At 43.7% G+C, this 71,251-nt stretch overlaps 3 protein-coding genes across 3 annotated transcripts; all 3 read right to left on the bottom strand.

Moving 5' to 3' along the window:
• Window positions 1-25,587: 25,587 nt before the first annotated feature.
• Window positions 25,588-29,795, bottom strand: LOC120869530 (WAP four-disulfide core domain protein 6A-like). The gene is made up of 4 exons (XM_040248912.1): window positions 29,672-29,795; window positions 28,308-28,439; window positions 26,552-26,719; window positions 25,588-25,884 (listed from the first exon to the last, which is right to left on the bottom strand). The coding sequence occupies exons 1-4, from the start codon at window positions 29,790-29,792 to the stop codon at window positions 25,862-25,864; spliced, it is 444 nt and encodes a 147-aa protein (XP_040104846.1). The 5' UTR covers window positions 29,793-29,795; the 3' UTR covers window positions 25,588-25,861.
• Window positions 29,796-35,507: 5,712 nt separating this feature from the next.
• On the bottom strand, window positions 35,508-42,453 carry LOC120869531 (WAP four-disulfide core domain protein 6-like). The gene is made up of 4 exons (XM_040248913.1): window positions 42,107-42,453; window positions 40,490-40,617; window positions 36,312-36,490; window positions 35,508-35,779 (listed from the first exon to the last, which is right to left on the bottom strand). The coding sequence occupies exons 1-4, from the start codon at window positions 42,199-42,201 to the stop codon at window positions 35,645-35,647; spliced, it is 537 nt and encodes a 178-aa protein (XP_040104847.1). The 5' UTR covers window positions 42,202-42,453; the 3' UTR covers window positions 35,508-35,644.
• Window positions 42,454-49,294: 6,841 nt separating this feature from the next.
• Window positions 49,295-57,796, bottom strand: WFDC8 (WAP four-disulfide core domain 8). The gene is made up of 6 exons (XM_040248744.1): window positions 57,759-57,796; window positions 57,472-57,581; window positions 53,745-53,885; window positions 52,297-52,464; window positions 50,527-50,667; window positions 49,295-49,434 (listed from the first exon to the last, which is right to left on the bottom strand). The coding sequence occupies exons 1-6, from the start codon at window positions 57,794-57,796 to the stop codon at window positions 49,295-49,297; spliced, it is 738 nt and encodes a 245-aa protein (XP_040104678.1).
• Between the last annotated feature and the right edge of the window lie 13,455 nt (window positions 57,797-71,251).

Below are 71,251 nucleotides of genomic sequence, written 5' to 3'. Positions count from 1 at the left end.
AATTTCTAGTGCTGAGAACCTGAGGTCAGAGTGTGCTCTGGGTGCTTGAGGATCATGGCTGGAGTGGTGAGGGGTCAGGAGCACCAGGGGAGATAGAGAGGTATGTGGGCACAGATTACGGAGGGCCCTATGGTCACTACAAGGACTTTGCCTCTTATTCTGAGGAATTTAGGAGCTCTGGTAGGGGTTTGAGCTGCAGGACAACGTCATCTTACATTTGAAAAAGATCCTTCTGGCTAGACTGTGGGATTTTCCTGGTGGTCCAGTGGTTAAGAATCCTCCTGCCATGCAAGGGACACATGTTCCATCCCTAGTCTGGGAAGATCGCACATGCCATGGAGCAAGTGAGCCCACATCCCACAACTACAGACCCCCAACTCTAGAGTCCAGGCACCTTGAAGAAAAGCCCCCCTCAATGAGATGCCCAGCACAGCCAAGATTAAATTTAAGAATCGACTCTGGGGGCGATGTGGAAACAGAGAGAGCAGTTACGTGACCCAAAAGGACATGGAAGAAATGACTTTTTTTTTTTTGCCTCTTCATCTGCTAATATGCATGAGACCTCCAGACTGTCAGCCCTCATGCCCTGGGAGCTAGCGCTGTACCAGCCATGGCGGCTCCTATGACTCCTGTGTAGTTCTGCAGGTCCTGTCTATTGATGGCGCTTTGGGAAATTAGCTCATGAAATAATCACATTGCAAACACAACAAATATTCCCCTTCCTTCCCCATGACCACGTTTACCCAGTTGATCAAAAGTGAGGAGGTTAGGAAAGCACAAAACAGCGATGGCTGACGACGCTGTTAGTTATCCATTCCCAGCTGCAATCTGGTATCTGGTTTCTTTAGCTATTACAGATGGTACTTGGGGGGAGCTGCAGTGCCCCCTTCAGTCACAGAAAAGCATAGCATTTGAAGTCCTGCCTGCAGAGCATTGAGGTCCTGGACCCAGAAGTCTCTGTGTATCCCCTACAGATGGGATATCAACCCCACAGAAGCCCAGTGCCCAGCCAAACCAAGCCTACTGGGTTGAGCTTATTATATAAAAGGTGGAACCCCCTAGAGCTACTATAACTCGCCGCCCCGCCCCCGCCATTACTGCAAGTTTCACATCTTGAACAGCCCTCTGGAAACTTTTCACCAGATGAACGGTCCAAAGCCTGTGGTTTATTACGGGCTACGATTAGGTTTACGGTTATGGTTAGAATCTTGGCACCACCAGGGGAACGGACTATGGAAGGCAGCCGCCCTTTGCAGTCAGTCTGAAAACAACAACCCCTCACTGATGGAAGGCTGGTTCACTCTGCAGGCTGAGTTCCAAGTGGCCTGGATGGTGCCCACAGGACCCTCCTTTAACCAACCTCCAGGTAGCAATATACACAGACACCGGGTTGAATTTTCTACATTGGTTCACTCATGATCTCTGTTGGTGGGCTGGAGACTCTAGTTTGAAATAGATAAACCTCTCAACATAGTAATGTACAAGTTAGGCATGTTCATGCTTATCTCAGGGTTAGTTCTCCATTGGTCTCGTCTGGTTCAGCTGTGGTATACTTGTAAGGTCACCTTGGTGTTTCTATGCTGTTTTTTGTTTGTTTGTTTTGGCCATGCCATGCATTCCCAGACCAGGGGTTGAACCCAGGCCCTCAGCAGTGGAAGCTCAGAATCCTAACCCCTGGACCACCAGGGAATTCCCTAATCTTTCGATCTTATGTATTACGGCTTTATTCTCTGGTTTGGGTTTATTGCTTGCGACAACTAGCACCTAGATATCACATTCTGCATTTCCTTTCCACTTTTATCATAGTTCAGAGGATAAAAGTCATCCCTAGTGGGTTTCTGTCATTTCTTTGGAGGTCCTTTGATAGTGGGTGGAGGCTTTCACTCTTGAGGTTCTTTTCATGATTTTTTCTGGGCTCCGTCCTCACAGCTCTTGATTTATTGTCTGCAGTTTGAAAACAGTTTGAAAAATGAAAACTCCCAGGTGTGAGTTGCCTCTTCTTTGATTAACACTGCTTCTCCCTCCCTCCTTCATTTCCTTCCTTCTTTCCTTTCTTCCATAATTCAGAGATGACAAGAATCACGGAATTCAAAGATGACAAGAATTGTAGGACTGACTGAGAGCTTAAAACTTTACCTCTGAAAAATAAATCCCAGGCCCCTCCTTTCCTCCACAGTGTAATTTTTACAAAAAGAGTCAATAGGTACTTGTAGAGTATTTACTCTGTACACACGTCACCTCTCTTGGCTGGGTGCAGAAATGTGTAACGCAACATCCCAGCTTTCAAGAGCCCACAAAATATAAACATCAAAAGGTAGAAGCAGGCAGGCCCAGAATATCCTTGCACAAGTCCATATGGAGAGATCAGGGAATTTTATGGGATGGAGAGGTAAGCAAGGACTGGGCTGCTCACACAGTAGAGCTGAACTTTAATGAAAGCAAACAGGTTAAGAATATGGGTTCCAGGGACTTCGCTGGTGGTCCCATGCTTCCAATGCAGGGGGTGCAGGTTCAATCCCTGGTTGGGGAACTACAATCCGACATGCTGCATTGTCGTAGTGAAAAAAAAAAAAAGAATATGGGTCCTAGAGTCCCACTTCAATTCAAACATCAGCTTTACTCCTTGTCAGTTTGCTGTTTGGATCAAGTCATTTATCTTTCTGACTTTCAGCTTCCTCATTTGTAAGATATAGATATTAATAGAATCTTCCTCTTAGGGCTGTTGGAAATATTAAAGGAGAGTGTATATGTAAAGCACTTAACTTGGTTCCTGACATATCATAAGTGTTTCATAAGTGGCAATTATGAAAATTTTAATAGACAGTATTATGTATTGAAAGCTTTTAAAATGCATGTTTCTGTGACCCAAAGGGTCTCCTTCTTATAATCTATCCTAACTAAATAGTCAGAAATGCTCACAGTGATTTATTATCCTTGTGAAGTATACCATTACTTAATTTTCTTAATATTTATTTATGTATTTGGCTGCATTGGATCTTCGTTGCATCATGCAGAATCCTTCATGGCGGTGCATGGACTCTCTATCTGTGACACGTGCTCTCAGTTGCTCAGAGGCGTGTGGTCTCAGTTTCCTGACCAGGAACTTAAACCAAGTCCCCTGCATCGCAAGGTGAATTCTTAACCGCTGGGCCACCAGAGAAGTCCATACAGCATTACTTATTATATTGAGAAATTGTAAACTTTCTTAATAGTTAATCAAAGAAGTTTGATTAAATCAATTATCATCGAGCCATACCTAGAAAGCTCTACCGCTTTGAACGGTTCTGAAGAATATTTAACGATATAGGAAAATTTTCACCTGATCTTGTTAACTGATAAAAGCATGTTATAAATCTGTATTAATTTATGCTCCTGAATTGTTCTCTTTCATTCTTCCCAGGAAGTTTTTTTTAAGGCTTGTGGAGCTTGTTCATTTGAAAGGTTTTCCTCCAGCATATGTGGATTAAGAAATTTAGCAAGATCTCAACACCACGCCAAGAGTGTTGTTTCCAGCCCCTGTAGCTTATCTGGCACTCACTGGTCTTCTGGTGAAAGTGAAAGTGAAGTCACTCAGTCGTGTCCGACTCTGCAACGCCATGGACTGTAGCCTATCAGGCTCCTCCATCCATGGGATTTTCCAGGCAAGAGTGCTGGAGTGGATTGCCATTTCCTTCTCCAGGGGATCTTCCCAACCCAGGAATCGAACCTGGGTCTTCCACATTGCAGGCAGATGCTTTACCATCTGAGCCACCAGGGAAGCCTGGCAGTTTCTTCTTTTTGATAGTTTCTGTGTATCTTTTTGTTAGGGGAAGCACACTGACTGAAACCACCCACCCTGGCCAGGTACCATAGTAACCATTTGCACGAGTTGTTTTATGACAGGAGATCCTGATAAGGAATACAGAACTAATAAGCCACCACCAACCGGAAGAGTTCGGGAAAGGTCTAAAGGAGACACTGTGTGTCCGTCCACTTCCCAGAATCCCTCTCACTAGCATCTATCTTGGCTGAGCGATGCGTGCGCCACCAGGAAAGACTCTGAATTAGAGTGATTGGCCAAAGACCACCCGGAAACTAATCCCATCACCATAAAACCCGAGACTGTGGGCCACCCGGCGGAGCAGTTCTCCTGGGTTCCCTTACCCTACTGCTCTCCACCCGGGTGCCCTTACCCAATAAAATCTCTTGCTTTGTCAGCACATGTGTCTCCTCGGACAATTCATTTCCGAATGTTAGACAAGAGCGCAGTTTCAGGCCCTGGAAGGGGTCCGCCTTCCTGCAACATTTTCATCTAAGCAACTTTTGTATCACAACAGTTCTCATCACCCAGACTTGGTGATGTAAGGCCTCTTGGATATTTGTACTCATAGGAACCAGGCACTGGGAGTCTTCAACTTTTCACCTGTGAACAAATATCAGAAAAGAACGAGGGAGAGCAAGGAGACTCAAGAACTGAGTCTTTTAAATTTTTATTTTATTATATATTTATTTTTGGCCACATGGATTGCGGAATCTTAGTTCCTGAATCAGGGTCGCACCTGTGTCCCCTGCAGTGGAAGCGTGAAGTCCTGATTTCTGGACCACCAGAAAATTCCCAAGAACTGAGTCTTTAAGCGGTCACTGCTGTGTGATTCTGGCCAAGCTCCTCCTCCCCGTGGCAGTCAGACTGCTCAGGTGGTCCAGTGATCCCCACTTCCTAGGATTCACGCTCTTGTGTAATCACTGCCTTGATGTGGGCAGGACTTAATGACCTGTTTCTAAGGAGCAGTGCAGTGTCACTTCCAAGATTAAGTTACAAACAACTGGAACTTCTATCTTGCCAGCACTTGTTCTGGTTTTTCCCACCGCTTGCTCTGATGAAGCCCATTGTCACATGTGTGAGCTGCCCCCTGGAGAGGCCCAATTGTCAAGGGCTGAAGGTGGCCCCTGGCCAACAGCCTTTGAAGAACTGAATCCTTCCAATGGCCAGGTGAGTGAGCTTGAAGTGGATCCTTCCCCAGTTGAACTTCAGATGGCAGAGCAGCCTCAGTCAGTCATTAACACCTAGACTGCATCCTTGTGAAAAAAACTTAAGCTCAGGAGACAGTATTTCAAGCAACCCAGAGAGAAGTGCTCCCAAGAGGCAGGGGGATGAATCGGGTTATATAGAAGTTTGCAGCAAAGGGCAGGAAGTCTGAACATCAGAATTGTGAAGTAAAGAAAATCAGATATCCCAAGTTAAGGAATTCAGCACGTTTGTATGTATAGGAAGATGCAAGAGTCTGAACTCACAGAATCATTCCTTTCATTGGCATCTCAGCTATGTGGGGCCAGCATCATGAATTTTTTACATCTTGAATTCCTCAGGGTTTACGGTAGGAAGTGGCTACAGCCTAATGGCTGCTGAATTGCAAGTGTTCCTCTCCTTCCTGGGTGCCCTTAGGGCTCAGGAATTCGCATCTGGAGGACTGGGATTGCTGGGGATTGTGACAACCTTGTTTACTGATACGGCAGGAAATTTTCCATTTCTCACTTGAGACGCATGCCCTGTGGAATGCATGTGGAATCTTCCCCAAACAGGGATGGAACCTGTGTCCCCTGCATTGGCAGGTGGATTCTTATCCACTGTTCCCCAGGGAAGTCCTCGGTGGGTTTCCTTAAAACGATTGTTTGGCAATCTTTGACAGGCAGACTGTAGATCTGCGTTTCTTGGGAGCCAGTTACCAGAGCTTGGCCAGCTCCTGGGGTTGTGCCATGTTTGATTCTTCACGATTAGTGTGGCCTTGAGTTGGTGTCCCTGCATTTGAAGGAACAAACACCTCTTCCAGTCTTGACATACTGGCTTTGGCATGTGAGAACTTTCTGTCAGCTCCCCAGGCTGCCAGGACTACCACTCGAATCAGAGTTGTGCTGGATTAGAACTGGTTTTGAGACTGTCCCTGGGTCATCTGCAGTGGGTTTGTGATTTGCATGTTTGATTCCAGAGGCTCAGGTAGGCATGGGTTCTGTCCATTCCCTGGATGGATGAGACTGTCTCTAGAACCTGGTTCTGTAGGGAGGTGCTGGGAGAGGGGTCTGCTTCAGGGTCCAAGGTCAGGCCCTCATTCAGCGAGCTTATTACCAGGTACAAGGTAGGTGTGGCTCCCACCAGGTCCCTGGGAGGGCTGCTGCGTAGTCACTGGATGAGTCCCTGGGTGGGTGACACGGGTTCTGGACCATGGCTGATGGAGCCCCAGGACTTTTCAGGTTCAACAGCCAAGACTGAAGTTTGTATTCCTGGTTCCAGAGGCACAGACGAGTGTCGCCTGCTGGGTCCCTGGCTGGGCTGGACTGTTCCCTGACTGCGACTGGAAGGACCGGAGCCAATTCCAGGGCCCTTTCTGTATCTCCCAAGGTTCAGATGTATCTTCTGCCACGTCTCTGTTCTGGCAAGACTGCTCACAGTCTGTGGCTGGAAAGGGCTGGAACCCAGTCTAGGGCCTTTCAGGATCTCCAGAGTTGCAGATGGGTGTGTCTTCTCTTGGGTCCCTGAGCCAGTGGGCCTGTCTGCAGACCATGGACAGGATGAGACAGACCCTATTTTAGGACCCTTTCAGAATCTATACTCCGAGTAAGTTTGGTGGGTTTTCCTCCACCAAACTTCTAGCCCCTTCTAGGCAGGGGCTGTAGGCAGTTCGCAGGCTAGTTCAGGGCTCACTAGTTCTCTATGCCTATTATCTGATGCGTGGGGGAGGTTGACTCTGCCTGGGTCCCTTGGCATATGGTGCTGGTGACAGGACCAAGCTAAATGGGACTGTAACCAATTCCTCGTGGGTATGGAGCTGTTTCTGGGTCTCTAGTTGGAACCATGATAGCTGTGTCAGCCACCTGGGTGTGAGCCTGCCTTCTCAAATGGTTCTCCCAGGTCTAGGGCTGCCCTGGGCTTCACAGTCTCCTTCTTGGATCTGAAAGCTTCCACAAAGGCATTTTTGTCTATGGATGGATGCCAAATAATTTTTCAGAAGAAATATGAGAGGGGGACCTCTTATTCAGCCATCTTTCTGGCATCACTCAGGATGTTATTTTTCAAAGGTATTAAAAATCATTCTTAATGTTTAACCTTGTGCTATTTTGCAATAACGGAAAATTGGAAGCACACATTTAACCACAGATGATTAGCTAAGTAAATTACAGTGCTTTGTAGGTTAGAATATTATGTAGCCATTAACAATGATACTGAAGAAGATTCACTGATCTGAAAAAATGTTTAAATGTTTATAGTAAAATGCTACATAAAAATCCTGATAGAAAATACTATGTAATTCATACAGAGAGAGAGAGAGAGAAATGGGGAGGAGAGAAAGAGAGAAAGTAAGTAAAGGTATATACAGAGGAATGTTATTTTAAGATGATAATTGAATGTTGTCCCTATGGATAAAATTTAATTTAATCTTTACCCCAAGATCTACTTCCTTGTCTAATGTGGTTTCTTCCAATACCATGCCCTAAGTTTTCAAATTCACCATCCATCCCCCAAAACCTTTATCCTCCAAATCACTAAGCAATAACTCATACTACGTGTGTGTGTGTGTGTGTGTGTGTGTGTGTGTGTGTGTGTGTTAGTTGCTCAGTCGTGTCCGACTTTTTGCAACCCCATGGACCATAGTCCACCAGGCTCCTCTGTCCATGGGATTCTCCAGGCAAAAATACTAGAGTGGGTTGCCGTTTCCTTCTCCAGTACTAAGTGTGAATGACTCTTAATCCCCACAGTATATTAATATTTGTATGTATGTGTATATTTTAAAAATAAAGTCTTGAGATTTTAAACATTTTGGCAATATTTGTAGAACTTCAGGAACAGAGGTGGGTAATTTAAAGACACACCAAACTCTCTTGCACTGTTGATGGGAATGTAAGTTGATACAGCCACTATGGGAGACAGTATGGAAAGTCCTTTAAAAACTAGGAATAAAACTACCATACAACCTAGCAATCCGATTTCTCAGCATACACCCTGAGGAAACCAAAATTGAAAAAGACACATGTACCCCAGTGTTCAGTGCAGCACTATTTACAATAGCTAGGACGTGGAAGCAACATAGACATGCATCAAGAGATGAATGGAAAAGAAGCTGTGGTACATGTATCTGTGGAATGTTACTCAGTCATAAAAAGGAAAGCATTTGAGTCAGTTCTAATGAGGTGAATGAATCTAGAGCTTATTATACAGAGTGAAATAATTCAGAAAGATAAAGACAAATATCGTATATTAACATGTATATATGGAATCTAGAAAGATGGTACTGATGAATCTGTATGCAGAGCAGCAATGGAGACGCAGACATAGAAAACAGCCTTATGGACAGGGGTACGGGGGAGGAAGAAGAGAGGGGGATGGATGGAGAGAGTAGCATGGAAACATGTATACCAGATGTAAACTAGATAGCCAATGGGAATTTGCTATATGACTCAGGAAACTCAAACGGGGGCTTTGTAACAACCTAGAGGAGGGGGAAGGGGTGGGAAGTGGGAGGGAGGTTCAAGAGGGAGGAGACATATGTATACCTATGGCTGATTCATTTTGATTCACAGCAGAAACCAATGCAATATTGTAAAGCAACTATCCTCTAATTAAAAATAAATAAATTTTTTAAAAAATAAAGAACACACCAAGGGGACTTCCCTGGAGTTCCAGTGGCTAAGATTGTGGCTCCCAATTCAGGGGGCCCGATTTCTATTCTTAGTCAGAGAACTAAGTCCCACATGTCAAAACTAAAACTTGGTGAAGCCTAATTCATTAATTAATTTTTTTTTAAAAAAGGAGCATGGCAGAGAGAAGGAGGTAAAGGAATGCACTTCTCATTCACAAAAATAGCTTCTGTTGCCCTAGAACCAGCCTGGCTCCGGGAAGGGCGGACTTCTTATTAGAAAATCAGGTTTCTTGTAGGTTTCTTCACATTCTGTTTTCTTCTAAAAAGTTGTTGCCATTACCATAACAACCTCCAAAATTAAAAGACTCACATTCAGAAGTTTTCCAGTTGTAAAACCTGCACCGAGTCCATTCTGCACAGGGGCTAGTGTTTATAGGATATTTGCAAACATTTGCGACGCCCATTCTGACTAAAGAGAGCAAGTGGTTGAGAGAGGCTCCTTATTTCCATTTGCAGAGGCGGGTGGGGGCAGGGAATGACCCTGGCCACAAGCGCCGGGCTGTGTGTAATAGCTGAGCTCTGTGTTTCTTCCCACTCAACCCACCTGGTCCACCTAGCCCCTTCTCCATCTACACAGCAGTTGAGATTTTCATTTCTGGGAGTAGCCTGATGTGGTGAAAACCCGAGACTTGAGACTTCCACTCAAGCAGCTGCACGTCCTAACCCTGCCACTTACTGTTAATACCTCGTGACATTGTATCAACTTAGTGTCTTCAAATTGCCATCTCTTCACTTGTAAAATTAGGGGGCTTAACTCCACCATCTCTGAGCATCCTTCCAGGTCTGATTTTCTAGGATTTGATGAGGAAGATCTCTCAGGTGTTCACCCCCATCTCACTGTCTTTCCAGAAAAGATATCTGATCGTAAGAGAAGGACCAACTGGAATCTGAGAGCAGGGTTGAACTTGACCCAATCATTTCCTAGCTTGGATAAGTCACCTTTCTCTTTGACACTCAAGTATACAAATATATACTGTAAAATGGGTGTGTAGGCACATTTTGGGCTTCCCTGGTGACTGAGCGGTAAAGAACCCGCCTGCCAGTGCAGGAGACACAAGAGACGTGGGTTCAATCCTTGGGTCGGGAAGATCCCCTGGAGAAGAAAATGGCAACCCATTCCAGTATTCTTGCCTGGGAAATCCCATGGACTGAGGAGCCTGGCGGGCTACCAAGAGTAGCCAAAGAGTCAAACACAACTTAGCAACTAAAATAACAAAATAGGCACATTTTAGACTTACTGAAGATTGACAGATGACCAATGGGAAGCTTGATAAATAGAAAAGCATCAGTAAACCCTGAAAAGTGAAAGTTGTTCAGTCATGTCCGACTCTTTGCAACCCCATGGAATTCTCTAGGCCACAGTACTGGAGTGGGTAGTCTTTCCCTTCTCCAGGGGATCTTCCCAACCCAGGGATCGAACCCAGGTCTCCCACATTGCAGGTGGATTCTTTACCAACTGAGCTATCAGGGAAGCTGCTCTCAATCACTCTTTTCCTTCCTTGACCAAGAAGACTCTGAAAACAGGGACCTCATAATACTCTTTTCTGCAGGCTACACACCTAACACACACCTGGCTCTGAGTTCTCAGTAAATATTTGTTAATGGGGTTCTGGTGGGGAGGGAACAACCATGAATCTAAGGCAATATTACAAGTTTCTTATAAAAAAAAAAGAAAACATAAAACTCCTTTTATGTTAAAAAAGCATAAATTTCCTTTTATGTTCCTTGTAAGTGAACAACTTTATCCTTGCAATTACTCTTCAAGGTAGATATCGGGACTTTCAACTTTACATGAAAAAATTAAAAGTCAAAGAGGTGAAGTGTCTTTCCTAATGGCATGCTAGAAAGTGTTAGTCCAAGACTTTGTGTTGCTGCCCCCCCCCACACACACACCCATCCTATTCCCAGGCTATTCTTGGAGCTCCCATGTTTTCTATACTAACCTTGCCCTTGGCAGGAGTCGAAGAGCTGGAGAAGTAAGAGAGAGACCCGGATCTGCATGGTTGCCTCCTAGTCAGCAGCCCAGCCTGGGGTTGGCATTTTAGAGAGAAAGGTGACCAAGGAGGAGGAGTCTGATCCCACATCCAAATCATTCATCCCTAACTTCTGCAGTTCAGAAGGCTAGTCTACCCTTGGAACAGAGTGTCCATCCAAAGCATAGTTCTGCCTTTCTCCTTTGACCTTACCTGATCTGAATTTATCAAAGGCTGCTTTACTATACTTCATGGTGCAAGCCCCTTAAACAATTAATAAAACAACAGCTACCATTCGTTGAGTGCCTTTACCTTTCCAAGCACCCTATAAAATACTCTTCATTCATTAGCTCCCTTGAGCCCACACAAGATCCCAGCAAGGCTTCTTGTTGTTTAGTCACTAAGTCATGTCCAGCTCTTTTTGGGACTCCATAGACTATAGCCCACCAAGCACCTTCTGTTCATAGGACTTCCCAGGCAAGAATACTGGAATGGGTTGCCATTTCCTTCTCCAAGGGATCTTCCTGACCCAGGGACTGAACCCTAGCTTCCCTGGTAGCTCAGCTGGTAAAGAATCTGTCTGCAATGCAAGAGACCCCAGGTGGATTCCTGGGTCAGGAAGATCCCCTGCAGAAGGGCTAGGCTACCCACTGCAATATTCTTGGGCTTCCCTTGTGGCTCAGCTGGTAAAGAACGTGCCTGCAATGCAAGAGACCCTGGTTGGATTCCTGGGTTGGGAAGATCCCATGGAGAAGGGAACAGCTACCCATTCCAGTATTCTTGCCTGGAGAATTCCATGGACTGTATAGTCCATGGGGTCACAAAGAGTCGGACATGACTGAGAGACTTTCAGTTTCACTGTCTCCTGCATTGGCAGGCAGATTCTTTACTACTGAGCCATCAGAAAGCCAAAGGATACCTTATGTTCTTGCAAAATCCTATATGCAAATGTTTGTGAGGGGTTTATTCTGAAGGAGATCAGCCCTGGGATTTCTTTGGAGGGAATGATGCTGAAGCTGAAACTCCAGTACTTTGACCACCTCATGTGAAGAGCTGACTCATTGGAAAAGACTCTGATGCTGGGAGGGATTGGAGGCAGGAGGAGAAGGGGACGACAGAGGATGAGATGGCTGGATGGCATCACTGACTCGATGGATGTGAGTCTGAGTGAACTCCGGGAGTTGGTGAAGGACAGGGAGGCCTGGGGTGCTGCGATTCATGGGGTCACAAAGAGTTGGACAAGACTGAGCGACTGAGCAACTGAAATGACTGAACTGACTGACTATTCATAATTCCTCCGAACTGGAAATGAGAGTGCCAGCTGGATCAGCACCACACTTGGTCTCTATAGAAACTTGTTACCCATCTTTACACATTAGTGGGAACTCTTCCTTCCTTCTCTTTAAATTCCCTGAAGCCATGATCCTCATTCATTGGCATTGCTTCTCGCAACTATAGTTCACATAGTGACTGGTCAACCATCTCATCATCTTCGAGCTTCACTGAATTCCCTTGAAGGCTTCACGAAAGCCTGCATTTCCGCATCTCTATGGGTGCATCCTCTTTTGCACCTTGGTAGCTCTAGCAGCATTATTCCTGGTATCTCTTTTCTTAGCTCTCTTAGGTGGTCAAATCAGTTCATCAGAAACCAAAATAATGGCAGAAGGAGGCTCCCAGAAAGTAAACAGACATTCCATTCAAACAAAGGAAAGGCAGGATTGCCTACAGGCTCCCTCGGCTGAGAGCTTTACGACAATGTTCCCTCTTCTAGAGTGAGAATTGGCCTCTAAATTCGGAAAAGCAGTTTTTAGGAATTTCCCGCTAGTCCGGTGGTTAGGACTCCAGATCTTCTCTGCCATGGGCCCAGTTTCCATCTCGGGTCAGGTCCCAAAAGCTACAAAAGAAAAATGTTTTTCAGAAAAGTTTCTGCTTTCCCAAAAAAGCAGTTTTCATCTGGGGAGGGGATAATTCTGTCCTCCAGGGACAATATCTAGAGATGTTTTTGAGTGACACAGCTTAGGGGCGAGGGGCAGCTGGTAAAGGCCACGGATGCTGCTAAACATTCTACAAGACATAGGACAGCCTCAACATAAAGAATCATCTGCCCTCAAATGCCAAATATTGCTGAGGTTAAGCAACCTGCATAAAAGTTATGGATATAAACACTTCCCGACCAGAGATCTAACCCGGGGCCCCCTTGACAGTGAAGGTGCAGAGTCCTAACCCCTGGACCTTACGCTGGCAGCATGATATGGATTCCACCAAGTAAACGCAGTGCTTGATGAGCTGAGTCTGTACTTACCAACTGAACAAGCCTTGTCGGTGGGTGTGGGAGGCACTGACCTTTCCAAACTCTATACCCGGTTGCCCTGGGCGATCTCTGACGATGACTCAGTGACTCGGCCTTTCTTCAGGTGACTGATGACTATAATTCCAGAAGCTGTAGGGCTAGTGCAAGATTTATTAAAAGCTCATTGAAGAAGCTAGCAGGAAGTTCCTGCTAGTTACTAGTACTTATACTCATCAAAGTCTTACTAATCAACTACACTTCAATAAAAATAAGAAAATTGATTGATTATTTCTGATGACATAATAAATCTTTATATTAATTTCCTATCATTTCAGGATTACCTATATAGTTTCAATGATCTCTACAACTATTTTGAATAAATATTTGGTACTGTCTATCTTTATCAAAAAAAAGTGACCTTTACTAACCCCATGTCAACCATATATACATGTTTGTGTGTGTGTGTGTGTCTGTGTGTGTGTGTACACATATATAAAGAATTAATTAAATTACTATTGATTGAGACCTGATGCTTTTGGGTAGTATAGGGACTTCTGCTGTTGTTTAATTACTAAGTCATGTCCGACTCTTTTGTGAACCCGTGGACTGTAGCTTGCCAGGATCCTCTGTCCATGGGATTTCCCAAGAAAGAAAACTGGAGTGGGTTGTCATATCCTTCTCCCAGGGTATGGATATTCCTGACCCAGGGAGCAAACCTACATCTCCTGCACTGATTCTTTATACCACTGAGCCACCAGGGAAGTCCAGCGTAGGGATAGGGGAAGTAAATAAGAGTGGAATATTGGAAAAGTAAAATCTCCCCATTCAGACTTAAACCTCCATGTAAACTTTATCTTTTCTAGAAGGGGGAAGGAGACCAACATCACCTGAGTACCGGCTACGCATCAGGGAATTTTCTGCTTTGACTCTTCATGTTCTCATGAAAAGACCTTGCGACAGATACTATTATCATCCCAAGATAATGAACACAACAGAGAAATGAATACTTGGAGAGACGACTTGCTTGTACATATAACAAATACGTTTACCACACACACACACATACCAGGAGATTTTATTTTTGTTTTCACCTTATTTATCTTCAAAATAAATATCCAGATGGGGAAAATAAGCTTGATTACTTTAAAAGCAGAGTCAATTTATTTTTTATAATTGATTATATTTTTTTAAATTTTTGATTGTGTTGGGTCTTCATTGCTGTGCAAGCTTTTCTGTAGTTGTGGAAAGTGGGGGCTACTCTCTAACTGTGGTGCATAGGCATCTCTTATTTCAGAGCACTGGCTCTCTGGCACACAGGCTTAGCAGTTGGGGTCCCAAGCTTAGTTGCTCTGTGGCATGTGGGATCCTTCAGGACCAAGCCAAACTTGTGTCCCCTGCAATGGGCAGGTGGATTCTCATCCACTGTGCCACCAGGGAAGTCAATTTATGTCTTCAGAAAGATAAGTGAAAATTTTAGCAGGGGATAATTTTTAGCATTCCATGCCAAATAGCTTGCATATGGATAGGGTCTTCAGTGGACGGAAGAAAATGTCCCTAAAACTCAGGAGGTTGAAATTCTCCCTGAGACACAGTGAATTCGCACAGCTCCAGACTGACCATTTTCCTGGGAGTTGTTACTCTATACAATTTGCCTCTGAGTGGTTGATACTGTGAAGCAATGCCTGCATTTCATACTAGTCCTTTTTTGATGAAATATCTGCAACATACCAGGGAGTATGCTATGCCCCTCACATAAATCATCTTGTGTGACCTTCACAAAAACTCTGTGGCACAGATTTTATCATTTTGCATTTTTCACAAATGAGGAAACCATGACCCACAGACATTGTGAGACATGCCCAAGTTTATTTAGTTCATAATTGATCAATCTGGGGTTTAACTTATGTTTCTCTGACCCAAGCCTTTGTTAAACCATTATACTGTGTCATTCTACCACTATCCTGCCAAGGACCTCTGTCCTTCAGAAAGGACATTCCCTTCCATCATTTTCATACCCTAGAAAGACCATCAATTCTCCATGAACTCAATGCCTATCCACTTCAGGGCTTTATTCTTTGGGAAATGAAGTCATGGAGTAGAGGAACTCATAGAGTCATGTTTGCGGTGGCAGAGAGATCTTAGAGATCCTGAGTTTAGGATGTACATAGGATTGTGTGTACATCTATTGACCTAACTCTGATAAAATTTGAGTCAGTTATAGTGAGGTGGATGAACCTCAGTTCAGTTCAGTTCAGTTCAGTCACTCAGTCGTCTCCGACTCTTTGCAACCCCATGAACTGCAGCACGCCAGGCCTCCCTGTCCATCACCATCACACAGAGTTCACTCAGACTCACATCCATCGAGTCAGTGATGCCATCCAGCCATCTCATCCTCTGTCATCCCCTTCTCCTCCTGCCCCCATCCCTCCCAGCATCAGAGTCTTTTCCAATGAGTCAACTCTTCACATGAGGTGGCCAAAGTACTGGAGTTTCAGCTTCAGCATCATTCTCTCCAAAGAAATCCCAGGGCTGATCTCCTTCAGAATGGACTGGTTGGATCTCCTTGCAGTCCAAGGGACTCTCAAGAGTCTTCTCCAACACCACAGTTCAAAAGCATCAATTCTTTGGCACTCAGCTTTCTTCACAGTCCAACTCTCACATCCATATGTGACCACTGGAAAAACCATAGCCTTGACTAGATGGACCTTTGTTGGCAAAGTAATGTCTCTGCTTTTCAATATGCTATCTAGGTTGGTCATAACTTTTCTTCCAAGGAGTAAGCCTCTTTTAATTTCATGGCTGCAGTCACCATCTACAGTGATTTTGGAGCCCAAAAATATAAAGTCTGACACTGTTTCCACTGCTTCCCCATCTACTTCCCATGAAGTGATGGGACCAGATGCCATGATCTTTGTTTTCTGAATGTTGAGCTTTAAGCCAACTTTTTCACTCTCCACTTTCACTTTCATCAAGAGGCTTTTTAGTTCCTCTTCACTTTCTGTCATAAGGGTGGTGTCATCTGCATATCTGAGGAGAAATATTGATATTTCTCCCGGCAATCTTGATTCCAGCTTGTGCTTCTTCCAGCCCAGCGTTTCTCATGATGTACTCTGCATAGAAGTTAAATAAGCAAGGTGACAATATACAGCCTTGATGTACTCCTTTTCCTATTTGGAACCAGTCTGTTGTTCCATGTCCAGTTCGAACTGTTGCTTCCTGACCTGCATATAGGTTTCTCAAGAGGCAGGTCAGGTGGTCTGGTGTTCCCATCTCTTGAAGAATTTTCCACAGTTTATTGTGATCCACACAGTCAAAGGCTTTGGCATAGTCAATAAAGCAGAAATAGATGTTTTTCTGGAACTCTCTTGCTTTTACCATGATCCAGCAGATGTTGGCAATTTGATCTCTGGTTCCTCTGCCTTTTCTAAAACCAGCTTGAACATCAGGGAGTTCACGGTTCGCATATTGCTGAAGCCTGGCTTGGAGAATTTTGACAAATAGGCCTACAGACATAGAAAATAAATGTATGGTTACCAAAGGGGAAAGGGCAGGGAGGGATGAATTAAGAGGTTGGGATCAACACACATTCACTACAATACATAAAATAGATAACCAACAAGGACCTATTGTATAGCACATGTAACTATACTCAATATGTTGTAATAACCTGTAAGGGAAAAGAATCTTAAAAAGAATATATGTATTCTATATATGTATAATATATATGTAATATATAATAATATGTGTATATATTAATCATTTTGCCGTACACCTGAAACTGACACAACATTGCAAATCAAACATAAGTGCATGCTAAGTCACTTCAGTAGTGTCCAACTCTTTGCAACCCTATGCCTATTGCCCGCCAGGCTCCTCTGCTGTGGGGATTCTCCAGGCAAGAATACTGGAGTGGGTTGACATGCCCTCCCCCAAGGGATCTTCCCAACCCAGGGATCGAAGCTGAGTCTCTTCTATCTCCTGCATTGGCAGATGGGTTCTTTACCACTAGTGCCACTTGGGAAACCCCAAAGTGTCAGTCACTTAGTCGTGCCCAACTCTTTGAGCCCCCATAGACTGTATAGCTCTCCAGGCTCCTCCATTCATGGAATTCTCCAGGCAAGAACACTGAAGTGGGTATCCATTCCCTTCTCCAGGGGATCTTCCTGACCCAGGGTTCAAACCTAGGTCTCCTGCATTGCAGGCAGATTCTTTACCATCTGAGCCACCAAGGAAACCCAAATCAACTATAGTTCAATTTTTTAAAATATATAGCTTCATACCATGATAAGGGCCATCACAGAGAAGTATAGGATGCCTGAAGACTCAGAGGAAGAGGAAGCCGTATAATGTGGACCAGCTTACATGGATGCTTTGGGATGGGAAGGAGATCTGCGCATTTGAGAAACTGAAATAAGACCAGTAAGGCTATAGCTCAGGGAATGAGGGAGAGAGGAGCCTGACTCGACCAGGTTCAGCAATGGATTAGCTTTGGGTAGGGGGTTGAGGGAAAGAGAGGGAGCCTCTCCAGCCATGAAAAATAAAGTTCACTGAAGCTTAGCCTTCGTCAGATGTCCTCTTTTCACTTTCTCAGTGATCTTGAAAGAACACTGAGTAAGTCCGTCTTCATTTTGCTTGATGAATTAATATGCCAAAAGTAGGTGGTAAGGAGAAAAAGGGAGGGAAAGTTGTGCAAAAGATAAATATGATGAAACAGGTATGAGATGTTCTCCACTGGACAATACTTGTCAGGAATGGCAGACCAAGTAGGAAGAATCTTTAGTGTCAAAATTAATAGCAGAAGGAATGCAGAAGTATAAATATGATGAATTAGAAATGATATGCTCTGCATTTTATAATATTTATCAGGAATTGTGATATTAAATGGAGAAAGTGTTAGGCCAGTAGTTCCAAACTTGTAACATATCAGAATTACCTTGGGATCTTTCTTTTAAGTTTGTTTTTTGTTTGTTCGTTTTGTTTGGAAAAGTCTAGAATCTCTGAGTTCTTAACGTACTAATGTTGGTGAGCCACTGCCTTAGATATGTGGCTTAAAAAAGGAAAAAAAAAAAAAAAAAAACCCTTGACCTACTCAAAGGCAGATAAGGTATTTAAAAGGTATTAAAAATGTTTGTTCATCTTCTTGACAGAGCCTGGTGAAGTTGTGTCTGGGATGTCTTAGAGCAGCTCAGATGTCAGTACTTGTGGATACTGAAGTATACATCCTGTTGATTGAGAGTGAAAACTGCCCTCCAAACCCAAAGCCCAGGTCTTGATGACAGTTATAAGGGCTCAGTTCTCCCCTCCCAATATGATACTGCATTGGGGTGCAGCTCACCTAACAAGAGGCGGAGGTAGGACAAGGGTTCGGAGCCCCAGGCCTCCCTGGAAGCTGTGTGGTCTACAGGGTTTTACTGGACCTCCTGTTGCTCTGCCAGGCCCACTCTTCCCCCATCACTACCTCTATTGATATCGCTTTGAACCTCAATAGGAGTGGGAAGGATTCGAGCTAAGACAGTTCCCCAGGTAAGTCTACACAGGAAGGTCCTTTGTCTTTTCCCAATGGTGCAGGCGTGGTAATACCAGGGCCCAGAGAGAACAGCAACTTATTCACTGTCACATAGTTCAAGGGCTGGGGCCAGCATTAGAGACCAGTTCCCTAAGCCCAAAGCTCTTTCTACTATTCATGGAAGTAGTCTCGCTTTACCCTGCTATTTTGAGGAGAATATTCTTCCTGATTTCCACTCAAGCCCCAGTTCTTTCATCATATCCATATACTTGCAATGAGAAAGTAAGAGATTAAATGACCTCAGTGTTACTCACTTCTGGGTATTCATGCTCTAAAGGACACCCATTCCAAAGAAAAACCTAACCCAAAGGAATATGGGACCCATAGCATAACGACAAACTTCAGGAACCGGTTGTGGAAGGACTTCATTGGACCACATCACGTTAGGCTGACAAGCTTGTTGTGAGAAGAAAAGTCCTCTGTGCTCATTGAGATTTCCAGGTGGTGCTAGTGGTAAAGAATCTGCCTGCCAATGCAGGAAATGAAAGAGACTCAAGTTACATTCCTGGGTTGGGAAGATCCCCTGGAGAACCCACTTGAGTATTCTCGCCTATAAAATTCCATAGACAGAGGAACCTGGCGGGCTTCAGTCCATGGAGTCACAAAGAGTTGGACACAACTGAGTGATTGAGCCCTATGCTTGTTGGGACTTCTAGACTCTTCCAGGTGCCATCCTCATATATCAGTCAGGGTCTCCAAATGCAATCTGGGTTATTTTAAACATAATGGAAATCTATTTTTCAAATTCTGGGTGGTTCGCAGGATGCCCAACAGGACAGGAAAATAAGATTAGGGGAATGGATGGGAACAGGGAAGGTGACAAAGCCAGGGCCACAAGCAACAGAGCCCTGAACACTGGGGACCCATCTTGTACCAACACCTTTACCATCATGCCCACTGCCCCCCAGAAACAGGATGAGGCTCTCTGCTCTTGCTGCTGCCCTCAGAATGAATTCTCTCTCGTCCTTGCTTCTTGCTTCCTAGCTCCCAATTCAGTGTTTTAAGTGAGGTGTCTGATTGTCTGAACCCAAGACTAGTGCCTATTTACCAGCTGCAAGACAGGCTGGGGGAGAGAGTACACTAGTAATAACCTCCTCTCTTCTAGCTCCAAGTCCATCCTTGCTCTGCTGGGGATGGGACTCTTTACAAACGAAGTTTTCCCTTACTCTTTTGCCAGTTTGCCTTCAGTTAGACTCTGTGAATGGGAGACTCTAAAAGAAAACTAACAGATGAGATGAAGGGAGAAGATTTTCTTCCTTTTTCTGTCTCCCATCAGCATCTTTCCAGCAGCAGAAAAGAATTAGAGCTCCACTCTCTAAATCACTTTTCAAGCCAGATACATTTGCACCTCCTTGGAAATACCAGCACCAGCTGGCTCTGCCTGCCGACACAGTAGATCAAGTACCATTGGAGCCAGCTTCCCCTCATTTCAGAGGGTCGAATACCAGCCGCAGGGCATTTTAGAAGATTGAGTGCCCACCACACAGCCCCCAGCTCTGTCCTTCCAAAAGTGTGAGCCCCAGCTGTGTCTGGGCCCCTTCTATGAACTCCTAGGTCTGATAACCCCAAATCTTTCATTCTCCCAAATCTAGGAGTGATGGATGCCTCAGCCCCTCCTCCTTTTGGCCTTTCATCCTCCCAATACTCATGTAACCAATTCATATTTTTTAATTCTCTGTGTTTGAAATACAAAATATGGTGGTTTCAGTGTCCTTTAATGAACCCTGACTAATAAAGTGTCTGACCCTCTCAGCTTTTACATTGGAATGCTGGTTTTACCTCATTCCAAGACTCCCCTGGATAGGGAATTCTTCATCTGTAGGATTCATCTGTAGGGATGAGATTAAGATGCTGAATATTAAAAAAAATGACAAATAACCATTATGTCCACCCTGATTTTCCATTAGGCTGTGGGATCTGACAACACCTTGTGGTAGTCGTTCAGTTGTACCCAACTCTTCGCGACCCCATGGACTATGGCTTGCCAGGCTCCTCTGTCGATGGAATTCTCCAGGCAAGAATACTGGAGTGGGTAGCCATTCCCTTCTCCAGGGGATCTTCCCGACCCAGGAATTGAACCTAAATCTCCTGCACTGCAGGCAGACTGTACAGTTTGAGCCACCGAGCAACACCTTTCTACCCTTCAAACCTGGATTTTAGATCCAGATGTGTTATTGATTTGCTGTATGCCTTTGGACAAGTCTGCTTCCTGCTAGAAGCTTCTATTTGTACATGTGTTTTTTAAAAAAAAAGAGTGGAGAGTTATTGGTCTGTGATAACTCTCTAGTCTCCTTTACCTGCTCATTCCCAGAGGTTCCAAGCCATCCACAGCTTCCTCTGGGCATTTTTGGCTCCAGTGGCAGTTTTGAAAAGAGAAGGAGAAGGGAGATAAGGGGTCCTGGGTCTGCCTGCCACCACAAGTAACACCTAAAAATCCTACTCAAGGTATCCTCTTGAGTCGGGTTCTAAGGGGCAGAGTAATGAGCAAACAGTTGACAACAAGGAGACACAGCATCCTCCATATAAGGACCTATGCTCACCCTTGAGGGCTCTGCACAGGAGTGAATGAGCGCAGAGTGCAGACACTGTCATCCACAGAGCACACTAGGCCATTTACAAGGACCTCTGTGGTCCAGAGGTCCACAAGTTGGAACAGAACGATTCTTCTGTTCCAATCCCTCATGCATGTAAATTTCAATCAAGAACTGAGAGGTACCAATGGGATGCACAAGCATCAGTTGCTTATCGGATTTGGCAGGGTTCCTGAGCTTCCATATTTTCTCAACTTTAGAAATACTCTTAGAATATTAGTCCACCACTTTCATCTAACAGATGGGAAACTGAGATTCTGAGAGGAGTACCTCTCCATCCTACCCTGTCCCAACCGGGCCATACATTCAATGAGGGGCAAAGTTGAGACTCATATTTCAACGTCTTATTCCCAGAGAAGTGCTCTCCCCATAGCATGCAGACCAATGATGACTTTTCGGTAATTTGGCCTGCATTACAAAGATGCACAGGACTGGAACAGGCTTCCCAGAACAGAGGTATAAAGACAAGAGCAATGTAAATGTGAGAGACACCACACACAAAAACCACTTGGCCAGGTGGGCACTCTGCCAAACTGCCAAATTAGCAGTGTTTTGGAGGTCTGCAGCCCAACCTTGCCTGATCCTCCCCAACTTTCAAAGATTCTAGTATTTTCTCCTAATGTCCTTCTGTACCAGGAGCAGGCACCAATAAATGTGTTAACCTCTATTTTTTTTTTTTTTCCTCACTGATGGATTGCCCCTTAAGTATCATTCCATCCACAGGTTCTGATAAAATCACTTAGATCTTGAAGATTCCTGGACTCTCCTTCTTAAGATGACAATTTCTTAGAGGACAATTTTCGGAGGACCCACACTTTAGACAAGTCCTCCCTACCCTAAGTGACCAGCCAGGCTCTTCTGTCCATGAGGAGTCTCCGGGCAAGAATACTGGAGTGTGTTGCCATGCCCTCCTCCAGATCTTCCAGACCCAGCGATCAAACCTGCATGCCCTGTGGCTCCTGCATTGGCAAACAAATTCTTTAACACTGAACTACCAGGGAAGCCCCATAAGTGACCCTAAGTGACCCTAATGTAGGTGTTTGCTCACATCAGTTTCAGAAATAGTCATAAATTTAAGCAGCCCTTTTTAAAGAGGGAGAAACTGAGAGTTGAGAAGATGATAGGTCTTACTTGACCAGTAAGTAAGACTCTCTTTAGAAGCTCTTGGTGCAAGTCAAAGCAAACAAGGCGTTTATTCAAAAGTGACATCCAAGATATGTGCTGTGGGGTTCCCTTCTCAAGACTTATGCCCTCTTATCTTGCCCTGTCTTTTGAGGACCCCTTTTTTCCTTCACCCAGGCTTCTCCATGTCTTTCCTCTTCCTCTCCTCTCCCCGCTTCCTGCTTCCATTCTATTCACTTCCTTATCTCATCTGTTCCAATTATCTACTACTTGCTGCAAATAAAATTTCCCCAGGGACTTCCCTGGTGGTCCAATAGTTAAGAGTCTGCCTTGCAATGCAGGGGACACAGATTCCATCCCTGGTCAGGAAACTAAGACCCCACAAGCCACGAAGCAGCTAAGCCCACGCACTACAATGGCTGAAGCCCATGGACTCCAGACTGTGCCAGTCACAACTAGAGAGTCCGGGGGCCACAACCAAGATCCCGCATGATGCAACCAAGACCCAGTGCAGCCAAATAAAGTATTTTTTTAAATTCCCCAAACTTCGTAGTTTAAAACAAACATTTTATTTTTTGTGGGTGAGGAAATGGGAAGGAATCAGCTGGGTGGTCCTCTTTTGGTGTCTTCTTGGAGTTGATGTTTGCTGGAGGCTCTGATGGGTTGGGGGCTCACTCATGTGGCTAGAGACTGATGCTGCTCCTTAGGCAGAGCTTCTCTGGGGCTGTGGACCAGAGCACCTATAGGGGCCTCTTTAGCATGATCATCTCAGTGTAGTTGGTCCCCTCCCTCTCCGTGGCAGATGCATGAGCCCTTTCCAAGATGGAGCTACCCTCTATTAAGCCTCAAGCCTTAGGACCCCTCACTTGAACAGACCCCTTGTAAGACTCTGAGAGTGGCCCAGGTAGTACGCTCTGTATCATCTCTGAAAGCAAGATCTTTTAACCAACCAGCCTACTTGCTCTTTCCACTCCATCTTCCCCTCTCCTGTGTCCAGTGATATTTAAATTGCTGCCAGCATTTATGGCATCCAGCTAAAAGGAAGCTGAGTTGGGGAAGTGACTGAGTTTGCAATTCGTGGGATATATTTAGATGTGTGCATGCTAAGTCGCTTCAGTCATGTCTGACTCTTTGAGACACTCTGGGCTGTAGCCCTCCAGGCTCCTCTGTCCATGGGATTTTCCAGACATGAATCCTGGAGTGGGTTGCCATGCCCTCCTCCAGGGGAGCTTCCCGACCCAGGGATCAAATCCCCATCTCTTATGTCTCTTGCATCGGCAGGCTGGTTCTTTACCACTAGCGCCACCTGGGAAGGCCCTCTATTTAAGTAGTCGTTCGTGTATGTATGACACATCTGTTTATTGTGTATCAGTTTTTTTCTGTTAGGTAGTTAGAATAGGAAAAAAGGAGTCCAAAGTGGCGGTGGCTAAAAGACAAGGAAGGGAAAAGTCCATGAAGATAGAACAAAGGAATGACCGAGGACCGGAGTGAGGACCTCAGGTAGAACAAACAGCACTCCTGCCAGCCCAGTTTACACAGGGCATGCCCAGGGGGAGGAGAAGAAAACACCGACAAAGAGGAGCCAAAGTGTCAGGGGTCTCTCTCTCACTCACTCGCTCGCTCGCTCTCTCTCCCCAGCTGTCTCGCTCTCTTCTCTTCGCGTCTTTTGGGTCAGCCTGCCTTCACACCTCGAGGATGTATTTTCCTTTTATTTTCTAAATAAAACTGAGCTGTAACATGGTGCTATGACATGGTCGGTCCGAGAGCTTTAACGTCCGTCGCTTCAAATTTTTGTTGTGATGAGACAGAACAGAGGAAATTACACACTCCCACGACATTTCTATGTATCATAAGTTGCTGCCATCTGTCTTGGTGCAAGAATGGTGCTAAGCAACATTTCTACCACCCACATGACACTAAGGAATGGGGCTAGAGGTTGCATTGTAATAAAATGTACAAAATGTACCTAGAAGGATGGGATAGTGGAGGAAAAACAAGGTTTAAAATGTATGGAGCAAGAAAAATCATTCTGCAAACAACTCTTCCAAATATCAGAAAAATAAATCTATAAAGAGAAAAAAATTAGTTCTTAAAGAAGCCTGTTCAGAGCAAGTTGTTTTTTTTTTAATTGGAGGATAATTACTTCACAATATTGCATTAGTTTGTTGCCAAAACCAGTATTCCAGAAACCAAGCACCATACTCAGAGAGTTGGAGAACTCAGGTCTATTACACTGGTGGGCCCAGAAAAGTTAACACTCCAAGGTCTGAGCTCCAAACAAAGGGATTGCAGAGTTTTTATAGACAGACTGTAGAGGGCAACACTAGCTGTTAATAGGCTGATTTAAACTAAGGGGTTTCGCGTGTGTGGGAACAGCAGTCAAGATGGGTAGGGGGATGCCTGACCTGGACAGGCATGATTAAGCAGGTTTGCAGGAGTTGGGCAATTGCAAAGAGCAGGATAAGGGTGAGTGAGATGAACTCCAGTTTCTAGTATTGCAATTCCCCACTTTCTGAAACTATGTGAGCGACATGATGTACAATTTGCAAGGGGCATCCTGAGTTACAGAGCCCGAGGGAGAAAGTGGTTACGTTAAATTTTAACTTCTCCTCTTCAGTTTCTGCCATACATCAACATGAATTAGCCACAAGTATACATATGTTCCTTCTCTCTTGAAACTCCCTTCCACATCCCATCCTAAGAACAGATGCTCTTTACTAGCAAAAATATACTTGATAATTCATTATGTACAATTTTAAATGCACCGTGCATTTTCTTCTTTTTTGATGGAATTATACAAGGAGAATTTATTAAAATTCCTGTATCTTTAGGGCACAAACCTGCAGGAGAACTACCACTATCACATATGGCTGTGTTATTTATGCACCCCCGCCATAATCAAAATAGAAAGACAGTCATCTTTTGATCAGCCACAGTAAATCAAAGACTGAATTATCTTTCCATAGACATTGACTTTTACAGAAATAACGTCCTACATTTTAAAAAATCGATAATTCATCTAAATGGATTTTGTGCAATTAGTAGTACTAGCTAGCTTTTCACACTTTGCAATTGGTGCAATTTCCTTTCTCACTTGAAATAATATTCACTTTTAAATTTAATGTGCATTCCTTTTTAAAGGAACTTCTGAGCTTTAGTCCAGACAAAACGTGGACCTGCTCTGTTTCCATTCTTAAGCAGATTTATGGCAATTGCACCAGGACAAAAATACCACCAGCCCTCTAGAGGATTTTCATACTCTCTGTCCCTCCGTTGGTGTCACTGGGAGATCCAATGACATGTTCTCTGCAGAGGGAACAGATGTGAATTATTCAGCCGCAGAGAACTCAGACCTCACAGAGCGCTTTATTGGGGGGGACTGGAGATTTCCAAAGGATAAATGGCGGCCCTGAAAGTTGAAGAAATAGGGTCACACACTGAGAAGGGATCAAAGAGCAAAGGGCATTATGTTTGAACAGTAGCTGAGCTGGAGGAAAGGATGTCAGCAAATCCTGGGGCTCCTCAAGGGAACCACCAAGGTCTTCGCAGCTGAGATTTGACTAGTGGAAGCCAACATGGAACGTCTGTCAGGCACACCTGGAGAGATCCCTGGAATAAGAGCCAAATCCTGGAGGTTGTTCCAGCTTTCTTTATCCCAGCCAGCTGACTGACTCTGCAAGACAGCAGGATGAAAAATGATGTCCTGGTGAGATGCTGGGGCCCTTCTCACCTTCAGGACCATAGCTTGCAATTAATGGAAGAAAGGAGATGGTATCATTTTTATATTATTTCACAGGGAGAGAAAACAGAAGTGGAGTGTCTTCAGGGGCTCATAGAGTGATCATGTGTTCTGATTTTTCCAATAGTCCCAGTGTATTCCTGTTGTTCCCAGTGTAATAATTAATGGCATCTCCTTTCACTCTTAAAAGTATCTTGGTTTGGTCAATAAAGCATGTGGTTGTCCTGGCTATAATCATCTTAAGAAAATAAAAAGAATCAGTGATGAGATTTGATAGAAGTTAAGGCCTGGAGCGACTGGCTGGTGCATGGTGCCCAGCTCTGGGTCAGTTCACTGGGCCTTCTTCTGACTTGATCTCAGCTACTTCACCACCTCTGCTTACTCTGTCTGTACCCACCATTCATTTCATATTCACCCACATCCCTTTGACCACTGCTTCCTTTCCCACCCTCTCTTTCCCAAAACATCCTCTACTTACCCTTCTGTGAGCTGCATTCTTACCTCTGGATCATAAGCCCCAAGACTGCCAGGCTTCTGGAAGGGACCAGTCAACACCAGGCCTCCCAGGGTGGCCCAGGTTAGCATGGAGACTGGGACTTACTTCTCCGGGGGCAGATAGCATGGCAGACACTTTCAGATTGGAAGTTGTTATTGTTCCCTTGGCAACCTCCATAGATAAATGAGGAGCAGGTTTCTTTTTGCTGATCATACCACCAGCGCACAAAGAAGGCGTTGCAGGGGCCAGGAACCTTTGGCAAAGTGCACACATCTGCAGGGAGATTGAGGGGCAGAACTGTTTGGATGTCTGCCTCACTAAGGAACATTCCAAGCACGTGCAAAGGCATGGGGTGGGAGGGCAACAGAATGCAAAGGCATGAAAATTTTAGCGCACGGCACAGAACTTATCTGCACGGATGCTTCAGGAATGTTTACAGTAAAAAATCCTGAACGGAAGCATTTACTGAGCAACTGTTTTGTGCACAGTCCTAGGAGGTACAAACAGAGTTCTTTAGAACCTCAGAGTCTGAAGCACGATGAACACACAGTTATTAAACGGTCAGGCACTGTTCTCAGTACTTGGCATATATTAACACATAGTCTTATGAGGTAGGTCCTCTTATCATCTTCATTTTTCAGATGAACAAACTGAGACTCAGAGCGGCTAAGTCACTTCCCTAAGGTCACATATAGACGGTAAGGGATTTGAATGTAGATAGTTTGTTGCTTTTAACTTTGAAGCCAGATCCTTTATTCCGACTGGCAAGGCCCTGCCTTGTCAGAGCTTTCTCTACCTACTCTAGCTTTATCGTTCTCATCTCTTACCATACTCATGCTCTTCTCTGCTCTCTGGGCTTCCTAGCTTGAGGATGGTGTCTTCTCACACAGGGCCTTTGCACATGCTGTTTCCTGTGCCAGAAACGTCTGCCTTCCATTTTTCCTACCTTCTATCCATCTTTCAGATCTTAAATCACGGATTCCAGTGTCCCCCCGGCTACACTGAACAAGTGGAGCCCATCATGGGCGTCAGGGCCACTAGTAAATGTTTGTTTAATGAATGAATAACCCTTGATGAACAAGGTCTTCTTTAGAGCTCAACGACATGGGCAGAGAGAAAAGAGTGTAGGAGATCAAAGATGTCTAGGAGAGGCATCCAGAATTTCTACAGACAGAGAGACCAGAAAAGAAGTTAGGAAATACAGATCATATACCTATTTTTTACAGCTCTCATGTCACCTGCCACCATGCTGGCATTTGATGAGACTTCAATAGCCACTTAGCATCTCAGACGATCACAAAATACTCACACCTTTCTTAGAAACAGGAAAACTAAGACCCTTAGAGGAAAAATTACATTACTCACATCACACACCTAAATAGAGGCAGAAATGAGATAAAACCCACTTCTGTCAACACCCCCCCGCAAGCCCAGCATTGACAGGGTTTGTGCCAAGTTGAAGATGCACCCTGGAGAAGGCAATGGCACCCCACTCCAGTACTCTTGCCCAGAAAATCCCATGGTGGAGGAGCCTGGTAGGCTGCAGTCCATGGGGTCGCTAAGAGTCAGACACGACTGAGCGACTTCACTTTCATGCATTGGAGAAGGCAATGGCAACCCACTCCAGTATTCTTGCCTGGAGACTCCAAGGGAAGGGGAGCCTGGTGGGCTGCTGTCTATGGGGTCGCACAGAGTCGGACGCGACGGAAGCGACTTAGCAGTAGCAGAAGATACACCCAGTCTCTTGGTCAGAGACCAGTCATCAGCAAACCCGGGGAGGAGAACGACAATACTAGAGCAAGTGGCAGAAAGTAGGGGTAGCGGGGAGGGTGTCAGGTAACACAGGGCATTGGTGAGTTACCTTTGTTGATATCTAAACATTTCTTTCCACAGCTAAACGGGCAACATTTCATCTTCTTTGGGCAATCTCTGCTGTTCGTACATATGTCTCTCTCTTGTATTTCACATCTTACCCTGTTTCGGGGACACTGCCCTGAGGAACAAAAGGATATACTCGTCTGGAACCTTGAAGGGGCTGGAGCCCTCCCTTCCCAGGACCAGGACACCATCACCAAAGGAGGGAAGCTGTTTTCACTTCACCTCTCACCTTCAGGGAGCTCAGAATTTCCCCAACGATACCCCCATTCCCAACCACATAACCGCACAACATCTGATCTCCAAACCCATCATCCATAAGGTTCCAGGGACAGAGATGCTTGTCCCAGGACTATTCTGGTCACTTGGCCTTTCCGTATTTGGATGTTCCCTGGCTGGGGGCAGTGGGGTTGCAGCTCTCAGTGGTTGCAAACTCCCTTTCTGGAATCAGGGCTTTTGAATTCTGTGCATCCCTCCGTTTGGCAGGAACTGTCCCTGAACCTTGATTTGCTTCATTTGCCAAGAGGGCTGTTTTGAGGATTCATGTGACAAACCTTGTAAAGCCATTGTCAAGCTGCCCGGGACATCATCAGCATCCCCACCCACCATCCCCATCCTCCTCCTGCTCATCATTATAACCAGTATTGATTAAGTGTTTACTGTGTGCCTGTTCTTTCCTCTTCAGTCCGCCTTACAGCTCTTCTGGGTAAGCTTTGTCACCACTCACATTGTGTAAAAGAGGAGGTGCTGTAAGCTTGCCACGCTCACACGGCTACCAGGGAGTGGAACAACATTAGGCCCCGCCATGTGTGGCTCCGCTGCTGTCTGAGGGCTCAGTTTCTCTCTGCTGCTAGTGGCAGGGGTCTTCATTATGTCAGCATTCCAGGGGACTTTCAAAGGCCCTTCTTTACCCCAAAGGCAAAGATCTCCTGTAGGTGCGGAGGTGGGGGTGGGGAAACTTTGGGGGGCTACAGTGAGAAGACCTAGAAGTTGATGAAGGTGGTGCTGGAGGCAGGGAGTGGCCTTTCTTATGGGGAATTTTCCCAAATTCCCTTAGTCTGTTTCATCCAAACCCTTCCAGGAAGAAGCCCTCTCATAATTATGGTGGGAAGTCAGTTGCCACAGGCTCTGGTTCCTGCATTCACCAAGGACATCTTAAGCAGGAGGAAAGGAGCTAAAAGGAGGTCTCCAGATATGGTTCTTCTTTCTCCCCTAGGATTCCAGACAGAGGTGTGGGAACACATTTCTCATCAGCAAAAATTTTTGTTCCTTCCCCCCAGCCAAGTTCCATTTCTCCACTAGGAAGACTGAGTCTTCAATTCTTGCTTTGATACTTACTTTGATACTTACTTAGAAAGAATGCCTCCACCAGCCCAGGTTCCTGGACACCCCCCAAGAGAATGAATAGTATCAGGATTGGCAAAACTCCGAGGAACCCCATTTCAGGAGGGACTCGCCTGGCTGGCAGCATCAAAACCAGGAACTCCTGCTCTGCAGCTTCTGCTACTGAACTTTGGCTGCCCCGGCCTAGCTTGACACTCCAGGAAACCACACATCACTGGAGCCAAGCCAGCCACACTCCCTCTTCTGGGGAACGACAAGCCCCGGAGGCCATCAGTGGGACTAGCTGACTCCCACAACGTCAACCCTTGCAGGAAAGAGCTCTTTGATGGGCAGCTCCCTGTTTTCATCTCATTGAGGCTCTCTGGCTTTCTGGTCAGCCAGGGAGAAGGACAAAGCTTGTCAGGGGCTTCTAGACCCCCTAGGCAGAAGGGCATATTTGATTTCAGGATCCTCTGTTTTCCAGGGGGAGTTTGGAGATCACGAGGATCCCAGTTCTCTTGTCCCTTTCTAATCTTACTCTTCTCCTGACGTATCTGTTATGGTCTGCTTATTTTTCTCACACTGCTTTTGTTTGTTTGTTTTTCCTTCTCTCAACATCTTTCTTTTATGCTGCCTATTATTTCTCTCTTTTTCTTTGCATTTCCCTCTGGGTCTCTTTCTCCCTGCCATTCATCTCTCTTCTGTCTTTCTCTTCCTTCTTTGGGGGCCACCACTTTTCGTTGTGTGTGTGTGCTCAGGCGTTCAGTTGCGTCCAATTCTTTGTGACCCTGTGGACTGTAACCCGCCAGGCTCCTCTGTCCATGGGATTTTCCAGGCAAGAATCCTGGAGTGGGTTGCCATTTCCTTCTCCAGGGGATTTTCCTGACTCAGAGATCAAAGATCCCTGCATCTCCTGCATTGATGGGTGGATTCTTTACCACAGCACCACCTAATTGGATAGGCATCACTGTTCTTTAATCATTGTCACAGAGTAAAGGTATTGTCATGGGTAGCATGTGGGGGAAGAAACAGGCTGATTTGAAAATGAACCAAATCTTCAGAGAGTGCCTGTTAAAGTTGTGGTGCTTTGAAAGCTGGAGAGGAGGTTATAGCTAACGGAGAGCTTCTATCACCTCTGAGTGTAATTTGGAATCAGTGATGGAGGTAGTGGTGGAGGGAGGAATAAATGTCAGTTATGACCTCATAGCTAGCTGCAGCAGTGGGGCCTGAAGAATGTTCTGTTGAACTTTCCAATTTAGCAGCATCCATAGGTCATATTCTTGGCTTGTCTCTGATTTTACCTGCCGCTGTAGGAGACAGTGCTAGTTTGTTATTTTTCTTCCTAATCCATGTCTTAAACTGGGGTGGAATTCACATTACATAAAATTAAGAATTTTAAAGTAACAGTGCAGTAGCTTTTCAGTACCTTCGTAATATCACACAACTTTCACCTTTATTAATTCCAAAACATTTTCATCACTCCCAAAGAAAACTTCATACCATTAGCAGTCACTCTACACCCTTTCCAGCCTATTCCAGCCCCTAGCAACCACTATTCTCTTTTTATCTTTATGGATTTACCTGTTCTGGATAGTTCATGTAAATAGAATCTCATAGTATATGGCCTTTTGTACGTGACTTCTTCATTTCAGTTCAGTCGCTCAGTCGTGTCCAACTCTTTGCGACCCCATGAACCGCAGCACACCAGGCCTCCCTGTCCAGCACCAACTCCTGGAGGCCACCCAAACCCATGTCCATTGAGTCGATGATGCCATCCAGCCATCTCATCCTCTGTCATCCCCTTCTCCTCCTGCCCTCAATCTTTCCCAGCATCAGGGTCTTTTCCAATGAGTCAGCTCTCAGCATCAGGTGGCCAAAGTATTGGAGTTTCAGCTTCAATATCAGTCCTTCCAATGAACACCCAGGACTGATCTCCTTTAGGATGGACTAGTTGGACCTCCTTGCAGTCCAAGGGACTCTCAAGAGTCTTCTCCAACACCACAGTTCAAAAGCATCAATTCTTCTGCACTCAGCTTTCTTTATAGTCCAACTCTCACATCCATGCACGACCACTGGAAAAACCATAGCCTTGACTAGATGGACCTTTGTTAGCAAAGTAATGTCTCTGCTTTTTAATATGCTGTCTAGGTTGGTCATAACTTTCCTTCCAAGGAGTAAGTGTCTTTTAATTTCATGGCTACAATCACCATCTGCAGTGATTTTGAAGCCCAGAAAAATAAAGTCTGACACTGTTTCCCCATCTATTTGCCATGAAGTGATGGGACCAGATGCCATGATCTTCGTTTTCTGAATGTTAAGCTTTAAGCCAACTTTTTCACTCCCCTCTTTCACTTTCATCAAGAGGCTCTTTAGTTCTTCTTCACTTTCTGCAATAAGGGTGGTGTTGTCCGCATATGTGAGGTTATTGATATTTATCCCAGCAATCTTGATTCCATCTTGTGCTTCCTCCAGCCCAGCGTTTCTCATGATGTACTCTGCATATAAATTAAATAAACAGGGTGACAATACACAGCTTTGACGTACTCCTTTTCCTATTTGGAACCAGTTTGTTGTTCCATGACCAGTTCTAACTGTTGCCTCCTGACCTGCATACAAGTTTCTTAAGAGGCAGATCAGGTGGTCTGGTATTCCCATCTCTCTTAGAATTTTCCACAGTTTATTGTGATCCACACAGTCAAAGGCTTTGGCATAGTCAATAAAGCAGAAATAGATGTTTTTCTGGACCTCTCTTGCTTTTTTGATGACCCAGTGGATGTTGGCTATTTGATTTCTGGTTCCTCTGCCTTTTCTAAAACCAGCTTGAACATCTGGAAGTTCATGGTTCATGTATTGCTGAAGCCTGGCTTGGAGAATTTTAAGCATTACTTTACTAGCATGTGAGATGAGTGCAATTGTGCAGTAGTTTGAGCATGCTTTGGCATTGCCTTTCTTTGGGATTGGAATGAAAACTGACCTTGTCCAGTCCTGTGGCCACTGCTGAGTTTTCCAAATTTGCTGGCATATTGAGTGCAGCACTTTCACAGCATCATCTTTCAGGATTTGAAATAGCTCAACTGGAATTCCATCACCTCCACTAGCTTTGTTTGTGGAGGCCCACTTGACTTCACACTCCAGGATGTCTGGCTCTAGGTGAGTGATCACACCATCATGATTATCTCGGTCATGAAGACTTTTTTTGTACCATTCTTCTGTGTATTCTTGCCACGTCTTCTAATATCTTCTGCTTCTGTTAGGTCCATACCATTTCTGTCCTTTAGTGAGCCCATCTTTGCATGAATGTTCCGTTGGTATCTCTAATTTTCTTAAAGAGATCTCCAGTCTTTCCCATTCTATTGTTTTCCTCTATTTCTTTGCATTGATCACTGAGGAAGGCTTTCTTATCTCTCCTTGCTATTCTTTGGAACTCTGCATTCAAATGGTGGATCTTTCCTTTTCTCCTTTGCTTTTCACTTCCCTTCTTTTCACAGCTATTTGTAAGGCCTCCTCAGACAGCCATTTTGCTTTTATGCATTTCTTTTTCTTGGGGATGGTCTTGATCCCTGTCTCCTGTACAGTGTCACGAACCTCCATCCATAGTTCATCAGGCACTCTGTCTATCAGATCTAGGCCCTTAAATCTATTTCTCACTTTCACTGTATAGTCATAAGGGATCTGATTTAGGTCACACCTGAATGTCTAGTGGTTTTCCCCACTTTCTTCAATTTCAGTCTGAATTTGGCAACAAGGAATTCATGATCTGAGCCACAGTCAGCTCCCTGTCTTATTTGTGCTGACTGTATAGAGCTTCTCCATCTTTGGCTGCAAAGAATATAATCAATCTAATTTCAGTGTCAATCATCTGGTGATGTCCATGTGTAGAATCTTCTCTTGTGTTGTTGGAAGAGGGTGTTTGCTATGACCAGTGAGTTCTCTTGGCAGAACTCTATTAGCCTTTGCCCTGCTTCATTCCGCATTCCAAGGCCAAATTTGCCTGTTACTCCAGGTGTTTCTTGACTTCCTACTTTTGCATTCCAGTCTCCTATAATGAAAAGGAAATCTTTTTTGGGTGTTAGTTCTAGAAGGTCTTGTAGGTCTTCATAGAACAGTTCAACTTCAGCTTCTTCAGTGTTACTGGTCAGGGCATAGACTTGGATTACCATGATATTGAATGGTTTGCCTTGGAAATGAACAGAGATCATTCTGTCGTTTTTGAGATTGCATCCAAGTACTGCATTTTGGACTCTTTTGTTGACTGTGATGGCTACTCCATTTCTTCTAAGGGATTTCTGCCCGCAGTAGTAGATATAATGGTCATCTGAGTTAAATTCACCCATTCCTGTCCATCTTAGTTCGCTGATTCCTAGAATGTCAGCGTTCACTCTTGTCATCTCCTGTTTGACCACTTCCAATTTGCCTTGATTCATGGACCTAACATTCCAGGTTCCTATGCAATATTGCTCTTTACAGCACCGAACCTCTCTTCTATCACCAGTCCCATCCACAACTAGGTGTTGTTTTTGTTTTGCCTCCATCCCTTCATTCTTTCTGGAGTTATTTCTCCACTCATCTCTAGTAGCATATTGGGCACCTACAGACCTGGGGAGTTCATCTTTCAGTGTCCTATCTTTTTGCCTTTTCATACTGTTCATGGGGTTCTCAAGGCAAGAATACTGAAGTGGTTTGCCATTCCCTTCTCCAGTGAACCACATTTTGTCAGACCTCTCCACCATGACCCGTCCATCTTGGGTGGCCCCACACGGCATGGCTTAGTTTCATTGAGTTAGACAAGGCTGTGGTCCGTGTGATCAGATTGGCTAGTGTCTGTGATTGTGGTTTCAGTATGTCTGCCCTCTGATGCCCTCTCTCAGCACCTACGGTCTTACTTGGGTTTCTCTTACCTTGGACGTTGGGTATCTCTTCACCACTGCTCTAGCAAAGCGCAGCCACTGCTCCTTACCTCAGACATGGGGTAGCTCCTCTCGGCCGCCACCCCGATCTCGGACGTGGGGTAGCTCCTCTTGGTCACCGCCCCTGTGTGACTTCTTAGTGGAATGTTTTTGAGGTTCATCCACAGTGTAGCCTGCATTAGTGCTTCATTCCTTTTTATGGCTAAATTTGGTTTTGTGTTTGGCCACATCACACAGCACACGGGATCTCTGTTCCCTGACAAGCAATTGAATGTACACCCCCTGCAGTGAAAGGGCAGAGTCCCAACTACTGGGCGACCGTGGAAGTTCCAATGGCTGAATAATATCCGATGCACACCAATAGCTTCCCACTTCAAGTATCAGAGCTCTGCTTCTCTGCTCTGAGTTCTTTCTAACTTCCTAGGAACTTGGTCAGCTTGCATGCAGAAGAGTCTGGAAGAGTGAGGGATTTAACCACCAACATGCGTCCAGTAGAGGATGAAAGTCAATGACTAAACACCTCAGCTTCCTCATGAATGAAGAAAATTCAGAGGCAGGTTTTACAAGGTTCTTTGGAAGGTCCCTAATGGGATTAAGCTGCATTTTCCCACCACGGTAACCAACACATAATCAGCTCCTCTCTTCCTTGTATCACTATCCCACTCCTCAATTTGTATTTCTTGAAAGATCCCAAATAAACTTACTTTCACCCATGCCCTTCTCCTAGAAAGGAGCAGCACCCAAGAGCCCTTGCCTTAAAAGGGTCATATGATGCTTTGAAAAAAACAGAGAAGTCGTATAGCAAAGTCCCTGGAATCCTCAACTCTCAAGGTTCTGAGTATCTTCATTTCCTTTAATGATGTCACCAGAAACTGTAATATGCCAATAGACATAAATTATTCAGGCTCAGAGGCACAGGACTAAATAAAGTGCTTTATTGCGAAAAATGAGAGCTTCACAGAACAAGCAGTTCTAGAAGTTGGACATAAAAGTAAGAAGCATAGAGATGGGATCAAAAGAGAAAGATTATGTCTAAAAAGAGGCTGAGATGGATAAAGGGGAGACAGGCACCAGGATTCAGTTTAGGGAGGCTCTAAGGCCTTGGAACACTGGAAGTAGAACAGTGGAAGCCAGCCTGGATCATCTGCAGGCACATGGACAGCGCTTGGTCGTAAACTGAATCCCAGTGGCGGTTGCAGTGTATCATTTCACATTCAGGAATTAGAGCCTGTTGAGAACAGAGGATAGGACCAGCTGAACTTCTAGGACTCAGCTTATTTTCCAAACTAATCTTGAAGTTATGTTTGTACATCTTTTCACAAGAGACTAAAAGGAAGTAGGTTTCCCTGGACAACTCTGAATGGGATGTGGCTGGGAGTGGGTTGCTGGCAAAGAGTCGTGAAGGGAAATTGATGGCCTAGAAGGGGTGATTGGTCCACCTGTCCAGCACTAGGCTGGATGTCCTGTGATCTCTTTGAAGTTGGTCTCTGAGACCTCACCATGTCTGTATCCTCTCCTATTCCTAATACTTGCCAGCTCTGATCCACAACTACATCCCCTCCCAACCTCAGTTTCCCAACAAGCCATGGTCCCACCCTCTGCAAGGCTCATTCTTACCTGCTGATCAGAGCTGGTCAGTTCCTGGTCTTCACCTGGTCTGTCAAGGATGCAACTATCCTGGAATGGGCCAAGCAACACCCCGACTCCCCCCCTCAAAGTGACCCTGGCAAGGATGAGAAACTGGGGCCCCTGGGACTCACCCTTTGTGGAACAGGCACTCTGGCACACGGCTTGGGATTGGAAGTTGTTATTGTTTCCTCTACAACCACCATAGATGAAGCTGGAGCAAGTATTATTTGTCTTATCATACCACCAACGATGGAAAAGAGCCATGCAGGGGCCAGCTTCTTTGGGCATACTGCATATGTCTGCAGGGAGATGCCAGAGTTGAGATTTTAAAGTGCCCACACCAAAAAAAAAAAACAAAAAACAGCAGCTGTTATTGTCCCCCTAGTAACTAGCACAGACGAAACCAAACAGGCTCCTTTTACCTTTTACCTTTTTACACCTCGGGAGCCCAGTTCCACTGATATATTTGCCCATTTGTAGAGAAGAGCAGAGCTGTTTGGCTATCTGCATCCCCAGGGAACATAGGGTCAGGTCCCCACCTTCTCTTCAGGTCACTGGACTGTCTCCCCTGAGAGTGAGGAGCCTGTTTTCAGGCCTGTGTGCTTAATTCGGGGCATGCACATTGACCTCCCACATTACCAATCTTGTCCTTGACTTCAGTAAAATGAGGATGCAAAATCCCACCCTGCTCGTCACCTGGGGATGTCCTGAGGTGCAAATAAGATCACCCTCAAGGCCCGCTAAGTTGTGAGCTCCTTGATTGTATCTAAATGTGCAGTTTCTAGTGCAGTGCCTGGTGAGAATTTCATTCTGAATGGATACAGGAGTGCCTCAAAAATGCCAAATTATAAGCCACTTACTCTGCCCTCCAAACCACGCCAAAGAAAGAGAATATGGGGTCAGAGTCAAGGGCAAGTCCATGCAGGGAATGCAAGGGGTAGTTTTTGAGATTGTCAAGCCCCTTTTTTCCCTGCAGTTAGCTTCTGTCCTGTTATGGGTTGAGTACGCCCCCACACACAATTCCAGTTCATACATTGAAGACCTAGCCCTCAGCACCTCAGAAGGACCCGGTTTGGAAATAAAATTGGGGCCTATATCAGTAGTTAAGATGAGGCCATACTGGGATGGGATGCGCCCCTAATCCAAAATGACTGGTGTCCCTTAAAAAGGACAAATTCTAATAGATAACTAGTAAAGACCCACTGTATAGCACAGGAAACTCTACTCAATATTTTCTAATGGCCTATATGGGAAAAGCATCTTAAAAATAGTGGATAAACGTATTACTGACTGTACACCTGAAAGAAAGAGAACATTGTAAATTAACTATACTCCAATAAAAAAATTAATAATAAAAAGGGTAAATTCTGACACCAACACACGCACACAGGGAGGACACCATGTGAACATGAAGGTAAGAGATCTCTATGGCGTGGAACGTCAGAGATTGCCAGCAAACCACCAGAAGCTAGAGGAAGAGGGATGACACAGATTCTCCCTCCCCACCTGACAAAGAACCAACCAACTTGCCAACACTTGACCCTGAACTTCTAGCCTGCAGAATGGTGAGACAATACATTTCTGCGGTTTAAGCCATCTTGTTGGTGGTATTTTGTTACAACAGTCCTAGCAAACTAACACAGGTCCGGGCTAAACTATAAGTTCCCCAAGAGTCAATTCCCACAGCTAAACAGTTCAGTCCTGTTGACTTTTACCTTCTCAAAGCTCACCTGTCTGCCCCCTCCTTAAGTCTCAGGCTGTTGAGAGAGCCTCAGATTGATCTTCCAGCCTCTATCCTTGGCTCCTACAATCAGTCCTTCCTGCTGCCCACCAGAAAGAAGGACCTGACGGATCCGAGACCAAGCTAATCGTGTCATTTCACAGCTAAGACCTTGACTTCATGAGCAGACCTTCCATGGCCTATAGACACTTCATCATCTGGTTCCTGTTTGGCGCTCTGGCCTCCTCCCCTACCACAGTCCCCTTTTGAGCTTCAGGGTTCCACAATCTTCAACATCCCCCCCACAAACACCTTTCACTCCATATCCCCTCTGCCACCTTTCCATTGTTCATTAATCACACTGTTATTCTCCCTTCAAAACCCTTCCCACACATCAACTCCACTACGGCATCTTGAACTCCATTCTACACACCGCACCCCCACAGGTGCCTAACTCGATCCTGCCTTTTTCTACTGTGCTTCTGAGTTGTGTGTGTGTGTTTGTCATTTTTTTCATCTTCAGTCTCATAGAAGTGGTGAGCTTCTATGAGGTAGTGAGCAGAGACCATGTCTGATTTCATCTTGGAACCCCATTCTTAGCAGGTAGTCATGTAGAGTGTAGGATTTTGCAATGCTGAGGGTAAAACAAAATGTATCCTGACTGGAACTGAATAAGTCATTCCCTGAGCACCTACTACGTGCTCAGTGCTTAAAGAGACAAAAGTATAGCCTCTGTTAAACAGGAGCTCCCAGTCATGAATGACTGAACACTGTGAGCTAGCATGTGGCACATGACTGTTAGATGCCAGGCATTGCCCTAAGCATTTCACCTACATAAGCATATTTAATCTTTCAAATAACCTTAAACGTTAGTCTTTTTGCTATCTAGAAACTGAGGCATCACAAGGGAAAGTGGTTAATTTGCCCAAGATAAATAGGCTGGTGAGAACTGGAGCTAAGATTTGAACTCAGGAAGTCTGGATTCAGAATTCCTCACCTACAGGCAAACAAACAACCCCCACTGTCCGCCTGCCTGTCCAGTCTACTCCACTGTCAAGCTGACTTCACTTCCTACATGCCTTTCAGACACATGCGACTCTTCCCCACCCTCTCAGCTACTTAGTCCAAGAAACCACTTTTTTTTTTCATCTTGAAGTTCTTTAAGTCACTCCGTTCCCGCCTCGTAGGCATAGTAAAAGCCACACCACGTGCCTGCCCACCTCAGTGGATTTCCATTGATCTTAAGATCAAGGCGAGACCCTCGTCCAACAGGAACCTGCCTACCAAGAACCTTTGTCCCTTTCACCATGTGCATGCTCATGTACGAAGTCTTGACGGCGGGGCGCCAGGATCCATCAAGACGTTGTACGTGTACATTGCCTGTGCCTGGAAAGCCCTGCCACCCGCTTTTTCCCAAAATTTGCTACCCATCCTTCTGAACTCAACTCTAGTTTTACTTTCTCAGGAAAGGCTTCCTCAACCTCTTTATAAGAGGTCAAATCCTTTTATACGTCTCAGAGACACTCAACAAACATTTCTTAAATGAGTGAATAAAGAATCTCTGATGGTCTTAATAAATTCAACAGACATAAGAAAACAAACTTATGGTCACCAAAAGGGAAAGGAAGGAGAAGGGATAAATTAGGAGTTTGGGACTAATAAATACATCCTACTATATATAAAATAGATAAACAACAATGAGCTACTGTGTAGCACATATAGAACTATATTCAGCATCTTGTAATGATTAACAATGGAAAAGAAACTGAAAAGAATATATATATATATATATATATATATGAATCACTTTGTTGTACACCTTAAACATTGTAAGGAACTATACTTTAACTTTTGTCTATTTTTTTTCAAAATTTAAACTTTTTATTTTGTATTGAAGTACAGTTGATTAACAATGTTATGGTAGTTTCAGGTGAACAGTGAAGGGACCCTACATACAATGTAATACATATACATTATGCATTACATAATGTAATACATATACATTACACTTTAATTAAAAAAAAAAAAAAAGAATCCTTGATAGTCTTTCTGGAGCTGAGGTAGATGGGCATGGAGGTAAGACTGCCTCAGCAAAGGATAGGCCCTCTGGTCTGGAGTGGTCAGCAAAGATTTCCTAATGCTAAAGTGGATTCATATAGGCAGGCAGTGAATCTGTAGCAAAAAGCTATTTTTTTGTATTTTTAAGAAATACAAGCATCTCAATTATCATTTGCAGGAACAATGTTGATATATGGTGAACCAATAGTGGCCCCTGGGGACTAAGAAAATCATAAGGGTGAAAAAAAATAGTACAAGAATAATAAGAGTGGACAGGAGCCAAGAGACTTTCTGGTTCAATCCCAACCTTATACCTAGATTTTGCTTGTGGAACCTGAGACCCAACAGGATGAAGATACTCCCTAATGTCAAATAGGGGCAGTGATATATCTAAATTTCAAGTTTCCCAAGTCCAGCAGTCTTGCTCAGAGACCAGCCCTTAGTGAACAAGGGATAGGGCCAGGCCAGAGGAGCAGAAGGGGAGGATATGGGTAGAGGAGTTGGTTACTGAGGCAATCAATACTTGTTTACCTTGTTGGAGGTTTAAGCATTTTCTTCCGCAGCTGAAGAAACAACACTTCTCATGCTTCAGGCACTTTTTGTTCTTCGAACATTCATCCCTTTCTTTGAACTCACAATTACCCTGGATTCTGGGGCATCTCTCTAGGGAAGGACTGACAACCATGAGTCACAGTGCCCACCCTTCTCCAGACCCAAGGGAATTCTGGGGAGTCAGGGGAGTTTGCTTTCGCTTTGCTCATCCCCAGGAGTCCTTTTCCTAGGGGACTTCCATTTATTTCCCAGCGCTGCCTGCACTAACCTCTCTCCGGACCACCCCTCACTCTCTGCCTCCTTTCCCCTAGCCCCACCCGCTAAGGCAAGATTTCTCAACCTAGGCACTGGAGGCATTTGGGCCAGATAATTATTTGATGGGTAGAGGAGGGTTGTCCTTTTGTAGGACGTCCATTGTAGGACGTTTAGCAGCAACCCTGGCCTCTACCCACTAGATTGCCGGTAGCATTCCCCGGTTGCTACAACCAAAAAAGCCTCTAGACATTGTCAATGTTCCCTGGAAGACAAAATCTCCCATTGAAAAAGCCATTGGTCTAACTAAGCCAATCTAGTTGCTTTGGGCTGGTTGAGAAAACAGTGTTTGGGAGTTCCTCTGGGGGGCGCTATTGTGCAGCAATATTGTTCACCCTGGCAGTCAGACAAACTGGGTTTTTTAATTCTCATTCTTGGTTTACCACTTACTCTCTCTGAACTTTGGTTTCTTCATTTATAAAATCCTTTTAGCCTTACAGAGAGGTGAGGAAGAATTAAGACAAAGCGTGTAAAGCTATAATCATCGTCACGGATGCCCAGTAATATTAACTAACATTGGTTAAGTTAACCATAAGCCTGGCCCTCTTCCAACCATTTTAAAGAGGTTATCTCATATAATCGCCATAATTGTTCTATGAAGCTAATTCTATTAATATCCCCTATTTTGCAGATGAGGAAACTGAAGCATAGGGAATTTAAGCAGAATTTGTACCCACCAAGTCTGACTCCCTCTCTTTAAATCCCTACTTTCAGAATGTTCAGTAAATGGTAGCAATTATCAATATTACTCTATTTGTCATTATTCAGTCGCTCAGTCGTGTCCGACTCTCTGGAACCCCATGGACTGCAGCATGCCAGGCATGGAGTATTACTATCTTAAATTCAAAGGAACTTCAAAAAGTCAAGGAACCCCTAGGGAGGTGGGAACACTTTCTAGAACTACATTTGAAAGAATCAGGAGTTAATAAAGGTGGCATTTCAAGAGAGGGGGCTATTTTTGTCATGGGATGAGGGAAAAGTCCCTTAGGAGTCCCAGATCCTTATAGCCCCTCCCCTAAATGCTGGATTTTGTGATACCCACCCCACCACCCCACCCCCACTCAGAAAGACCTTCCATTTCAAAGGGGCTGAAAATACAAATTGTCCACAGGTCTGGATTCTTGCATTCACTGAAGAGATCTTCCATAGAAAAGAAAAAGGGAAGAAATAACCCAAATATCTCCCTCATCCCTAACCCAGGCCCAGGGCTAAGGTGGTGGAAAGCTTTTTTCTTCCTCCCAGCTATATTCTTTCTCTCCAGGGCAAAGGCTGAGACCCCAGTACTTACGGGGAAAGAACCAATCAATGAGAGCAGGTCCCTGGACGTTCACTAGAAGGAGGGATAGCACCAAGATGCTCAAAAGTCCAGAAGACTCCATTCTGAAGGAAAGCTGTCCTGCTGGTGGTTCCAGATCATAAAAATGTCTGGCTGCCTTTGTCCAGCCTAATCTTTCAGTGGTCAGTGTCTTGGATACTTGAGAGCTGGAGTCAAGCCAACCACCTCCTTTCCTGATGGGAACACTGGGTTCCTGAAGTCATCAACGTGATTAGCTGGCATCCACATCCCACAGCCCTGGGCAAGGGTCTCTAACAAGTGGCTCTTGATTGTTAGCCCCCTCAACTGCAGTGGGTCTTCTGGTCAACCAGGGCAAGTGGGCAAAGCTGCTCTCACTTTCCAGGCTAGCTTAGGAGTGAATGCCACCATCAGAGGTCTTCATCTTGGTAACTTTGAGAGTTGTAGGATGACATCATTCTCTATTCATTTTCCATCTCAACTGGCACACCCCCTCTGGTTTTGTTTGATCCATGTGCGTCTACTGAGCTCTTAGTATCTCTTTGTTTCTGTAAGTCTCCCATGGTCCCTATGTTTCTTTTTCTCCCTCTCCCACACTGGCCTCCCATCCTCCTTTTTCTCTTTGGCTCACTCCCCTCAAACTCTTTGGCTAAGACCAAAGAGTAAAGATGTCGCCCCAGAGTGATGTGGGGAGGAGGAAGCAGGCTGATAGCAGAGTTTGCAGATAACGTTTGTCAAGATTGCATTGTCCTGAGAGCAGGAGGGAGGGTCAGGAAGGTTGGAGCTTGTACAGAGCATCTACCATCTGGTGCAAACTCCCTGCTGTCTGATGGGGAACTGTGAAGGGAAGAGACCTGCCTGAGAGACCAAGAGTTTCTGGTTTCTAACTAACTAACGGACCTCTAACTAACAGTTGCTGTAGGACTTCTCAGCTTTCCTCCAGCTACGGAACCCAGAACCCCAGCCCGTCAATCAGTCCTGGTAGAAGGAGAGACACATGTCATCAGTAGGGTCCCTGTTTTCTTCCCTAAATAGATGTTGCACTTTAGGCGAAGCTTTATTGTCCAACTGTCTTACCTGCTGGAGAAGCCAGACAAAAACCGACCTTATTTTCGGTGCCTAACTCCTTGGTCACAAAATCTAGGATCACAACAAAGTCCCTGTGGAATCTGTCATGTGGGTCTGAGCCTACTGATAGTGATGTTCTTGGACAGGACTGCCTGAGGCACTCAGACAGCCTGTATTTACTCTCTTGTAGAGCCCCACAGACATTCCTTCTTTCATCACCGGGGCTGAGGTTGGGTCTGGACCAACCTTGGTGGTTCTTTGGGTGGTTGCAGGACACATCTCTGCAAAATCCTCAGGGAACTGTTAAAGGGAAAAACCACGGACCACAAATGGCATCATTTATGCTCACGTCTATGATACCAAGCCTAGATTTAATACCTAACCTAACTGCAGTTTTGATCTTCACCAGAAACGTAGTGTTACTCAGTCTGGAATTCCCAGGTCAGCACCAATGAGGCAATCTGTCACGTGGGCTCCATGCGTGCCACTCCCCAAGAACAGGCAATCTGTGTGATAAGGACTCGTGATTCTATTCCCTCCAAAAGCATATCCCAGCCTAAAAGTAATCTTTTCTTTTCTTTTGCTAATAGCTCTCTTGTCTCACAGCTCTTCCTATAAAAACCCTCCGTTTTGTACAACCCCTTGGAGCACATTCTAGCAGCTCAGTGGATGCTACTCAATTCATCAGTCACCTAAGAAAGCCAGTTTGACCTTCAAATTTACTCAGTTGAATTGTATTTTTTTAATGGAACTTTGCAGAACAAAGTTTTTATTATTCACAGGTCCTAGAGGGTACATGACAGGCCCGAGGGCCACACAGTTAAGATCACAAGCAGAGAAAGATGAAGAAAGTGTAGACCTGGGGCTCTGCCTTTATTAGGGTTCAAGATGGAGTGTCTAAGTTTTCACTCTTTTTTTTTTAAACAATTTCTGCCCCTCTGCCCCCCGCTTTTTTTTATTTTTTATTTTGTTACACTGAGTCTTTTCTGTGTTGCATGGGCTCAGTAGCTGGGAATCTCTTGTGGAGCATGGATTCTAGAGCGAGTAGGCTCTCTAGTTGTGGCATTGGGCTTAGTTGCCCCATGGCCTGTGGGATCTTAGCTCCCCAACCAGGGATTGAACCCACATCCCCTACGGAAAGTGGATTCCTAACCACTGGACCACAGGAAAATCCTAAGACTTCACTCTTTATTGGTAAGTTTAAAGCATGAAAGCAGGAATGAGGGCATGCACGGGAGAAACCAAGTTACCCAGTGGTTAGTCATGTAGGTTATGTTGCCAAAACTCAGCCTCTGTTCACCAGTGCCAAATAAAAAGGCAGAGAGACAAGAGTTTTGGGTAAAATAGAAAAGAGTAACTTTTAGTGCTTTGCCAGGGGAAGGGGTCCACAGGGGGCTAATGCCCTCAAAACTGTGTAACCCGCCCTGGGCGAGGTAGACAGGAGCTCTCTAGTGTTCAAGGAGCAGGGCCTGATCAGCTTGTGGACAATTCTCAGATTGACTGGCATCCAGGTGAAGTTTCAAGCATCTTCAATGTCCTGATTTCAACCAGTCTAGGGTCTATATTCTTGCCATGAGCAGTTTTCATCTGAAGGGAGTCTGCTTCCTGTAAAAACAACTTAGGAACTTGTGCCAGGCCTTCATCTGTATCTTTCAGGGAACTGGGAATTCGGGAGTTCTGCTATGTGACAGAATTATAGTCGATAATGTTACCAGTTCCCCAGTCAACAGCTATTCTTTGTTTCTGCATCTTCACATTTCCCAACTATTAACTCTTGAGTCAATATTTTACTTCAAAAGACTAGGACACAGGGGCTTGAACACAGTTTCAGTACTTGGGCTTTCTAAGAGGGAAACTTCACAGATAAGGGCAGCTGGTTCCTTGCCTAGTTGTTTTGCTGTGTCAAATAACTGGCAATATGCTTATTCAAGAGGGATGTCGTCAAAATGGATGCCCTGACGATCAAAAGCTTAACATCAGGCACTACAGAATACTTTCCCACCAACTACATGATCTCACCAGATCCCACAAAGAAACTAGGGAACAGAATTTTTAATGAACCGCCAAGATGTCTTAAGCAGTAGCATCCTTCTTATTCTACTACTTGCATTCTCCCAAACTCAGCCCCGGGGGGAATAGAAAGCTGAAATACTTAAGTGGAAAAACTCTGGGGGCCCATCAAGTCCCATTTCCTCAAATTACAGCTAGAGATCATATGGTCCAGAGAAGTGAAGATGCTGACTCAATGTCACCTAGCAAGTGATGTCAGAAATAAAGTTAGGAGGGAGTTGAGTTCCTAAGCCCTTGCCAGAGGTCAAGAGAGAATCTTCTGCATTGGTATGGATATACTATTTTACTAGTAGACAGTTGAAGGTAGAGAGGAATAGTGAGTTCAAAGAGGAGGAAAATAATATTTTAGTGGCAACACAGGCTAAAGACCAGGGCTTCCCAGGTAGTACAACGGTAAAGAATCTACCTGCCAATGTGGGAGGCACAAGAGATGCAGGGTCAGGAAGATCCCTTGGAAAAGTGAATGGCAACCCACTCCAGTATTCTTTCATGGAGAATCCCATGGACAGAGGGGCTTGGTGTACTACAGTCCACAGGGTTGCAAAGAGTTGGACGTGACTGAGCAGCTGAGCAAACACACAGAGAAGCTAAAGGCCAACAGAGTCTGTAAGTGTCCAAGTGGTTCCCAGGGTTCCCAAATAAGACTGAATTTTTCTGTAAATTTTCTTAAAAATAAATGAAATCTCAGAATTTCTTGTTGCTCTATCCCATTCTGTCTTGTTAAATTTTCAGCCTTACCCAAAGGTCTCACTTTAGAAGCAGGTGAGATGAAATTTATGTTTTGGGGGCCTTGGATTAATGTTGCTTGGAGACCATTCCTTCATCTAATTTCTTGGAGAAGGCTGAGTAAGGAACCACCTGGATTTTTGTCCCTCCTTCCCTATGGCATCTCACCAATGGTCAGTGTGCCCTACCTCTGCCTTAGCCATTCTTTCCCAGGGCCAATCTTGTGCTCAGAATGAGGGGCTCCAAAGGACCCCAAGGTAGATGGCCTCTACCTGGAAGCTTCGGCTTCTTCACTAGACAAAGATTTATCACATGCTGACTTCCAGTCCCCAGCTTTCTATATTGTTCCCTGTGCCTCTGACTTAATCACTGAGTGCCGTGTTGGTTTCCCAAAGAAACTCTGAGCTCCTCTGAACAGATCTGTGTCTAGATCCTAGTGTTTACATTTTTTAATCTTATTTATTTAATTTATCTTACTTCCGGTTGCACTGGGTCTTCATTGCTGCTCACGGGCTTTTCCCTGGTTGTGGTGAGTGGGGGCTGCTCTTTGTGGTGTGCAGGCTTCTCACTGTGGTGGTTTCTCTTGCTGGGGAGCACAGGGTCTAGACACATGGCCTTCAGTAGTTGCAGCTCCGAGGGCTCAGTAGCTGTGGTGCACAGGCTTAGCTGCTCCACAACATGTGGAATCCCTGGACCAGGGATTAAACCATGTCCCCTGCACTGGTAGGCAGAGTCTTATCCACTATGCCTCCAGGGAAGTCTGAGATTTACATTTTTTAAAAATTTTATTTTATATCAGAGTATAGTTGATTAACAATGTTGTGTCAGTTTCAGGTGTATAGCAAAGTGATTCCTAGTACATATGCAGGTATCTATTCTTTTTCAAAATTTTTTCCCATTTAGGTTATTAGAGTCTAGTGAGCAGAGTTCTCTGTGCTCTACAGCATGTCCTTGTTGTAGAACCTCATATTTAGAACATGAATAGGCCCAGAATAAATGTTCAGTACATTCTGTTGAATGAGCTATGTAGGTGCAGGATTGGTAAGTGGACATGTGGATGGATAGATGAATCAAGGTGTGATAGATGGGAAGGTGGTTGGATTAGTAGGAAGAAGAAAGAGTGAGGGTAGCATGAATACTTAAGTGCACGAGTGCATGGATATGGATGGGTGGATGAATGGCTGGGCCAAGAAGTAAACTGGATTGCATAAAAGGATGGATAGGTTAGTGATGTGATGACTGGGTCTACTGATGAAAGCTGTTTGAATGGAAAGCATATGAGTGATTGGTGGGTGTAAGGAAGAAAGATGGATGTAGAAATGATGGAGAAGTACATTGATGGATATAAGAGAAGTGTGTGAGTGTGAAAGATAAGTAGGTAGATAAATAGGTAGATGGATGAAAGATTGGATATAAATTGGGCAACTGAACAGATAGAAGGAAGATGAGCGAGAAGGGTAAGTTGGATGGATATATGGGTGAAAGAATGGGTGCAAAGATAAATTAGTTGAAATGTATGTCAACGGAGGGCAAAGTGAGTGGATGGATGGGTGAATAAATGGACTGAATGGTTGATGGATAGGTAGGTGGGGTGGAAACATGAATGAACATATTAACTAAAGTTGAAGAAAAGAAAGGGACTATATACAGAATAATTTATACTACTACAAAGTCATACATTTATAAATAGGGAGAAAATTTATCAATTTTAGCAAAATAGGCCAAAATTTACAGATGAGGTAGAAAGCTTATACAACTCTAGGATGAAGTATCAAAAAATAAGCAAAAATATACCATTATGATATTTACATATGTATGTATATATAACTGAATCACTGAAACTAAAATTGTAAATCAATTATATACCTCAATTGAAAAAAATCCTATCTAACCTAAAAAATATATATATTATTCACACACACACACACATATATACATATAATTATTATTATAGAAGGAGCCTAAAATAGCAAGTTTCCCAGTCTTCCATGCTAGTTTTATTATATGACTCAAATAGCAAAGCACTCAAAAATCATAGGCCTGGTTTTTTCTTTTAACTATAGATATGGGAATTCTAAATAAACTATTTGCTAAAAGAACCAACAATGTATTAATTCAATTATACCTTCAATATGATTAAGGTCATTCTAGGAATATGAGGATGAAATGAAATACACGATATGAAAATTTGTGTGAGTTTTTTTTGTCTTTCTTTTTTATTTTCTAAATTATGAAAATATGATAACACATTTACAGGAGACTTAGAAAATACAGAACAAAGTTACATATAATTCCACTATATATTACAATTGTTTGTTTTAAGTAGATAAATTAAGATTTATAGTTGTAGTTTCAATATCAAACTCTTGGAAATTAATAGAATGAATGTACAGAGAATTAGATGAAGATAGTAGACCTAACAATCATTATGAACCAACTTGCTGTAATTAAGATTTATACGATTTTCACACAACAGTAGGATACAAATTCTATTTAAGTTCCCAAAGACTATAAGGTAGGAGACACTGGAACATATTCAGAGGCACAAGACCAGGTGCAGAAATTTCATGGTCTAAAGGTATTGAAAAAAATTGTATAAGTTTTGATACCAACAAATTAGAAGAAAAAAATAATTGCATCACTAGATGCTGAAAAAATATATGACAAAATTTAGTAGTAATGTTCAGCAGCAACTATAAATGCATTAAAGAGGAAATTACCCAAAGGCAATAAAACCTACTTGTCCCAAACCCAACAACAAATGTCATTTTATACAGCCAGAGACACTGACTTTAAAATAAAGAACTGGACAGGGCTAGAGCATATTGAATTTATTCTCAACATTATTTCAGAAGTTCTATATAATATAAAAAGCCCCAAAATTTTTAAAAAATAAGTCATAAAGTTGGGGAAAAAAGAGTCAAATTTATCATCATTTTCAGATTATATGATTGTATATAAAATCAAAGTAACCGAAAAAAATATTGTTATACTTAATAAGGCCATTTGCCAAACTAGTTGGATGCAAGACAAAATTGACCGCTTTTTATTATACTGAAAGTGAAAGTCACTCAGTCGTGTCCAACTCTTTGCAACCCCATGGACTATATAGTCCATGGAATTCTCCAGGCCAGAATATTGAAGTGGGTAGCCTTTCCCTTCTCTAGGGAATCTTCCCGTCTTCCCAGCCCAGGGATAGAGCCCAGGTCTCCCATGTTGCTGGTGGATTATTTACCACGTGAGCCACAAGGGAAGCCCTTTTATTATATTGCTCATCACTAAGTACTTTGATGATAACATTTTAAACTTACTATTCATCTCAGGGGTTCCAGGCACTTTAGTCCACAGAGTGAACAGCACTTCGTTGTCAATGGGCAATCATTATCCTGCAGGCACTTGGGTCTGTCAATCATGGAGCATGTTGGCGGCTTGTTTGGGCAAAAACCTGCTTTGACTTTATGAGGTAAAACAAGACACTTGACCTTGAAATACTTGACCATACTTTGAGACAAATTAGGGGTATCTTGGGAGCCCTAAATAAGGTTTTCCTCTAATTAAGCTTTTTACCTTCCCCTCTAGAGTAACAATAAGGTGGAATAAGTGGAGTATCAACTTCTATGTGATAAATAATTTTAATAATTATTTGAGGAGACTCAAAAAGTCTTGCCAAGAGGTAGGGAACATATGCATACCTATGGCTGATTCATGTTAACGTTTGGCAGATATGAATATAATACTGTAAAGCAATTATCCTTCATTTAAAAATAAATATTTTTTTAATGGGCAGAAAACAAAGCTTTGCCATCTCTGATTTATAAAATCTGATAGGATTCCTAACTGACTCTACAAAATTAATAGATTTGGGTTATCTAATCGCCAGTACCAGAAGTAGGAGCATTAGAGAACACGAAGAATTTCCTTGTTTTATAAACCAGAGATACTAAGAACCATAAAGAGGGAATTGAGTGGCCTAAGGTCACACAGAAAACAAGCAGGAAAGTTGAAGTCAGTTGAAAAGCCTTTGACTCCTTCAGCCATACCATGTTGTTCCTCAAAACACTGACAATCCCTGGGACAAGACCACAGTATCTTAGCACTACATGAGGGAATGAATAGCATCTATAGAGGAGGAGTTCGCTGCTACTCCAACAGCACTTTGCTACCCATCTTTTCCCCTGCACACTTCACATGAAGTTCTGTGCAGACATAGGATTTATCTGAATTATACCTATGAATGGTTATGAATTTTCTATATGAATAAGTGGATACTGTCACCTTGTAGGACACTGAAGAATGAGACTTGAAATAAATACATTTCCATTGAGAAATATGAAGAGGGTTACCATGCAAGATTGGCTTGGAAGAATAGCACAACAGTCTCCCAAGGTCAAGAAGGCAACATGAGAGCCCTAGTTGGCCATTAAGTGAGAGAAATTTCCCAAGAGACCTCTGAGTTAAACTAAGGGGCATCCACTACTCCATGGGACAGCTTGGCATTCTCAGGGTTTGCCCAGTAGACTTTGGGAAGTATATCCGCAGTCCTTACCTGTCCAGGCCATGGCACAATCAAAGCCACACATGGATTCGCAACATTTTTCATTCAAGGGGCAATCGTAGTCACTCTTACATGAAGCTGAACACTCCATACGGTTCTTAAAAGGGAAGAGTGGGCACTGTCCATCCTTGACTGAAATGAGAGCAGATGTGAGTTCCTTCAAACCCCATCCTCTCCCATCACCCTTCAAACAGCTTTTCCTTTTCTTCAAAATTAGTATCTCTTTCTGGGATGTGGTTCATTCTACCCTGTGCACAGGCACCTCTAGTAGGCTGTGGAGTGATGGAATGCCTCGCCATATCAGGAAATGCAGTAGAAAGAGAGTTAAACTTGCTGTTTGAAGGCCCAAGGTAAAGTCGCCGTTCTGCCAGTTAATGAATGACTCCAGTTTCCTTCTCTACAAGGTAGGATTAATTATGTGACATCCACACAAGTCCATGTAAGCTATTTTAGGGGACGTGCTTTACTTTGCAGGAGGAGTGATGTGATCTGACTTGAATATTGAAAGAATCATTGTGGCTACTGTGTTCATAACAGACTTGTAAGAAGCAAAGGAGAGAAACAAGGAGATCTGTTAGGAGGTCATTGCAATTAATCCAAATGAGAAGATAGCACCTCAGGTTAGGATGGCAGCTGTGGATATGGTAAGAACTGATCTGATTCTGGATCTATTTTCCAGATAAGTCTAAAATGACTTCTTAACAAGGGATGTTGATTGAGAAAGACAGATATTAAGGATGCATGTACATGTCTCTGCTTGTCCTCATCTGATTGTAAATTCCCTGACAGCAGGAAATGTTTTTTTCTCCTTGTCCTTGTCATTCTCCTTCCTGCTCTCCTCCTCCTCCTCCTTAGTGAGCCCACGTAACCTTGTCAAATCTTTGTGTCCTTGATAATACATAATCCTGTCAACAATTCAATGAGGTATTATTCCAGTATTGCAATACTATTATTCCAGTATTACAAGGGGAGGAACTGAAACTCAAAGAGGTGAGGAAATTTGCGGTGAGAAAGATAGATTTCTAGCCAGTATTTTGACTCCTAAGCTCTGTATCACGCTGCCATGCTGTACCATTACTGGTCATTGCACAGGAATTAATCCACAGATTTTACCTTAAGCCCACTCTGAAAGTGAAAGTCATGCCCACCTCTTTCTGACCCCATGAACTGTAGCACCCCAGGCTCCTCTGTCCATGGAATTCTCCAGGCAAGAATACTGGAATGGGTTGCCATTCCTGTCTCCAGCAGATCTTCCTGACCCAGGGATTGAATCTGTGTCTCCTGCACTGCAGGCAGATTCTTTACCGTCTGAGCCACCAGGGAAGCCCTTTCCTTGCCCTACTCTTCACCTCCTCCCTGCTCCATCCCTATTCCATGGGATTCCAGAGCTGGCCTGTCTATGCTTCATTCTTTGTGAGTCCTTAGGTAATATTCAGCAGGTCAATGTCATGAGAAAATAACCTGTTTCCAAAGTGTAGAGCTGACTCTCAGGTCCCACTGGCCAAAGTTTACCAGCAATTGATGTGCACTACCTCATTTTTTGGCACAACTCCATTGGGTAAAGATTATTATTATTCCCATTTTATAGACAGGAGAACTAAAACTCATGAAAGACACAAAACTAAGACTACCCAGCCAGTGAATGACACAGCAGAGATTTGAACCAAGGCAGTTTCACCTCAAAGCCTGACTCTGCAACTGGGATGGTATACTATTTCTCATCAGACTAGGCTCACAGATTGCCAAGGGTATGAGTCTTACCAACTGATGAGCAAGCCTTCATGCAGTCTTCCTTGTTGGAGAAGTTGTTGGCATTCCCAAGGCAGCCTCCATAAAAAAAGGGTTTGCATATATGCTGTTTGGTGTTAAAATACCACTGCTTGACTGTATTCTTGCATTGTCCTTTGTCTAAGGGTAACAAGCATGGTTCTGAGACAGGAGACAGAGAGGGAAGAACATAAGAGGGGCAAAAAAAAAAGGAAGGGGTTAGGTCCTCAGCTTTTGTATAGTTCAAGGTGTTAGTATTGAAGTTCTAGAAAGTTCTGGTCCTAGCTCTATACGGTCACTCTTTAACATCTGGGCATTCTTCCTACCTTGCAAAGGAGGTCACAAAGAGCATATAAGAAAGATTCAGAGCTGATCTTACTTCTTCACTGCTTTGAGTTTTGAGGGGGGAAAGACTTGTTCAAGAACTATATCCAAACTGCCCATCAAAGCACCTGCCACATAGAAAGAATGAGGTGCTGAGACAGAAAAGAGCAGACCTCTCTGTCTGGAAACTGATCTGATGCTCACAGCTAAGCCATACTGTTGTTCTCTTGTTGGACTTAACCCCATAGGACATCCACATCAAACAAAGTTACTCGGAGGTGATAGAGTGAGACCAAAAAAAAAAAAAAAAAAAAAAAACCACTGTGAAACCTACAAAATACCAAGCACCTATGAGTGATATATGCTTCTCTACTAATTACAGCTTTATCCTCATTCTAGCCTTCCCACTCTATTGAAGAGCTTTACCAGGATAATTACACAACTTCCCCCACTTTCTGACAGCACCCAATCTAGGGTGAATTCCCACTTCCTTAGATCTCCCCCCAAATTCCCCAATCAAAGCCTTCATCCTGTAGCAGATACTTCCTAACAGTTTCTTCTTGAGACACCTCAAATTGTCTGTGGCGAACTTTCTCCCTCACTGCAGCAAGTGATAAGCTCAACTTGTTCAACTACAGGTCTGTTCCTGGTGGTCTTTAACCAAAGGGCATTGATACTACTTATTTGTTGAAGGAATGAATGAATGAGTGAATCTATACAAGCAGTATCTATTATTAGATACTTTGAATTACCAGAAAACCTCCTCTAAGGGCAGAGAATCAGAAAACAACTCCAGCCTCTGAACTGACTAAGGTTGATACTTGCCACAGTGCCAACAATAGTTTTTTGACACACAGTGAACAAGCAGCAAGCATTAGTTACTGGAGTGATCGGATATTGGACCAAAGAAGAATAACATCAAGAGTATCCGTTGATGTTCACCATGCCTAGACTCATTGTTTGTACTCGAGGGTTGGGAGTCTCATTAGAGAAGGTGAAAAGCTTGAACCCTGGCCTCTCTATCCCAATGTTCAAGGGAATCATTCCACCAGGTCTTGACAGAGCAGGAAGTAGGACACCTCACAAGACACCCTTGCTCTCAGCCTGGACGGCACTACCTTCGTATGGATCCATGCACTTCTTCCCACAGGCAAAAGAGCAGCACTTGAGGTGTTCATCGCAATTGGAATCTGTTTTGCATAAGTCTGGGGTTTTAGAACTACAGGTGATCCTTTCTTGGGGGCACTCTCCTGGCTTCTCTGTAAGAAAGAAATGTCCAAATTCACGTCTTTTGAGAGTTTTAGCTCTTATCAGCCCATGGAAAAAAGTGGATAGTGAGATTCCTTCAGTCCTATACTCTACCTTCAATTCTTAACTGTCACTCTGCTGTATTCAGGGTCTACCTCTCACCACTCTTCACACATTTAGGTAGATCTGAATCAGGAATCTGTGCCCAGGTAGAACCAAAGGGGACACATCTTAGTAACCATAAGTTTATTTTCAAAATCTGTGAGTCTGTTTCTGTTTCATGACTAAGTTCATTACATTATTTTTAACTAGATTCCACATATAAGTGAAATCATATCTGTCTTTCTCTGACTTACTTCACATAGCATGATCATCTCTAGGTGTATCCATGTTGCCGCAAATGGCATTATTTCATTCTTTTTATACACACCACATTTTCTTTACCCATTCAGATTCCAGGGCAGGGGGTTTTATAGGGATCAAGACCCTAGTCTTAAATTCAGGATCTCCTTTCTCCCCTTAAAACTAATTATTTTAATGCCTAATTCCTCTGCCTCCTGTATGTTAGATGATAAGGGAAGTTAATTAGTGAGGAGTGGTGGAAATACCATGGACATAGGAGTCAGGGGCCCTGATTTTGGTTCCTGACTCCTTGTGAGTTCAAGACCAATCTGAGTTCCACTATATGACTCTGCAGTTGTCTCTAAGGAGGAAGAAATGGTGGAGTGGAAGAATCACTATAAATAAGACAACTCTGGCTTAGGCGCTTGACTCTACACAACAGCTAAATAATCTTGGGGGAAATGTCTTCCTTTGTCTTAGTTATAAATTTCCCATCTATGAAATGAGAATTACAATCTCTACCTTTTAGGCTCTTCAGAAGGATTAAGATAGCAGAGTAAGAAGACTCTGAGCTCACCTCCTTCCATAAGGCACACCAAAATTACAACTCTTCATGGAGCAACTCTGCATGAGAAAGACCAGAAGACTAGCAGAAAAGATCTTCTACAATGAAAGATACAAAGAAGGAACCCCAAAAAGATGGGTAGGAGGGCAGAGATGTCTACTCAAGACCTATACCCCAGGTGGGCAACCCACAAACAGAAGGATAATTACAATTTGCAGAGATTATCAACAGGAAGTGAGAGGGTCTGAGTCCCACACTGGGCTCCCCAACACAGGAGTCCTATATCAGGACCCAGAATGCCTGACTTCAAAGGCCAGAGGGGCTTACTTTCAAGAGAGGCAGAGGGCTGTGCAAAAGATTCCACTGTTGAAAGGCACACACAAAATCTCACCTGCTCTGGGACCCAGGGCAGAAGCAGTGATTTGAAAGGAGCCAAGGTCAGAACCCCCTGCTGATTGTAGAGAGCCTCCCAGAGAAGCAAGGAGCAACTAGAGTTCAGCCCAATCTGTTAAGTCTTTTAAAAAGAAGGTTTTCTCCTGATTGGTAAAGAAGAGGTCAGAAATATTCAAAGTATAAGAGGAATCTGGCCTGCTATTTGTGGCTCTGAAGATGGAAGAGGCTAATTGCCTAGGAATGAGGGTAGCTGCTAAAAGTTGACAACCAGTAAGGAAACCTCAGTGCTACAGTGGCCAGGAATGATTCTGCTAACAACCAATGAGATAGGAGGATACCCTTGAGTCCTATATAAGAATGGCAGCCTTGATGGACACCTTGATTTCAGTCTGGTGAGAACCTGAGCAGAGAACCTCAACACTCTATGCCAGACTTCCAACCTACAGGTAATTTTTTATGCAGCAAAATAACTGATACAATATTTATTGTGGCTCCATGTCTCAAAACTGAACATCTCTCTGATGGAATCTGACCAGAGAGACATGACTCCTTTGGATACTATTGAATCTTGAAATTACAGAAGTTTTGAATTAAAAAAAAAACATATTTATCATTGATATCAACTTCCTAATCTAATAGGTTAAAATAAGAAAGAGAGAGGTCACATAGAATAATATGGTGAACTGGGGGCAGATCTGGGACTTCCAGTCCATGGCTTTTTCCAGAAGACCTGCTTCTTTGGTGAGGACTGGCCACTGAGACTTCTAGGGCTTTCCAAATATATTTCTTGCCCTTCATACTACCCTTTTTAAAAAGATTTATTTATTATTTTCTTGGCCAAGCTTCAAAGCATGTGGGATCTCAGCTCCCCTAACAGGGATCAGACCTGTGCCCCCTGCATCAGAAGTGCAGAGTCTTAACCCCTGGACCACCAGGGACGTCCCCCCTTCATGCAGTCTTCAATGCACTCTCCAAGGATGGCCTGAAGCCGAGAAAAGAAGATGGTATCAGCCCTCTCCTGTGATTCCTTGACTCATACTTCCCAGGAGATCACATCCATTCCCACAGTCCCAACTGTGGTTCCTATAGCTCCCCTCAGACCTCGCCTCTCTTCCAAGCTAAGACACTTTATATCCAATGGAAAACATCAGTTGGGCATTTAATAAACACCTCTGTTCCAACATGTTTAAAATGGAACTAACACTTACACATGGAATCTAAAATATGGCACAAATGAACTTATCTACAAAAGAGAAACAGACTCAGGCATAGAGCACAGACCCATGGTTGCTAAGGAAAAATGGGAAAAGAGGGTGATGGACTGGGAGTTTGGGGTTAGTAGATGCAAACTATTACATTCAGAGTGGATAACAACAAAATCCTAATATATAGCACAGGGGTCTATATTCAATACCCTGGGGTAAACCATAATGGAAAAGAAATTTTAAAAGTGTATATATGTGTGTATATATATGAGTCATCTTGCTATACAGCAGAGATCAGCACAACTTTGTAAATCAACTATACTTCAATTTAAAAAAATAAGAAGACAAAATGGTACTAGCATCTCCCCATGTCCAAACAGCACCTTCTTCTTTCCGTCTTGATATTTGGCATCAACAGTCCCCTGATCTGTTATTAGAATCCTGAGATTCAGTTCCCTTGCTCACCATCACCCCAGCATCCTGCTGGTCATGGACTTGGGTCAGTTCAGCTCCCTAAAGCCCATCTCTTCTTCCTCTTTGCTCCACTTCCTCAGCAGCTGGCCTCCTTCTGTGCATGCCTCAGTCACCAAGTCATGTCCAGGGCTTTGCGACCCCATGGACTAAAGCCTGCCAGGTTCCTCTGTTCATGGAATCTCCCAGGCAAGAAAACTGGAGTGGACTGCCATTTCCTATTCCAGGGCATTTTCCCAACCCAGGGATTGAACCTGCGTCTCTTGCACCTCCTGCTTTGAGAGGTGGATTCTTCACCACTGTCGCTGCTAGGGAAACCCAACCTTCTCCCATCTCCTCCCTCAACTACTGCACCAGGCTCCTCATCGGTCTTCTGCCCTCAGAGTCCTGCCTAGCAACTGACAAAGTTTCAAAAATTAAACTTGGAAAAGACGTATATCAGGAAAAGTCGGGGAATAATTTGGGGGGAGGCAAGCGAGGGAAGGATTTAAAGGGCTCAGAACAGGTGAGTGGGGCTAGTTCTCTGAAGCCTCCTCTGACACAAGTCCTTGCCTCGTGTCTCATCCTCAGTCCCCAAGATCTCCTTCTAAAGAAGAGCAGCTGCAGCTTTTCCAAACCCACTTTTGACTCTGTAGCTTGGCGAGGCAGATGTCTGCTCCAAAGAAAGGGAGACAAGCAGCAGGAGGGCGACATTCCTCCAGGAGAAGGTGGAGCTGTGGAAAGGAAGATGCCTGTGGAAGGGGAAGAGAAGAGGGCAGGGATTAGGTACAAGCCAGAGAGACGCAAGCATGTGCAGATGAACCTTGGAGCTGATCCACCAATTCCCTTAGTTCACAGAGGAGAAAACCAAGGTGCATCACGTGAGGTCGGCCACGTGGCAAGCAGGGCAGGTGTCTCAGCTCCAACACCCTCCCAGGGGCCCCACGCTCTGCTGTGGGCTGTACATTACCGACCCAGACATTTGCCCACCGTCTTGCTCCCAGGCGAGAGGCCACACGTGAATGATCACAGGGCCTGTCTGGAACACAAAGTTGATTTGCCCACAATCAGTCCTGGGGCAACCCCAGACACTAGTGAGAATCTTTTCTTTGCTCTACTGAACAAGGAAGTGATGATGGTATGAGATTTGCAGGGAGGCCTGGGCATATCCCACTGGGTTTTAGTGCCTCAAGAGCCAAAAAGATGCCAGCTGATCTGAGGTTAACAAAGTGAAGTGAAAGTCGCTCAGTCATGTCTGACTCTTTGTGACCCCATGGACCATACAGTCCATGGAATTCTCCAGGCCAGAATACTAGAGTGGTAGCCTTTCCCTTCTCCAGGGGATCTTCTCAACCCAGAGATCAAACACAGGTCTCCTACATTGCAGGTGGATTCTTTACCAGCTGAGCCACAAAGGAAACCCGAGGTTAACAAAGGGATCCCTCTTATTGCTTCTGCTGTTATCCAAGCCTAGGAGCTTATGATAAGCCCACACAACCAGATAAATGGACTTCTTCCCCCACTTACTTAAGTATCCATTTTCTATGTATTTTCCTGGCCTTTATCTATATTTTTTTAATAATGTGAAGAACTGATAATGTCTTAATGTATTGCCTCTCTTGGAGTAAATTTCAAAAATAGCAAGAGAAGGAGGCAAGAAGAAAGGGAGGAAGACAGAAATGAAGAGGGGAGGGAAGAAAGAAAGTCTTTATGCCAAAGTGTGTTGTTGTTGAGTTGCTAAGTCAGGTCTGACTCTTTTGTGACTCCATGGACTGTAGCCTGCCAGGCTCCTATGTCCTTGCAATTTTCCAGGCAAGAATACTGGAGTGAGTTGCCATTTCCTTCTCCAGAGAATCTTTCCAACCCAGGGATCGAACCCAAGTCTCTTGCATTGGCAAGCGGATTCTTTACCATTGAGCCACCAGGGAAGTAACACCTATTAACTCTTGAAAGTTAGTTGATTGGATTAGCCTATAGTCAGTTAGTAGGAAGCAGAACTCCTGAAAAGGGGTAAAGGGAAGGATACGGATAAATATGATTGCCAAATATAATATAGGATGTCCAGTTATCATTTTTAGTATAAACATATCTCATGCAATGTAAGGACCGTAGTTACACCAAAAATTATTCATGGCTTATCTGACATTCAAACTGAGTTGGTTGGGACTTCCTTGGAGGTCAAATGGCTAGGACTCTGCACTTCCACTGCAGAGGGCATGGTTTCCATCCCTGGTTGGGGATTTAAGGTCCTGCATGCTGTGTCAATCAGTTCAGTTGCTCAGTCGTGTCTGACTCTTTGTGACCCCATGGACTGCAGCACGCCAGGCTTCCCTGCCCATCACTAACTCCTGGAGTTACTCAAACTCATGTCCATTGAGTTGGTGATGCCATCCAATTATCTCATCCTCTGTCGTCCCCTTCTTCTCCTGCCCTCAATCTTTCCTAGCATTCAGGTTAGTTCAGTTCAGTCACTCAGTTGTGTCTGACTCTTTGTGACCCCATGAATCGCAGCATGCCAGGCCTCCCTGGGTCTTTTCAAATGAGTCAGTTCTTCACATCAGGTGGCCAAAGTATTGGAGCTTTCAGCTTCAGCATCTGTCCTTCCAATGAATATTTAGGACTGATTTCCTTTAGGATGGACTGGTTGGATCTCCTTGCAGTCCAAGGAACTCTCAAGAGTCTTCTCCAACACCACAGTTCAAAAGCATCAATTCTTCAGCCCTCAGCTGTATTCAGTTCAGTTCAGTTCAGTCGCTCAGTCGTGTCCGACTCTTTGCGACCCCATGAATCGCAGCACGCCAGGCCTCCCTGTCCATCACCATCTCCTGGAGTTCACTCAGATTCACGTCCATCGAGTCAGTGATGTCATCCAGCCATCTCATCCTCTGTCGTCCCCTTCTCCTCCTGCCCCCAAACCCTTCCAGCATCAGAGTCTTTTCCAATGAGTCAACTCTTCGCATGAGGTGGCCAAAGTACTGGAGTTTCAGCTTTAGCACCATTCCTTCCAAAGAAATCCCAGGGCTGATCTCCTTCAGAATGGACTGGTTGGATCTCCTTGTAGTCCAAGGGACTCTTGAGAGTCTTCTCCAACACCACAGTTCAAAAGCATCAATTCTTCGGGGCTTAGCCTTCTTCACAGTCCAACTCTCACATCCATACATGACCACTGGAAAAACCATAGCCTTGACTAGACAGACCTTAGTCAGCAAAGTAATGTCTTTGCTTTCTAATATGCTATCTAGGTTGGTCATAACTTTCTTTCCAAGGAGTAAGCGTCTTTTAATTTCATGGCTGCAGTCACCATCTGCAGTGATTTTGGAGCCCAAAAATATAAAGTCTGACACTGTTTCCACTGTTTCTCCATCTAGTTCCCATGAAGTGATGGGACCGGATGCCATGATCTTCATTTTCTGAATGTTGAGCTTTAAGCCAACTTTTTCACTCTCCTCTTTCACTTTCATCAAGAGGCTTTTTAGTTCCTCTTCACTTTCTGCCATAAGGGTGGTGTTATCTGCATATCTGAGGTTTTTGATATTTCTCCTGGCAATCCTGATTCCAGCTTGTGCTTCTTCCAGTCCAGCATTTCTCATGATGTACTCTGCATATAAATTAAATAAGCAGGGTGACAATATACAGCCTTGATGTACTCCTTTTCCTATTTGGAACCAGTCTGTTGTTCCATGTCCAATTCTAAACTGTTGCTTCCTGACCTGCATACAGATTTCTCAAGAGGCAGGTCAGGTGGTCTGGTATTCCCATCTCTCTCAGAATTTTCCACAGTTTATTGTGATCCACACAATCAAAAGCTTTGGCATAGTCAATAAAGCAGAAATAGATGTTTTTCTGGAACTCTCTTGCTTTTTCCATGATCCAGCGGATGCTGGCAATTTGATCTCTGGTTCCTCTGCCTTTTCTAAATCCAGCTTGAATATCAGGAAGTTCACAGTTCACGCATTGCTGAAGCCTGGCTTGGAGAATTTTGAGCATTTCTTTACTAGCATGTGAGATGAGTGCAATTGTGCAGTAGTTTGAGCATTCTTTGGCATTGCCTTTCTTTGGGATTGGAATGAAATGTGACCTTTTCCAGTCCTGTGGCCACTGCTGAGTTTTCCAAATGTGCTGGCATATTGAGTGCAGCACTTTCACAGCATCATCTTTCAGGATTTGAAATAGCTCTACTGGAATTCCATCACCTCCACTAGCTTTGTTTGTAGTGATGCTTTCTAAGGCCCACTTGACTTCACATTCCAGGATGTCTGGTTCTAGGTGAGTGATCACGCCATCGTGATTATCCGGGTCATGAAGATCTTTTTGTACAGTTCTTCTGTGTATTCTTGCCACCTCTTCTTAATATCTTCTGCTTCTGTTAGGTCCATACCATTTCTGTCCTTTATTGAGCCCATCTTTGCATGAAATGTTCCCTTGGTATCTCTAATTTTCTTGAAGAGATCTCTAGTCTTTCCCATTCTGTTATTTTCCTCTATTTCTTTGCATTGATCGCTGAAGAAGGCTTTCTTATCTCTTCTTGCTATTCTTTGGAACTCTGCATTCAGATGCTTATATCTTTCCTTTTCTCCTTTGCTACTCACCTCTCTTCTTTTCACAGCTATTTGTAAGGCCTCCCCAGACAGCCATTTTGCTTTTTTGCATTTCTTTTCCACGGGGATGGTCTTGATCCCTGTCTACTGAACAATGTCATGAACCTCCATCCATAGTTCATCAGGCACTCTATCTATCAGATCTAGGCCTTTAAATCTATTTCTCACTTCCACTGTATAATCATAAGGGATTTGATTTAGGTCATACCTGAATGGTCTAGTGGTTTTTCTGACTTTCTTCAATTTAAGTCTGAATTTGGTAATAAGGAGTTCATGATCTGAGCCACAGTCAGCTCCTGGTCTTGTTTTTGTTGACTGTATAGAGCTTCTCCATCTTTTGCTGCAGAGGATATAATCAATTTGATTTTGGTGTTGACCATCTGGTGATGTCCATGTGTAGAGTCTTCTCTTATGTTGTTGGAAGAGGGTGTTTGCTATGACCAGTGCATTTTCTTGGCAAAACTCTATTAGTCTTTGCCCTGCTTCATTCCGCATTCCAAGGCCAAATTTGCCTGTTACTCCATGTGTTTCTTGACTTCCTACTTTTGCATTCCAGTCCCCTATAATGAAAAGGACACCTTTTGGGGGTGTTAGTTCTAAAATGTCTTGTAGGTCTTCATAGAACCGTTCAACTTCAGCTTCTTCAGTGTTACTGGTCAGGGAATAGACTTGGATTACCATGATATTGAATGATTTGCCTTGGAGACGAACAGAGATCATTCTGTCATTTTTGAGATTGCATCTAAGTACTGCATTTTGGACTCTTTTGTTGACCATGATGGCTACTCCATTTCTTCTGAGGGATTCCTGCCCACAGTAGTAGATATAATGGTCATCTGAGTTAAATTCACCCATTCCAGTCCATTTTAGTTCGTTGATTCCTAGAATGTCGATGTTCACTCTTGCCATCTCTTGTTTGACCACTTCCAATTTGCCTTAATCCATGGACCTGACATTCCAGGTTCCTTTGCAATATTGCTCTTTATAGCATTGGACCTTGCTTCTATCACCAGTCATATCCACAACTGGGTATTGTTTTTGCTTTGGTTCCATCCCTTCATTCTTTCTGGAGTTATTTCTCCACTGATCTCCAGTAGTATATTGGGCACCTACTGACCTGGGGAGTTCCTCTTTCAGTATCCTATCATTTTGTCTTTTCATACTGTTCATGGGGTTCTCAAGACAAGAATACTGAAGTGGTTTGCCACTCCCTTCTCCAGTGGACCACATTCTGTCAGACCTCTCCACCATGACCCGCCCATCTTGGGTTGCCCCGCAGGCATGGCTTAGTTTCATTGAGTTAGACAAGGCTGTGGTCCTAGTGTGATTAGACTGACTAGTTTTCTGTGAGTATGGTTTCAGTGTGTCTACCCTCTGATGCCCTCTTGCAACACCTACCACCTCACTAGGGTTTCTCTTACCTTGGACGTGGGGTATCTCTTCTTGGCTGCTCCAGCAAAGCGCAGCCGCTGTTCCTTACCTTGGATGAGGGGTATCTCCTCATCACTGCATTCCTGACCTTCAACGTGGGATAGCTCCTCTAGGCCCTCCCGCACAGCCACCGCTCCTTGGACGTGGGGTGGCTCCTCCCGGCCACCACCCCTGGCCTTGGGCGCAGGGTGGCTCCTCTCTGCCGTCGCCCCTGACCTCAGCCGTAGGGTAACTCCTCTCGGCCGCCACCCTTCGGGCATGGGGTCCTCCCGGCTTCTGCCCCTGACCTCGGACGTGGTGTAGCTCCTCTCTCTTAGTGCGCCGGTCGCAGTCGCCTGCTGCTGTATAGCACAGCCAAAAGAACCCCCGAATTGAATTGGTCATCATGTATTTGTACTTGTTAAATATGGACACTTTAAAACAGAATGAATTCATTTTGATTGGAAGGGGACTTGTTTGGGCAACAGAATTAGAATGAAGAATGATGATTGCCACAGGGATGTATATTAAAACATTTAAATTGAACAATTAATTCAATCTTTTTATGGAATAAAGTCATTTGATTTGGTTGACTGAGAACTGACTTTGCCAATTAGACAATTTGGTTAACATTTTTCCATAAATATAGTGCATAACCTGCCTCTTGAGAAATCTGTATGCAGGTCAGGAAGCAACAGTTAGAACTGGACATGGAACAACAGACTGGTTCCAAATAGGAAAAGGAGTACGTCAAGGCTGTATATTGTCACCCTACTTATTTAACTTATATGCAGAGTACATCATGAGAAATGCTGGGCTGGAAGAAGCACAAGCTGGAATCAAGATTGCCGGGAGAAATATCAATAACCTCAGGTATGTAGATGACACCACCCTTATGGCAAAAAGTGAAGAGAAACTAAAGAGCTTCTTGATGAAAGTGAAAGAGGAGAGTGAAAAAGGTGGCTTAAAGCTCAACATTCAGAAAACAAAGATCATGGCATCCGGTCCCATCACTTCATGGGAACTAGATGGAGAAACAGTGGAAACAGTGTCAGACTTTATATTTTTGGGCTCCAAAATCACTGCAGATGGTGACTGCAGCCATGAAATTAAAAGACACTTACTCCTTGGAAGGAAAGTTATGACCAACCTAGACAGCATATTAAAAAGCAGAGACATTACTTTGCTAACAAAGGTCTGTCTAGTCAAGGCTATGGTTTTTCCAGTAGTCATGTATGGATGTGAGAGCTGGACTATAAAGAAAGCTGAGTGCAGAAGAATTGATGCTTTTGATCTGTGGTGTTGGAGAAGGCTCTCAAGAGTCCCTTGGACTGCAAGGAGATCCAACCAGTCCATCCTAAAGGAAATCAGTCCTAAATATTCATTGCAAGGACTAATGCTGAAGCTGAAAGTCCAATACTTTGGCCACCTGATGCGAAGAGCTGACTCATTGGAAAAGACCCTGATGCTGGGAAAGATTGAAGGCAGGAGGAGAAGGGGACAACAGAGGATGAGATGGTTGGATGGCATCGCCGACCTAATGGACATGGGTTTGGGTGGACTCCGGGAGTTGGTGTTGGACAGGGAGGCCTGGCGTGCTGTGGTTCATGGGTTCGCAAAGAGTCGGACACGACTGAATGACTGAATTGAACTGAAAATCTGTAGCATCACAGATTCTTTTTAATGTATTAAGAGATTGCAATAAGATTAATACATTTTATGAAAATCAGGTTACTAGTATTAAGCTTTTAGTATTAAGCTTTTAGTATAAAATAATATTAAAATAAGGTCAATCAGGTTAATAGTATTCAAGTTTTCCAACATTTACAGAACGTATAAGATTATATAAGGTGTCTAAGTAAAAGAGTAATGGGTGTAATCAATAACATATTTGATCATTTGGCAAATACTCTTAAAATCTTTCTGGTAAACTTTCCAGAAATTAAGAAAATCACTTGTGATTTGTGATCAGTATTCTAATTACTAGAAACAAATTATTTTCAAGGGTAAGTTTTCCAATTGTATGTCTAAAGAAAAATTGAAAGAAGTCTTAATAAAACTTTCTTAAACATTTAACTAGATCATTAAAATACATTTTTATTAGACAGTATTATGTGACTGGGGGACAACTTGCTAGAAGTTCAAAGATCCAAGTGACATACCTATAACAAAACTCCATTTGTTTCCATGTACTTACATATCATTGAGTTGCATTACCTATGGAATTTGTTTATCAATAACTTTTTATTTATCAATAATTTCAATGTATTCATTTATATAGTCATTACTATTATTATGTTATTTAAATAACAAATGGACTGAAAAGTCAATACAAAAGAAAACATTTTATTCCTATAGTCTTATGATCACAGTAAAGGAAAAGGCTAAATTTTAATTTATTTATACTCATGTTCTTGTTGCATAGCAATATGAAAAAGTCATGAATAAAAGGCTTTTGAGCAAAAAATTATATTTCATCAGATTAAAAGTCTGCGGGGTAAGAACAATGGAAAGAGAAATTCAAAGAGAAGTGTTTCCAACTGTTCAAGTGCTTTTCACATATTTTTTAAATGAATAATACCAAGTTATTATGGTATTTTGGCCACAACTGATTCCTTTGTTATGTAGCAGGGTTTTTGTGAAGTATTAATATTTACAACAGAGAATTCCCTGGCAGTCCAGTGGTTGGTACACCATGCTCTCTCTGCTGAGGGATGGGGTCTAATTCTTCATCAGCAAACTAAAATCCCACAAGCCTCGTGGCATGGCCAAAAAATAGTTTACATGTTTGCAGAATGCACTTGAGAATCATTCATGTTTCTGTGTGTTTGTACCATTTTATTGATGAGTCCTAAATCCACTATGTGGATGTCTCACAGGTTGTTTATCCATTCCCTAAAGGATATTTGGATTTTTCCAGTTTGGGACAATTATGAATAAACAAACATTTGCGTATAGGATTTTGCATGAATGTAAGGTATCTTTTTACTTCCCTGGTGGCTCGTTGGTAAAGAATTCGCCTGTCAGTACTGAAGTTGATCGAACCTGCCAGATTTGATCCCTGGGTCTGGAAGATTCCCTGGAGTAGGAAATGGCAACCCAGTCCAATATTTTTGTCTGAAAAATCCCATGGGCAGAAGAGCCTGGGGGGGCTGTCATCCATGGGTTCAAAAAGAGTCGGACACAACTGAGCAACACGCATACACTTTTATAAGAAACTACCAAAATGTTTTTCGAAGTGGCCGTACTATTTTGCATTTCCATAAGGATTCGATGAGAATTCCACCTGTTCCGCATGATTGCTAGAACTTAGTATTGTAAATATTTTTTTGCTTTTTTATTGAAGTATTGTTGATTTACAATGCCATGTCAGTTTCAGGTGTACAGTCAGTGATTCAGATATATAGATATAGATATGTAGGTTAGGACACAATATTGAGTATCCTTCCCTATGCTATACAGTAGGTCTTTGTTGGGTATCTATCATATATATAGTAGTGTATATATGTTAATGTAAATGTTTTTATTTTAATCATTCTCATAGATGCATAGTGGTAAGACTGCAAAACATTTTAAGAGATTAAAGTAGTTTGCTTAAATTTCTAAAACCCTAAGAATCTAAGCCACCGAGAAGGATGACGGGGAGATTTCTCCCATTGTCCAACTTTCCTTAGGGCACTTTCAAGCCTAGCATCCTCTTTGGTTCCTGAGCCTGCTTGGTCAGGAGTGTCCCCAGAGCCTCATCATTGAACCTACCTCTTTGCCCAGCTTCCCTGCGTGGCTGAGGTTGCTCTTGGCAGTAGACTGAGGAGCATTTTGTGACTGAAAGGTCTACAGATGGCCAGGAGCTGGGGGAACATGTGAATTTCCAGGTTACAACCTTTGGAACCCCAGCTAAAGGCTGTGCCTTGTCTCCACTATGTCCCACTACACTCTAACTCCCCTACTGGGAGCAAACCCAGCCCTGTTTCCATGGCTGAGAGCTCCTTGCTCACATCTTCTTCTGCTGTACTGTGTCTCCTGCATGGCTACTCAACCAGTAACGTGCCTTGAGCCTCCGCCCCTGGGCAGGAGACCTTGAGGAGGCCAGTTAGCTCTGTGGATGGGCTTTCCAGGTGGCGCTAGTGGTAAAGAACCCACCTGCCAATGCAGGAGATGTAAGAGATGTGGGTTTGATCCCTGGGTCGGGAAGATCCCCTAGAGAAGGGCATGGCAACCCACACCAGTATTCTTGCCTGGAGAATCCCCATGGTCAGAGGAGCCTGGAGGGCCACAGTCCATAGAATCACAAAGAGTTGGACACAACTGAAGTGACTGACCAGACACACAGCACGCCCTAAGCTCAGGTAGAGTAAGTAGATGCCTCTTCCAAAGATATAGCCTTCTAAATGACTCCTGCTAGCGATCTACACTCTGATACTGAGGAAAGGCAGTCTCTAAGGGTGGAGTGCAGGGCACTACATGTCTCCATACTGTGTTAAGGATTTTAAATCTTTCTAATTTTTTGTCTCTTTAACCTATCAGTAATTGGAAAAGATGTGCTGAAGGCTATCAGTACAGCCATAGGCGTCTCAGTTTATGCCTGTATTTCCACTAACATTTGTTTAATATATCCTGATTCTATATGCTTATTGTTGTTGCTGTTGCTGTTTTAATCGCTTAGTCATGTTTGTGTCTTTGCAACCCCGTGAACTGTAGCCTGCCAGGCTCCTTTGTCCATGGCATTTTCCGGGTGAGAAAACTGGAGTCAGCCGCCATCCCCTTCTCCAGGGGATCTTCCTGACTCGGGAACTGAACCTGCATTTCAGGCGGATTCTTTGCCTCTGACCCACCAGGGAAACAGCGCATTCCTTGTGAATTGTATCTTCTGTCATTATATGGTGACCTACTCTCTATCTCTAAAACAAATATCCACCTTAGAGTTCTTGATTGTCTGATAGTAACCAAACTATGCCACTTCTTTTTTCACAATTATCTGGACTTTGGGGCTTCTCTGGTGGCTCAGTGGTAAAGAATCTGCCTGCCAGTGCAGGAGCCACAGGAAACTCGGGTTCAATCCCTGGGTCGGGAAGACACCCTGGAGGAGGAAACGGCAACCCACTCCACTATTCTTGTCTGGAAAATTCCATGGACAGAGGAGCCTAGCAGGCTACAGTCCGTGGGACTGCAAAGAGTTGGACACGCCTGAGCAAGTGAGCACAGACACATCTTGATTTTTTCCCATCTTTTTGCTTTCAACCTTTCAAGGCACTTATGTGTTTTTTAAATTGAAGTATAATTGATTTACGTATATGTTTTATATAAATTTCAAGTGTACAACATAGTGATTCAAATTGTTATAGATTATGCTCCATTTATAGTTATTATAAAATATTGGCTATATTCCCTGTGCTGCACAATATATCCTTGTAGCTTATTTATTTTATACCTATTAGTTTCTAACTCTTAATCCTCTACCCCTATTTTGACTGCCCCACCCCTACCCCCACAACTTTCCTCTCCTCACTGGTTACCACTAGTTCTCTATATCTGTCTTTTGTTGTTTGTTTTGGCCCAACCACACAGCTTATGGGACCTTAGTCCCTGACCAGGGATCAAACCCTGGCCCACAGCAGTGAACGTGCTGAATCCTAACCAACTGGACCACCAGGGAATTCCCCAAGTGAGTCTTTTTTGTGTTATACTTACTAGTTTGACATTTTTAAGATTCCACATAAGTGATATCATACAGTACTTGTCTTTCTCTGTCTGACTTACTTCACTGAACATAGTATTCTCTAGATCCATCCACGCTGCTGCAAATGGCAGAATTTCATTCTTTTTTATGGCTAATATTCATATATATATATATATATATATATATATATCTCACATCTCTTTATCCATTCATCTGTTGATGGATACATGGGTTGCTTCCACATCTTAGCAGTTATAAATAATACTGCTATGAACATTGGAGTGCGTGTATCTTTTCAAGTTGGTGTTTTCCTTTTTTCCAGCTCTATGTCCAGGAGTGGGATTGCTGGATCATATGGTATGCTAATTTTAGTTTTTGAGGAAGCTTCATACCGTTTTCCACAGTGGCTACACCAATGTACACTCCCACCAACAGCACACAGGTGTTCCCTTTTCTCCACATCCTCTCCAGCATTTGTGACTTGTATACTTCTTTATGATAGCCTTTCTGAAAGGTGTGAAGTGATACCTCATAGTTGTTTTAATCTACACTTCTTTAATAATAAGCAATGCTAAGCTTGTTTCTGTGTGCCTGTCGGCCATCTGTATTTCTTCTCTGGAAAAATGTCTATTCAGGCCTTGAACCCAATATTTATTGGGTTGTCTGTTTGTTTGTCTGACATTGAGTTGTGTGAGCTGTTTATTTATTTTTTATATTCACCTCTTGTCAGTCATATTATTTGCAAATATTTTCTCCCAGTCCATAGGTTGCCTTTTTATTTTGTTGCTGGTTTCCTTTGCTGTGCAAAATCTTTCAAGTTTAATTAGGTCCCATTTGTTTATTTTTGGTTCTATTTCTTATGCCTATAGGGCACAGATCCAAAAAAAAGGAAAAGGCATTGCATGAGTTATGCCAAAGAGTGTCCTGCCAACGTTCTCTTCTAGGAGTTTATGGTTTCAGATCTTGCATTTAGATCTTTATTCCATTTTGAGTTTATTTTTGTATGTGGTGTGAATGAATGTTCTAATCTCATTGTTTTAACATGTTCTCTGTTGTTTCTCTTTACACTTTCCCCCCATCTTTTCTTGTTTTCTTAAACTGTGTGTGAATGTGTATGTCTATGCGTGTTTGTATGTGAGCTCCTATATTTAATGGAAGCTGGAGAAGGAAATGGCAACCCACTCCAGTAATCTTGCCTGGAGAATCCCATGGACGGAGAAGCCTGGTGGGCTACAGTCCACCAGGTCACAAAGAGTCGGACACAACTGAGCGACTTAACTTTCACTTTCACTTTACCTCTAATGGTACTTTATCTGTAGAATTTCTTGAAAGGCTGTATTTAAGGAAGCATTTTCAAAATTCGTTTATTGTCCATATTACCCAAACAACTCAAACTATCTTGAATTAGACCCATTGCTTCAGATTTCTCAGATTCTGTATCACATGTACTAATTCCTGCTTCACTGTCACTAGGAAACTAGTTTGTAGAATTCTTGTAGGGGTCTCTTTTCCCTACTCTACTGAATGAAAAAATAAAATGTGGAATATATATATAAATGGAAAGTTATTCAGTCTTTAAAAGGAAGGAAGATTTTGACATATGCTACAATATGGATGATCTTCAAGGACAATATGCCAAGTGAAATAAGCCAGTCACAAAAAGACAAATATTCTATGATTACACTTATATGAACCACAAACAGCAGTCAAATTTATAGAGACAGAAGTAGAATTATGGTTTCCAGGAGCAGAAAGAGGGAAAAATGGGGAGTCATTGATTAGTACATATAGAATTTCATTTCTGCAAAATGAAAAGAGTAATAGAAGCTGCCCTCAGGCTACCAATTGCATTTCAGTGAAGATACTTCCTTGCTGAAAGGGCCATTTCTTCCTTGCTTCAGAGATGACTGGGTCATGATGTTGCTGATATAGCCAAAAGAATTAGCTATTTCCGGCTATAAAAAGTAGTGAGTGCTCGTAGTTGCCAAGGGGGAGGGGAGAGGGGGAGGAATGGGTTAGGAACTATATTCAACATCTTGTAATAAACCGTAATGGAAAATAAATAACAAAAAAAGTAATAGATATGGGTGATGATGATGGTTGCACAACAAGATGAATGTATTTCAAACCACTGAACTGTGTAGTTGGGCTTCCCTGGTGGTTCAGATGGTAAAGAGTCTGCCTGCAATGCAGGAGACCCAGGTTCAACCCCTGGGTCAGGAAGACCCTCTGAAGAAGGAACTGGCCACCCACTCCAGCATTCTTGCCTGGAGAAGTCCATGGACAGAGGAGGAACCTGACGGGCCCCAGTCCATGGGGCCGCAGAGTCGGATAAGACCGAGCTACTAACACACAAGTGTATGTCTACTTTATATATGCATATTTTACCACAATTCCAAATACTTTTAATAATAAAAGGAAAGAGACTCTTGTTTTATGCTCAGAGATGCAGAGAGCTGAATAAACCTCCCAAACTTACCTTGAAAAAAAGCTGGACAGCTTTTCTCAAACTCACCAATCAACCCATCCAGGATCTAGAGAAAGATGGGCACCTGTCGAGAGAGACACACGTGAGCTGGATTACCTGGAGACATGCAGCAGCCACCAGTAAAAGGAGTACACCTCCAGGGGTGGCACATGGCTGGAGGCCGAGTGGGCACTGGCAAGACAGTGCAGTCCCTGAGGCTGCAAATACAGAGGGGAGTCCACACCCTCTTTCTCTCCAGGAATCCCACGG

This window comes from Oryx dammah, unplaced genomic scaffold (assembly GCF_014754425.2).
Source record: "Oryx dammah isolate SB20612 unplaced genomic scaffold, SCBI_Odam_1.1 HiC_scaffold_10, whole genome shotgun sequence".
NCBI classification, from domain to species: domain Eukaryota; kingdom Metazoa; phylum Chordata; class Mammalia; order Artiodactyla; family Bovidae; genus Oryx; species Oryx dammah.
This window is presented reverse-complemented; position numbering and strand designations above follow the sequence as displayed.

Coding starts and splice junctions, on each gene's coding strand:
- LOC120869530 (XM_040248912.1), bottom strand. CDS start 29,792: ATGCTGCCAGCCAGGCGAGTCCCTCCTGAAATGGGGTTCCTCGGAGTT. Junction 28,440..29,671: donor GGTGGAGGCATTCTTTCTAA/GTAAGTATCAAA, acceptor TTTGTTCCTCAG/GGCAGTGTCCCCGAAACAGG. Junction 26,720..28,307: donor ATGTTTAGATATCAACAAAG/GTAACTCACCAA, acceptor ATCTCCCTGCAG/ATGTGTGCACTTTGCCAAAG.
- WFDC8 (XM_040248744.1), bottom strand. CDS start 57,796: ATGTACAGCCCACAGCAGAGCGTGGGGCCCCTGGGAGG. Junction 57,582..57,758: donor AGCGTGGGGCCCCTGGGAGG/GTGTTGGAGCTG, acceptor CCCCTTCCACAG/GCATCTTCCTTTCCACAGCT. Junction 50,668..52,296: donor GAAGGCTTGCTCATCAGTTG/GTAAGACTCATA, acceptor CTCTCATTTCAG/TCAAGGATGGACAGTGCCCA.
- LOC120869531 (XM_040248913.1), bottom strand. CDS start 42,201: ATGGAGTCTTCTGGACTTTTGAGCATCTTGGTGCTATCCCTCCTTCTA. Junction 40,618..42,106: donor GATTGGTTCTTTCCCCGTAA/GTACTGGGGTCT, acceptor TTCCCTAGAGAG/ATGCCCCAGAATCCAGGGTA. Junction 36,491..40,489: donor ATGCTTAAACCTCCAACAAG/GTAAACAAGTAT, acceptor TCAACTCTGGCA/TCTCCCTGCAGACATATGCA.